The sequence below is a fragment of the Heterocephalus glaber genome, unplaced genomic scaffold, assembly GCF_053883595.1.
Source record: "Heterocephalus glaber isolate CG9 unplaced genomic scaffold, H.glaber_assembly_v1.0 deba00000331, whole genome shotgun sequence".
In the NCBI taxonomy this organism is placed as follows: Eukaryota; Metazoa; Chordata; class Mammalia; order Rodentia; family Bathyergidae; genus Heterocephalus; species Heterocephalus glaber.
In genome coordinates this window covers 18,333,302-18,402,648 of record NW_028258142.1, presented here as the reverse complement: position 1 = coordinate 18,402,648, position 69,347 = coordinate 18,333,302, and the positions used below count along the sequence as shown (strand labels likewise).

At 37.1% G+C, this 69,347-nt stretch overlaps 1 protein-coding gene and 2 pseudogenes across 3 annotated transcripts; 1 reads left to right on the top strand and 2 right to left on the bottom strand.

The window, feature by feature from the left end:
• Positions 1-13,541: 13,541 nt before the first annotated feature.
• Vps4b (vacuolar protein sorting 4 homolog B) lies at positions 13,542-44,964 on the bottom strand. 3 transcript variants are annotated; one of them, XM_013077260.3, is made up of 12 exons: positions 44,689-44,857; positions 37,298-37,386; positions 31,687-31,798; positions 30,240-30,396; positions 27,789-27,856; positions 24,542-24,661; positions 21,681-21,837; positions 21,135-21,283; positions 20,266-20,347; positions 18,422-18,641; positions 16,943-17,083; positions 13,542-15,005 (listed from the first exon to the last, which is right to left on the bottom strand). In XM_013077260.3, exons 2-12 carry the CDS (start codon positions 37,337-37,339, stop codon positions 14,904-14,906), a joined length of 1,350 nt encoding a protein of 449 aa, XP_012932714.1. In that variant the 5' UTR covers positions 37,340-37,386; positions 44,689-44,857; the 3' UTR covers positions 13,542-14,903. The 3 variants fall into 3 exon arrangements, 2 of the variants coding, with proteins under 2 accessions (XP_012932714.1, XP_004858505.1); XR_015443209.1 differs by lacking the exon at positions 37,298-37,386 and having other exon boundaries at positions 16,460-17,083; positions 44,689-44,962; XM_004858448.3 differs by lacking the exon at positions 37,298-37,386 and having other exon boundaries at positions 44,689-44,964.
• On the bottom strand, positions 32,031-32,124 carry LOC147830046 (U6 spliceosomal RNA; annotated as a pseudogene).
• Positions 44,965-52,336: 7,372 nt separating the features above from the next.
• On the top strand, positions 52,337-54,105 carry LOC101702696 (spermatogenesis-associated serine-rich protein 2 pseudogene; annotated as a pseudogene).
• The last annotated feature ends 15,242 nt before the right edge of the window (positions 54,106-69,347 follow it).

Genomic DNA, 69,347 nt, shown 5'->3' with positions numbered 1-69,347 from the left:
AAAATATAAAGAAAAAAATTCATGTTTCTTTTGCCAGATTTAAGCACTGTTAATTTCTTGATGTGTTTACTTTCTGTCCTGTCTTTTTCTTCTTTTTTAAAAAAGGAAATATTTGTTTTTAGGGGGTAGGGAGCAAAAATTACAGACATGCTCATTGTGTCAAACTTAGAATATGAAAGGACACTCATTTAAATATTTATTGAACACACATCAGGCACCAAGCACTGTTCTAGATCCTAGAGAAAAAACAAAACAGGTAGGACATTGCCAGATTTCATGGAGTGTACATGTTAGCAGGAGAAATTAACAAATAATAAAAACACTACATTTTAGAGCATGAGAGATAAGGAAGTGTGACAAATAAAGTAAAGCAGGAATTGGGTACTGGGAACATCAGAATGGATAGATATTTTAAATAGGATGTCAGTTTCAATGAAAAGATGATATTTGAAAATACACCTCAAAGAGGAGAGAAGCAAAGTAAAATCAACCCAAAGCACACTACCCCATAAATAACATGAGCATTAGGTGAAAGTCATTCTGGGTATCATGAGTGCATACAGATTTCTAGATGAATGATTATAGATGCATGGAAAGATGGTGGATGGGCATACAGGTATAGATGATGAAAATAGGTTTATTTTCTCTACATTTCCTCTTTTAAAATAGTTTATAATACCTAATAGGCAGTCTTTTAAAAAATTTAGAGGGTCAGGGATTTAGCTCAGTGGCGCTGCGCCTGCCTCGCAAGTGCAAGGTCCTGAGTTTGATCCCCTGAAAAATTTAGGATATTTCTTATTAGTACATGTTTGTAGTACATTGTGATCGGATTCCTTGTGGGGAGTTGGCACGTATACATAAATCATCTTAATTTTTTTATCCCATTCTCTTCCCCTTCCTTCTTCCTCCATCTCTTAGTCCTCTTCCCATGTGAAAAAGATCTATCTTAGTGTTTCCTATTATCTATCTTTTACTTTGCTCTTCTCATATAAGAGAAAGAATGCAGGGAAGGGGAAGTAGGAGGGGTAGGGGAAAGGAAAGAAAGGAATGGAATTAATATGTGAAAATAAAAAAATGGAAACAAAGTTTTTGTAAATAGGGAGGGATGAAGGGGTTGAAGGGCAGGCAGGGGAATAGGGGAAAAATAAGAACCAAGAGAGATTATGTAAAGGTACAAATTTCCAATGATGAATGTCATTATATTGTATACCTAAAATGTACCAATAAAATTAATTTTAAAAAAAGAATGCAATATTTAAGCTTGTGTGTCTGATATATTTCACTTAACATTATGGTCTCTGAGTTCACCCATTTTCCTATTTTATTCTTCTTTTTGACAGAGGAGTACCTCAGTGTGTAAAATATTACATTTTCTTTATAAACATAGGTGTGCATGTATCACTGTAATATAATGTTTCTAACTCTTTTGGGAAGATAACCTAGAACGGGAAAAACTGAGTCAAATAAAATTTCTAGCTTTACTGTCATTTTAAAATTATTTTTTAAAATTTTATTTTATTGGTACATTTTAGGTATACAATATGATATTCATCATCATTGAAAATTTGCACTTTTATATAATCTCTCTTTGTTCTTATTTTTCCCCTTCCCCTGCCCTCCCTTCAACCCCTCCATCCCTCCCTCTTTACAAAGACTTTGTTTCCATTTTTTCATTTTCTCATATTAATTCCATTCCCTTCTTTCCTTTCCCCTACCCCTCCCACTTCCCCTTCCCCTTTGCCCCTTCTCTTCCTATTTCACATTATCTATTATATCTCTTGGTCCTTTAAAGTTTAAAGTTTAGAAACTTTCGGTTTCTCACACTAGAGAAACTATTCGGTATTTACACATGTGTGTCCTATTTATTTCGCTGAAGAGTATCGTCTCAAGGTGCATCCATTTAGCTATAAATGTCTCTAATTTCTCATTTTTTATGGCTGACTAGTAATTCATCTCATAAAAAAACACATTTTCTTTATCCAGTCTCCAGCTGATGGGCAATTGGGCTGCTTCCAAGTTTTAGCTATTACAAACTGTGCTGCTATGAACATGGGCGCACATATATATCACCGTGGTATGATTCCTTTAATTCTTTGGAGAAGATACCCAACAGCAGAATAGCTGGGTCAAATGGGACTTCCAGTCCTAGATCTTTGAGCTATCTCCATACTGATTTCCACAGTGGTTGCACCAGTCTATACTCCCACCAGCAGTGGAGCAGGGTTCCTCTTTCCCCACAGCCCCGCCAGCATTTGCTATTGGTTGATTTCATGATAGCAGCCATTCTTTCTGGGGTGAGGTAGAATCTCAGAGTTGTTTTCATTTGCATCTCTCGAATGACCAGTGATGTTGAACATTCTATCATGTATTTATTTGCTATTTCTACTACTTTGTCTGAGAAATGTCTGTTCATTTCAGATGCCCATTTTCAGATTGGGTCTTTCAATTTGGGAGGTCTGATCTTTTTAAGTTCTTTATAGATTCAAGATAGTAGACCTTTGTCTGAGGAACAGCAGGTGAAGATGTTTTCCTACATTGTGAGTTGTCTTTTCACACTGCTGGTGGTTTCTCTTGCTGTGCAGAAGCTTTTTAATAAGAAGGGATCCCACTTGTTGATTGTGCTAGTTCACGGGCAACTGAAGTTTTTTTCATAAAATCTTTTCCTACACCAATGTCTTCAAGAGTTCTACCTAACCTCTGTTCCAGGCAATTCAGCATTTCTAATTTAATATTTAGGTCCTTAATCCATTTCGATTTTAGTTTAGTGCATGGTGAGAGATATAGGTCTAGTTTTAATCTTTGGCAAGTTGAAACCCAGTTTTTCCAGCACCATTTATTAAAGAGGCTATATTTCCTCCAGTGAGGGTGTTTGGCTCCTTTGGCAAAGATGAGGTAGCTGAGTGTGTCTGGCGTTGTTTCCAAATCTTCTATTGGTCCTCAGGCCTGTTTCTTTGCCAGTACCATGCTATTTTTATCACAGTAGTTTTGTACTATAGTTTCAAGTTGGGGATTGTGATACCCCCTGGCATGGCTCTGTTACCTAGAATTGCTTTTCCTATTCTGGGTCTCTTCTTGTACCAAATGAATTTTTGGATTTTTTTCTCAAGGTCCATGAAGTATGCTGCTGGGATTTCAATTGGGATTGCATTGAATCTATGCAGCAGTTTTGGAAGTATGGCCATTTTCACTATGTTGATCCTTCCTACCCAGGAGCAAGGGATGTCTTTCCATTTTCTGATATCATCTTCAATCTCTCTTTTCAGAGTGCTATAGTTTTCAGAGAAGAGGTCTTTGATTTCTTTTGTTAGGTTGATTCATAGGTATTTCAGTTTTTTTGGATGCTATTGTGAAAGGAACTATTTGCCCTATTTCTCTCTCAGTGAGTCTGTCATTTGTATAGAGGAAACCTATTGATTTTTGTGTGTTGACCTTGTACCCAGCTACTCTACTGAATTTGGTTATTAAGTCTAGAAGAATTTTGGTGGTGTTCTTGGGGTCTTCTATATAGAGTATCATGTCATCTGCAAATAATGACAATTTGACTTCTTCATTTCCTATCTTTATTCCTTTTATTTCTCTCTATTGTCTAATTGCTGTGGCTAATGTTTCCAAAACTATATTGAACAGGAGTGGTGACAGTGGACGCCCTTGTCTTGTTGCTGATTTTAGTGTGAAGGATTTTAATTTTTGACCATTTAGTATGATATTGGCTGTTGGTTTTTCATAGATAGCTTTTATCAGATTGAGGTAGAGACCATCTATTCCCATTTATTGTAGGGTTTTAATCATGAATCGGTGTTGGATTCTGTCGAATGCTTTTTCTCTATCTATTGAGATGATCATATGGTTTTTGTCCTTGGCTCTATTGATATAGAGTATTACATTGATTGATTTGTGTATGTTGAACCATCCCTGCATCCCTGGGATGAATCCCACTTGGTCAGGGTGTATGATCTTCTTGATGATCTTCTGCATTCTGTTTGCCAGTATCTTACTAAGGATTTTTGCATCCATGTTCATTAGTGAGATTGGCCTATAGTTCTCTTTTTCTGTTGGGTCTTTCTCTGCTTTGGGGATCAAGGTGATTCTTGCTTCCAGGAATGAATTTGGGAGTAATGCTTTCCTTTCAATTTCATTGAAGAGTTTAAATTGTAGTGGCAGTAGTTCATCTCTAAATGTCTTGTAAAATTCAGCAGTGAAACCATCAGGACCTGGGCTTTTCTTAGTTGGTAAGTTTTTAATTACATTTTCAATTTCATTGATTGATATTGGGTTGTTCAGAATTTTTAGGTCTTCTTCATTCACCTTTGGTAATCCATGTGTATCGAGGAATCTGTCCATTTCTTTTTTTTCACCTTATTGGCGTATAGGTTCTTGAAGTAGGTATTAATGATCCTCTGGATTTCTGCTGGGTCTGTTGTAATTTCACCCTTTTCATTCCTAAATGCATGGATTTGGGCCTTTTCTTGCCTTTTTCTGATAAGGTTGGCTAAGGGTTTGTTCATTTTTTTTATTCTTTTAAAGAACCAACTCTAGGCTTCATTAATTTTTTGTATCGTTCACTTAGTCTCCATTGAATTGATTTCTGCCCTGATCTTTATAATTTCCTCCCTTGTATGAGCTTTGGGTTTGTTCTGCTCTTCTTTTTGTAGAAACTTGAGGTTCAGCATCAGGTTGTTTAAATGGGCTCACTCTGTTTTACTAATATGCATATTCACTGCTATGAATTTCCCTCGTAAGACTGCTTGTGTCCCATAGATTCTGATATGTTGTATTGGCATTGTCATTTAATTGAAGGAATTGTCTGATTTCTTCTTTAATTTCCTCTGTGACCCATTGGTTATTTAGAAGTGTGTTGTTCAAGTTCCATGTGTTTTTGAAATTCTTGTGGTTTCTTTTGCTATGGATCTCCAATTTCATCACACTATGGTCTGATAATATACAGGGCATATCTTTAATTCTTTTGCGCTTACTGAAACATGTTCTATGAGCAAGTATGTGGTCTATTTTGGAGAATGACCTGTGTGCAGCTGAAAAGAATGTGTATTCTGATTTTAGGGGGTGGAACTTTCTGTAAACATCTGTTAAATTCATTTGTTCAAGAGTTTTATTGAGTTGTAGTATTTTGTTGCTTATTTTTTGTTTAGTTGATCTATCTATTTGTGACAGTGGGGTATTGAGGTCCCCCACTACAATTGTATTAGTGCATATATGACTTTTCATGTCTGTTAGTATTTGTTTTATATAGTTGGACACACTAATGTTTGTTGCATAGATATTTATGATTGTCATCTCTTCCTGTTGGATTGTTTCCTTTACAAGGATATAGTGTCCTTCTTTGTCTTTCTTAATCAGTGTTGCTTTGAAATCCACTTGATCTGCAAAGAGGATAGCTACTCTTGATTTTTTTCAGGTTCCTGTCACATGGAGTATTGTTTTCCACCCTTTAACTTTCAATCTATGAGTTTCTTTTTGAATTAAGCATGTTTCTTGTATACAGCATATTGTTGGATTTTGGTTCTTGACCCATCCTGCCAGTCTATTTCTTTTGACTGGTGAATTGAGACCATTAACATTGATGGTTATAACTGATACGTATTGACTTATCATTGTCTTGACTTTTTCTTTTTCTTGGATTCTCCCCCTTTACATTTATTTTCTTGTGCCCAATGGATTCATTCTGCTGGGCTTCCTGGGGTTGTGATCCTCATTGTCTGTTCCTAGGATATTGTCTAAAATATTTTGGAGTGCTGGTTTGGTACTCATGAAGTTCCTATGGTGCTCTTTGTCATGAAAGTATCCTATTTCTCCATCAATTTTGAAAGATAATTTTGCAGGGTACATCAATCTGAGTTGGAGGCTGTTTTCCTTTTTAGGGCTTGGAATACGTCATTCCAAGCTCTGCTTGCCTTGAGGGTTTGCATTGAGAAGTCTCCTGTGATTCTGATGGGGTTTCCTTTGCATGTGTTTCTTTTTTCTAACTGCTTGTAGAATTTTGTTCTTCTGTTGGGTTTCTGGAATCTTAACTATTATATGCCTATGTGTAGATTTTTTTTGATCAAGGCTAGTTAGAGTCCTATATGCCTCACTTCTCTGTATGTCAAATTCTTTCCCCCTGCTTGGGAAGCTTTCTGCCATCATTTCTGTGAATAGTTTTTTTGTGTCATCTGCACTTTCTCCTGTTTCTTTGTTGACTCCAGTCTTATATTATTCTTCTTTGCATCGTCTAGCAGCTGCTGGGTTGATTTCTCATGGTCCCTTACAATTTTCAAGCAATTTTTCTTTTCCTGGTCACTAATTGCAATCTTATCTTCTATATCTGAAATTCTGTCCTCACACTGGCACATTCTGCTGTGTAGACTTTCAAGGAAGTTTTTAATCTCCTGGAAATCTGTTTGCATCTGTTTTATGGATTCCATTTGTTTCCTATGTTGGGATTCCACCATGTTCCTCAGCTCCTCTATTTTTTTTATCTTTGTCTTCTCTAGATTAATCATGTCTTGCACTATGGGTACAATCTCTGCTGTTATCTGAGAAATTATTTCTGATTTCATTTTTTCCAGATCCTCTTTTGTTGCCAGTTCAGGAAGTCCAGGTGGTTGAGTATCAGAGTGTTCCATCTTGTTTCCCTTTGGGGTTGCTGTCGGTGATCTGGAAGTCTGGTTTTGAGACTTGTTTGTGTGTCTTCTCATTTTGATAGGGGGGAGGGACTGTTGGCGCCCGCACTGCTCACCTCTACCAGCACCTGAGCTTTTCTTAGTTGCTTTATTATTATTATTATTATTGTTACTTCTTAAGTCTCATTGCCTGATACTGGTTTATTCAGATGTTTTCTGCATTCTTGGTTCAGCTTTGGTAGTTCATATGTAGCTAGTAATCTATTTATTTCTTCTAAGTTCTCCATTTCTCCATGTCTTTGTTTTTGGATTAATTGTGTTTCTTCCATACTGCATATCATGTTTTGTTTCTTGATCCATTCTGCTAATACATGTCTTTTTTTGTTTTGTTTTGTTTTTTGGTACCGGGGATCAAACTTGGGTCCTTGCGCTTGCGCAGCAGGCAGCAAAGCCACTGAGCTAAATCCCCAGCCCCTGCTAATACATGTCTTTTGGCTGGGGAATTGAGACCATTCACACTGAGCGTTATTGAAGAAAGATATTGACTTAGTCTAGTCATTGCATTGTTTTCCTTTTTCTGATTTCCTCCCCTGCCTCTCTTTCTGCTTAACTGCTCACTCTGTTGTATTCACTCTATTAGACTTTCTGGCATTGTTGTCTTCAATGTTCTTTCTAGGAAATCTTTGGGAATCTTTTGGAGTGCTGGTTTTGTGGTCATCAATTTCTTGAAGTGCACTTTGTCATGATGATGCTTCATTTTTCCATCAATTTTGAAAGAAAATTTTGCAGAATATATAAGTCTAGCTTGGAAGTTATGATTTTTTAGGGCTTGAAGCACTCTAAACTCTCCTGGCCTTTAAGGTTTCTGTTGGGATGTCTGCTGTATTCTAATGGGCTTACATTTATAAGTGATACATTGTTTTTCTCTAACAGCTTTTAAGATTCTGTCCTTCTGTTGGACTTCTGGGATTTTGACTATGATGTGATGTGGAGAGGTTATGTTTTCATCCCAGGCATTTGGGGTTCTATATGCCTCACTTATCTGCATGTTTAATTCTTTCCCAACATTGATTAGTTGTTTGCTAGTGTTTCTTGGGACAGATTTTTTTTTTCCATTTGTACTTTCTTCCAACTTTTCAATTTTCCAATTAGTCTTCTTTGCATCTTCTGGCAGCTGTTGGGTCCATTTTTCATGTTCCTTTGCTTTTAAGGCATCTTTGAGTAATTGGTGTTTGAAAGCATCTCTGTCTTCTAATTCTGATATTCTGTCCTCACACTGGTCACTTCTGTTGCCCATACTCTCAATATAATTTTTAATCTCCTTGATTTCTGTTTGGAACCTCTTTATAGATTCTAATTCTTTGCTAAACTGGTCATTTGTGTTTTGTATCATTTCGTTTAGCTCAGCTAGTTTTTTTATTGTTTTTTGTGAACTCTCTGATTTTATTACTTTCATTATCTGATTACATCTTCTGTGAGCCTGATGATCAATTTATTAATTTGTTCTAAGTTCCTCTGTTATTCTTTTGAATAATTTGGCTGTGTGGCTTTTGCTTTCTTCCCCCTTGATGCTCCATAGATTGGCTTTGGAGGAGTCCAGAGTTTGGGGAGACATTTTGTTGTCTTGTTTCCTCATGTTTCTATTGTTTTTTGTTTGCTTGTTTTGTTTTGTGGTTAGGTTTGTGGTTGCTTATAAAGACTTTGTTGTAGTATGAAGATTCCTTAGTATGCTTTTTCAGTGATATACTAAGAGAGTGGCTAACTATAGTCCTCTGCCTCTGTTCCAAGATCCAACCACCTGTTGATTTGGGAGGGGGCATACAGTGTAATTGGCCCAGAACCCAGTTCTGTGGGAATGGACTGCCATATTGTTAGCCACAAAGGTAATTCAGGTATTGGCATGTAGAGTAAAACTATTAATAGCAACAACTATGTGACCCTGGAAGTATCACATAAATCAGCAACCATAACATCACCAAGACAAACTGGATATTGACATAAGAACCAATAATGCACCACCTTTAACCTTTGAAATCTATATAGTATAACCCCTAAAACAACCCAAATATTGACATACAGCAAATAACTACTAAATGTGATAACTATACTTCCACTAGGGATAGAAAATAATTCAACAGTAATGATATAGTTGACTATCTCAAGGCTAATAAAGCTTAATCATTTTATATATATATATATATATATATATATATATATATATATATATATATATATATATTTTGAAACAGGGTCTCACTATGTAGTTCAGGCTAGCCTTGAAGTATATATTCTAGGCTGGCCTTGAACTCAAGGCAATCCTCTTGACCCAGCCTCCTGAGTCCTGGAATTATAGGCATGTACCACCAAGCCCAGCCTAATCGTTATACTATTAAAAAATATAGTGGGTTGGAAATGGGAAATTGCAGGAAAACTTTGAAAAGTTAATGGGAAATCAAGAGGAGAGAAAAGTGAGTCAAAGGATCCTATTAAAAAGGATATTTATAGAATTATATAAAGCTAACAGAAAAAACTCAGTGAGAAATAAAAGATTTAAAAAAGGGGAAAAGAAAATGGGTCTAAAAACAGGGAAAAAATGTTTTTGAATGAGTGCTTTTCTTTCAGGATTGTAGTTTTGGAGTCCAGCAAGACTCGGGTTTCTCCACCTCGTCTTACAGCCTGTGAGTTTGTGAGATGCCTCCACTATTTCAGAGGTCCCTGTTTACTCCAGGCTGTGGCAGTGTCACCTCTGAGACATGACCTTGCTCATGTTGGTAGGTAAGGAAGGCAAGCTGATCTCAGATCTGTGCTTGATACAGACAGCAGGCAAGGGTTGACTTAATGGTGGCACTTTCAAATTTAGCTGTTTCTGAGCCCAACTAAGCAGGGCCTCACCATGGGGTGATGAGGCCCCTGTCCTTCCTGGCCTGAGCTTGAATTTCGGAGGGATTTCTTTTTAACCCCGCTCTGTCTGTGGCTGTCTCTCACACAGTCGCTGCGGGAGGCCTGGTCTGGGAGCCCTCCAGTAAAGTTGTTTCTTAGTTGAGTCCCAAATTCAAATGATCAATTCCTTTCTGAAAAGATGCTCAATTAAGCACTCTCTGGCAATATGGTAGGTGCTCCCACTGGAATTCTTCTCCAGGTGTTAACTGCCATGTAGAAGAATCCTCTTTGGAGCAAACTCTGTGCTGCTTTTGCAGTCACAACAGCTGCGAACTCCCCCACTGTTTCTCTGTGGATCTTCTAGCCCTGAGTGCTTACCTTGCTTCTGGGGAGCCAGGGAAGGAGTCTAGATTGTTTCATTTTGTTCTGAGTTGTGGACTCTCTCCAACTTCTCTGTAGCCTCTCATTTTCCTGTTAGTTCTTTTCCGATTCCTAGCAATCTTTTTCTCTGCCAGTGTCTGGATTCTGGATCTCAGACGCTGAATTTTGATGTTGTTCACCACTCTGCCATTTTCCTCTCGAGAAATGTTATAAAAATATATTGGAACTATAAAAGATTTTTTAAAAGTCATTCATGATTTACTCAGCTATTTTTATTTCTGAATATATGTATCCATGAACTGTTTATATAGAACCTATTTTTATTTCTGAATATCTATATACTTTTAAATCTGTATTTATTTAGCCTACAGACTAGTGCATAAATTTTTGAAAATAGTTGAATTTTTACAAATATATAGACATCTTTATATCAACCATTCAGATCCAGATTTAGAAGTACACTAAATTTACAAATCAATTTGGTTAGAAATGACTCTTTCTGTCCTTCGACTTATTTTGAGTTCTTTTGGTAGTTTTATACTTTTCTATGCAGAAGTCTTACATATTTTTCAGTAGATTAATCTTAGTTTGTTTTTTTATTTTGGTATCAGGGATTGAACTCAGGTCCTTGCACTTGCAAGGCAGGCGGCAGAACCACTGAGCCAAATCCCTGACCCACAGATTAATCTCGAGGTAGCTGATACTCTTACGCTATTGTAATTAATAGTTTTCATAATTTTCATTTTAAATGCTAAAATACAGAAATAACTTGATTGTATCCTGTATCTTTACTAAAATCAGAATATTTCTAATAGTTTATATCAATTTTCTACATATACAATCGTGCTATCTGATTATTTCTTCCTTCTGAATCCTTGAGCCTGTTTTTCTTGCACTGGCTAGAATCTCCTGTACGAATCTGAAGAGGGGTGGGCACTTTTGGCTTTTTCCTCATCTTTGCATCAGTAGTTTTCAAAGGTCACTGAATTCAGTTGGGAAACATGTATAATATGTGCAAAGTATGCCAGTGTGAGCCAGTTAGTTGGCTGTAGTACCCTTCTCATTTTGAAGTCCCCCAGACGGAGACAAATTTATCATTTCACACAAGACCAGCAAGAATAACTTTTATTTACCTACAAAATAAAAACTCTCACAGATAATCCATGAGGTAAATCATAACAAGGGTCTCCTGGTTTTGAAAGGCTTTAAGAACCCAACAAAGGGGCCAGGGATTTAGCTCAGTGGTTTCGTCGCCTGCTGCGCAAGCGCAAAGACTCGAGTTCAATCCCCGGTACAACAGAAAAACAGGAAAACCCCAACAAATAGTGTTCAGCACTATGTTAATTGCTAGAGAAAATGTTCCTTTTTGAAGATCTTAAAATCTAAATGTTACAAACAAATCAATGATTATGCTGAAACCTAACAGCAACATCTTTTTTTTTAAGTTCTTTTATTGGTACATTTTAGCTATACAATTCATTTACGTTTATCATTGGGTGTTTGTACCTGTACATGATGAATCTTGGTTATTTTCTCCCCATTATCTGTGCGCCCTTCACTCCCTCCACCCTTCCCTATTTACATAGACATCATTTCCATTTTTTTTTCTTTTCTCATCATTTTTCCTTTCCCTTCTTTCCTTTCCCCTTCCCCTCCCTTCACCCCTAGGTCTTTGGGCCTTTTTTCCTATTTCAAATTATCAATTATTCATTTTAACTCTTATTTACACTATCAGTTTCTCACACTAGAGAAACTATTCGGTATTTACACGTGTGTCCTATTTATTTCACTTGAGTATGGCCTCAATATGCATCCATTTAGCTATAAATGACTCTAGTTTTTTGTTCTTTATGGCTGAGTAGTACTCCATGTTATTAAAAAACATCTTTATCCAGTTTCCAGTTGATGGGCACTTGGGCTGCTTCCAAGCTTTAGCTATTACAAACTGTGCTGCTATGAACATGGGTGCACATATATCGCTGTGGTATGATTAATTCTTTTGGGAAGATACCCAGCAGGGGAATAGCTGGGTCAAATGGGACCTCTAGTCCTAGTTCTTTCAGGTATCTCCATACTAACTTCCACAGCGGTTGCACCAGTCTGCACTCCCACCAGCAATGGAGAAGGGTTCCTTTCTCACCACACCCCTCGCAGCATTTGTTATTGGTTGATTTCTTGATAGCAGCCATTCTTTCTGGGGTGAGATGGAATCTTAAGTGTTGTTTTCATTTGCATCTCTCGAATGACCAGGGATGTTGAACATTTTTTCATATATTTATTTGCTAACAGCAACATCTTAAAAGCAGCAGCCTAGTGTTAAAGAATTCAAAGGTAGGAGGAGGACAGTTTAGGGATTTGTTCTGGAAAAAGAGGACATGGTTCATTAAGATAGATCTTAATGGAAATAGTGTGATTTGGACTAGAGGAAAGAAGAAAAGAAACTGCATTAGAGTAAGAGAGATACATATGAAAGGATGGAAATAGAAAAGACATGTGGCATCTGTGAGAACTCAGCAACTTGGAATTGGATCATTGTCAGCACTGGGCATGCTGTGTGGCTTCACATAGGGCACCAATGTCAGGTAGGTGTGTGTTTCATTTTGTGAAGATGGCTAACCTGTGCTCCTGTATCATTAATACTGAAATACATTCATCCTGTTTTTCTGTCTATAGTGAACAAGGAACATGAAAGTTAATTCTCTAATGACAGACTTTATAGTCTTCTATTAATTACTCAGACTGAGGCAGAATGCTCTTAAACAATGGATGGTGGAGCTCAGAGATGCTCAACCACCTGGGTCTACTTCTTTGCTTAGAAAATATGTATTCAAAATCAGGATCAAAATGTGTTATAGATATTAGGAAATAGGAAGAAAATGTTCAAATGGGAAGGGGAACAAGGAAGGGGAGAGGGGGAAATGAAAAGAAAAAGTAAAGAAAAAATATGGAAACAAAACGTTAATAAGGAGGGGAAGAAGGGTTGAAGAGGAGAGGGGCTTGGGGGAAAAAAGAATCAAGACATGTGTAGGTACAATTTCCCTATGATGAATGTGATTATGTATATCTAATATGCACCAATAAAATTAAAAAATATATCTACCCAAAACTCTGTAATGGTTAAGAGCCAGAGAAAGCACGTACATTCAGGGTCCTTGAGTCTCCACCATTCTATAACAAGTCTAAAGTTATTATGCGTAAATAATTTTAGAAATTTAGCAAGTGAAGCTATAGCTAAAAGTGATAAGGATAGTGGCACATATCTCTTAAAGCACATGTTAAGAAATAAGTGTGATAAAGTATCCACTTATCATTGATACTATGCTTACATACTATTTGGTCATATATTGAGTAATAATTAGAATACTTCCTCAAATTTTGGATTCACAAAAACCTCTGGCTTTCAGTTACATGTAATTTTATTTCTCCTAAATTGCAACACTGTATAATAAACAGATAAAGCTTCCTAAAGGTATATAAATCATCTTATCCATAAAGAATTCAGTGTTGGTCTGCCAAGTAAATCTGCAAGCCTCACAAAAACTTTAAAACAGAACTTTCATTATATACTCTTACTAATTTTAAATTATGTAGTTAACCAATTTAGATATTTTCTCCTAAACAGAAGGCCCCAAAATAAAGAAACATACACATAATATAGCAATAGTAGGTTATACCAATTTACTTCACATATATTTCAAGCCTATGATTTTCATTTAATATCAACAAAAACAATCTGTACAGAAAACCCAAAGGCAACCATATAGCATACATGTAAAATGTGCAAATATACTTTAAAATGTGAGTTACTGGATACCATTTGCAAGGTAGAACTTTATGGTCATTAAGGACTCCATCTCATTCTAGCTAACTTGATCTTTTGCATGTTTAGCCAATGCAAATGTACAAGGCACAATTTAGTGTTGATGCTCAAGTGTGTTACACACATCCTCAGATTTGAAGATGTTAAAATAACATAATGTCATGTTTATATTTTATTGTTTAATGAGACACCACTTGATTTCTAAAGCTTCATAAAGTATTACAGTTATAACATATATGTGACTAGGACAAACCTCCCTGAACTTAAAGGAAAAAGACCCTTGCTATACTATATTAAAAACAAATTTTATATATATATATATATATATGTATATATGTACAAACATACCCCACGTGACACACAGGAAACTTCCCATAATCTAAAGTGATACCATTTTCTTATTATCAAAGGTTCCCATTACAGTATTTCATGACCGTTATTTTAAAAGTTCATACTTATTTACCACCTGTTTTTGTCAATCTTTACAAAAAGACACTGAAATAGACAATTTTCTTCTTCAAGGTAAAGACAATGCCTAATATAGAAAGTCATTCTCTTGAGACTGCACAGTGGAAGGTTCGTTCAGTTAAATATGAAAACTTGCTGGCTTTAAAGAAATTACTAAATAGAAAAAAAATCAACCTATTAAAAATCAGTAAGAGCACTGGACACAATTCACTTTCTAAACCAATCACGGCAGTGTTCTTTGTTGTTTTATTGCCCATCCCTGAGAGTAAAGATTCTTCCATTTTTAATTTTTTAATAAAGAAAATAATTTTTACAATGTTAAGAATGTTTATGAAAATGTTTTCAAAATATAAAGCCCTATTTAATTTTAGCAAAAAAAAAAAAGAAAAAAAAAAGATAAAGACTCTGCAAAGACTACCACTCATAAAAACTCTTAAGTATTTGTAGGTCAATCAATGTTCAATACTCTTTTTACTGGGTAATATCTATTTTTTATGCCATTCACATATTGCTCATTTCCTTATAACCCACTGTTTTATAATTTTTGTTACTGGAAGTATTTAATAGGTGACAGAGGAAAAGTATAATACAAAACTTGGAGGAACTCTGGAGAGAGATGTATTTTCTCTGTGGTAAAAGAGTTTAACTGGAAATGATCTCAATGCCACCCAAGAAAGGCATAAATATTGGTGAAAGCAGGAATACATATAGTAAACATCTTTCTTGCTGTCTTTGGTTTAGCCTTCTTGGCCAAAATCTTCTGTAAACTTCTTTAATTTCAACAAGTCGTGTTCATTGACTGTGGGTTTTGTGTTAGACAGTGACCGCAACATATCCGACTGTTAGGGAAAAGGAGAGAGGGGGTATTAAAAATGGATTTCATAAAATAAAAATCATTGCACTGTTACCAATTCTGTTACTAACTTTAACCTAAATAAGTATGAATATTTGCAGTGTGCCATACACTGATGATAATAAATTCCCTTTTCTAAAGCACTTAATCATGTCATTCCTTTGTGTAGAAACTTCCAGTTCCTTCCCCACTCTTGATCAAAACTTACAGAGCTGCTCATTCATTACCTAGTGGAAGTATAATCCCATTAGCCTGAAGATCAAGGCCATCTCCAGTATGGTTCTGATCTAACTTCTGGCCTTACCTGTGTTCCTTAAACAAGAGATCAGTTATCCTAGTAAGCACAATTCTAAAGGAGTATAGTAATTTTACTACAAAAAATTAGTAATTTTACTACAAAGCCTTTTGGAAATCTGCAACTGAAGCTAAACATTTTGAAAACCAAGCACCCATAAATAAGAAAATGTAAATGTAACAATTTTTCAAGCACCCTAAGTTCTCTAAAAATATCATAGCTTCATACTGAGCTGTATCTACTAGCCTTTAAAAAAAATTTTAATATTCTGAGAGAAGGTCTCGCTAAGTTACCCAGGCTGAGTTCAAACTTACAATCCTCCTGCCTCAGCCTCCCAGAGCACTGGCATTTCGGGCGTGTGCCACCACAACAGACTACAAAAAAGGATTTCTGGCAAGGACCTGAGTTCGATCCCCGGTACCAAAAACAAAAAACAAAAAATGATTTCTGAGTAACTTCTCAGGTAGGGATCATGGTTAACACATGAAGATATATGTATCTGGATGTCTAAATATACCTGTTCACGTCTATATATCCACATAGGCATACATAAGTTTCTTCTCTGAAAGCTCTGTTAAATCTACCATAAAAGTTTTGAAAATCTGTAGCTGAAGAAAATTTTGAAAACTCAAAACAAACATAATAAACAATTTTTCATTCTCCCTTTCTCTAAAAAACCTCCCAAATAAAATCTTACAAATTATTTTAATTCCTTCATTATAAACTACAGAAATGTGTTTTCTAGTAAAAATTGTTTCAACTCAGTTAAATATTTTTGAGAAAGTTAAAAATTTTCAACTAAAAATTTTAAAGACCTGTATTATTTAATTTTTTTTTTTTTTGGTGCAGTACTGGATATCAAACTCAGGACCTTGCGCTTGAGAGGCAGGCGGCGGAACCACTGAGCTAAATCCCCAGCCCTTATTTAAAATTTTTATGAAGCCTTAAGTTAAACGGAAAAATACCATTTATGAATGATACCAAGATTAGCATTTATGGTTATTTTTAAAAATGCAAAATTTAGCAGAAAAATTTTACCAATCCTGCATTTTAGTTAAGTCCTGACTTATAAATATATGAGTATTTTGGGGGATAATATTCCAGCTATAAGACCTATAAAGTCAGCAAAATATAGTGGTACACACCTGTAATTCTCACACTCTGGGAGGCTGAAGCAGAATGATCAAAAGTTTGAACCTAGTCTGGACAACTTAGCAAGACCCTGTCTTATAATAAAAAAATTTTAAAAAGGTCTGGATATATCTGTGTGAAGGCCCTGGATTGCATCCCTAGTATCCTAAAATAAATGAAATAAAAATAAATAGCCTTAAAGTCTCTCGCAGCCCGAGAAAATATTTTCAAGATAATTACTTTTATATTTTAAGTTCAATTAATCTTTATAATTTAATGTATGTGGAAAATATTCAATAAGCATTATTGATCATACTTACATTTTCCAGCAAATCATAACACAGTGATGGTAAACCTTTTAGAGCTTTCAATGATAACAAACAGCTGGCTGTGGTACATGTGCCACCACTGTTTTAATATAACTAAAAAATTTTATCTTTGCCTGACTAACTACAAAGTGTAATACTTTAAAGTATTTCTTAAAAAAAATTTCAAACCATGGAAACAACTGGCTCCAAAAGTTTATCTCCAGGGACATCCATCCATGTCATTTCAATGGCACCAGGGTCCCCCGGAGAGCAGGGTGTCAGCAGATCATCTACGATGTTGTTGGGGTCAGCTCGAGAAGGTCCACAAACCTGCAGTAAGCAGTCACTTAAAATTTTAGTTGAGCAAATTGAATAAACATTAAAATTTAGGTCATTATCAGGGAATCTGAAAGTGTATGATTTATGTTGTGTTAAAATGTTTACTTCTAAACAGTATACAACAAAAAGTAGTTGTTTCTGGATTAAGGGAGAGATCTAGTTGATTTTATTTTCTTTCTCTATTCTGAAATTTTCTACAATGATTTATATGATCCTGGAGGGAAATGAGTTTTTTAAAAAAAGAAGAATAAACAGTTATACCTAACTATACTTTTCCTTTTTACCCTCTAATGCGTGGACACAATCTTAAGAGATCAAAAACAGACATTTAAACTTTAATCTCAGAATGAGTGCAAGTATGAAACATTCTAGGTTTACTTATTATGTATTACGTGTATTTTTTGTTTCTCTTTTCTAAAATTTCAGTGTCACAAAGTCGGGGATTTGAGTCTTTTTTGACTTTGTTATACGTTCTGATCTACCGCTGGGTATAGAGTAGTACTTTAGACGTTTGATAAATTAATAGGCAAATATATTCTTGCTAATTAAAATAACTAGCCTTTAAAACAGAAAAAAGATGGAGCCATAGAGATGTCTGCTATCATTGTTGATTGAGACCCTGTTAAATATTTCTCTCAGTTAAAAAAAAAAAGACTGAAGGAGATACACTAGGTAAATTATGGTGCTCTGTTTCAAACTCAGTTTTTAGTTCAAGCTCCTAACTTTTTCAAAAAGTTTACTTCATTATGGTATATACATATATTATGACAGATATCTTAGTCATGATATACTGGTCTTGTCATATATTGTGGGATTACGTTTCTAATAGTTTACTCAGGATTTTCACATGTATTACTTTGAGTAATAGTAGACACTGCTATCATCAAGCAGGAAGGGTTGGCCCAATGTTCCATAGGTATCCTGAGACCATAGTATTTCACAATACTGTATCTTAGCCATATACTGTACCACTGTATGCTCAACTCATTCACGTAGGCTAAACACTGTACAGAAAAGGCAGGATAGCAGAATGGTTGCACGTTCAGATTTTTATATACACCTTATCTAAGAAAAAAATCACACTTCTGCCCCATTCTAGACAAAATACTTTGGCAAACTGTGTTGGCATCAAGTCCCAGATTAACTACCAACAGGTGACTAGCCACATGTAACTCTTTGCTTCTGTTAGGACTAAATTAAATAGTAAGATGTAGGACAGAGCATAATCTAAAAGATACTATCTCATATTATTTTTACTTTGTTCATGATTCTGCTCATGGTTGTTCTGGCAGGGGGGGACAATCGATAAGAGAGATTAAAGTCACTTACCCTTTTGAAATGAGTAGCTGATTGTACTTTTCTAACAGGCTGCATAAGCGCATCACGAACAATAATACTTATATCTGCCCCTGAATAACCATCAGTTTTCTTCCCAAGTTCTCGGAAGTCTGCTTCTGTTAGACTGTTCTGAGTGGTTCCCAAGTGCAATTTAAACATTGCTGCTCGGGCATGGGCTTCTGGCAAAGGAATGTAGATTCGTTTCTCAAATCTTCAAGGGAAAAAAAATTGTATCAAAGATATTAAGATACATATTTAATTTTAATTGAAAATGAGGATATTTTCAAGAAGAAAATAGACTAATATTAATAAAATAGAACAGTAGTAGATATAGATCTTTAATAGATGTTTAGATATTTTCAATGACATCAAAGTTAAGTTTAGCAATGTATGGAGTTAAACGTGTATATAGGTTAAATAAAGAGAATATCCAGGATACATTAAAAATGAAAATAAAAACAAAATAGCCAGGAAGCCAGTTTGGGGTGTTTTAGTGCTTTTTAAAAAACTTTCGGATTATTTTAGTCATAGTGTTTGGATGTCTACAATTCACAACATAAAAAGAAATGACATATCGTGTAGGATTACAGTTTCCCATAAATTGTACTCTGAACTTTTTTTATGGTACCAGGGATCGAACTCAGGACCTTGCGCTTTTGTGGCAGGCTGCAGTGCCACTGAGCTAAATCCCTGGTCCCCTGTACTCTGAACTCTTAATCAAGAGATTAATAATATACAGATAACAATTATAATAGTGAAGTTATTCAAAATCTTAAAAACATATTACACATGATAGCTTGTTATAAATCAATTCATTCAGAATAATCCTACACTATAAATAATAAACACTATGTTTTATTAATAACTGTGTTTCCTTCTTCAAATTTCAGTATCTGGAGATAGGAAGCAATGAGGGACCATTTGAGTGGTCTCTGAAGATATTTCTTTAAGTAATTCTCTGTGGCAATGATACTTTTAAAAAGTTTCTATTACCTCTAGAGGTTAAGTTTGGAATTAGGCTATTTTTCAAAGACATCTAACACATTTCCTTTCTTAATACCAGATGGTAGTCTAGTGTGTTGGCAAATCAATGGATAAGAGTAGCAAAAACTGAAGTTTTTTTTAATGCAAAATTGAATGAATAGAATAGGGAACTGTGAACCAGTGAAAAGTAAACAGTCTAAGGGGTTGGGGAAAAGAAAAAATATGAGAAAAGGAAAAAAATGGAAACAAAGTCTTTGTAAATAGGGAGGGGTGGAGGAGCTGAAGCGAGGGTAGGGGAATGGGGAAAAAATAAGAACCAAGATACAGTATGTAAAGGTACAAGTTCCCAGTAATAAATATAAATGTACTGTACACCTAAAATGCACCAATAAAAGAATTTAAGAGTCTATATACCTATCATATAGCTGAACATTTATATTCAAACTTAAAAACTAAACGTAAAATGTTTTACTCAAAATTTGTCTTACTTTGACTTATATAATCATCTACAAAACTTTATGTGAGTGGTCTTCAAAGAAATATAAGATTATATCTATAAATTCTAGAGGCATCAATACCTGCTATGCTTAATCAAAATTAAAGGTAAACAGAAGGCAATATATTTTTCAATGTGAAAGATTCCAGTATATAGAAATCTTGTATCTTCAATATACCAGGCAAACAAATAAGCAAATGGCCATCTCTCTTCCCTCAAGGCAGGGGGCAACAGGGTTAGGGCATATTAAAAAGTTTATGAAAATTTATCAGAATGCCTTCTCACTAGACAGAAGGGGTTACCACTACTTGCTACAGAGGTAGTTAGAATTAAGGTATTTACGGTATCATCATACCTCCGCCTAATGGCAGAATCCAGAACCCAGGGTATGTTTGTAGCTCCCAGAACCAAAATTCCATCATTGTCCACACCAACCCCTGTGTGAAAATAGGTAATATTTAAAATAATGTCTTTTGGTATTTTTAAAATCTTGTCTGTATGTTCTTTTTAAAAATGTAGTGTAGTACTTAACATTAAAGTGCCTCATTTTCAGTCTAAAAAACTGTATTTTATCAAATATCATGTTACTGTAATGTGATGCAAATACTCCCAAGAATCAAACTGCTTAGGTTACACAAAAATTATTAATATTCTTTTCAAAATATTTCTTCTACTGATATGGTTTCTGCTATGTCACATGTGAAGATATATATGTGTGTGTGCATGTGTGTGTGTGTATTTATTTTGTTGTTTTTGTTTTGTGGTGCTAGGGATTGAACCCAGGGTCTTCGTGCTGAGCTATATCCCCAGCCTTTTTTTTGGTACCAGGGACTGAACTCAGGACTTTGCACTTGCAAGGCAGGTGTGCCGCCACGAGCCCTGGCTTTTTTTTATTCTGTTTTGAGATAAGATTTGGCTAAGTGGTTAAGTTGCCCAGAGTGGGTGCAAACTTGTGATCCTCTTGCTTCAGCCTCCTATAGTGCTGGGATTACAGATGTGTATCAACCACCTGGCTACAAGTGGATCCATTAATCTCTTTACTATTTATATCAGGAAGTCCTGTAAGATAATGACAGCTAGATTCTGCATGCAAATGAAAACAATCAAGATGAAATGTGGCATAATGAATCAGTAAATTTGTTAGGAGAAAATCTGCTTAAATGTTTTCCACTATTGTCATTTGGTTATATAACAAAGACCATTTTAAAAAATGAGTAACACCACCTTGCATTTGCACAAGAAACTCTGTCTTAATTCTACGTGCAGCTTCACTTTCATTTTCACTTCTTGAACCACAGAGAGAATCAATTTCATCAATGAAGATAATGGAAGGCTTGTTCTCCCTGGCAAGCTGAAATAAATTCTTAACCAGTCTAAAAAAAAATAAACACTTTCAGTCTCTAAAAAAAAAATAGTAAAAGACTAAAACAAAGCAATATACCAATACAAGGACTATATAGATCAAAAGCCTAATGGTATTTCAGGTACAGAGAATAAGAATGCTATAATCAGATAACTCACTTTACAATTATTAAGTTTTATAAGTATGTAAATATGGAATTCACAATATGAAAAGACATGTCCTGTAGAATTAGTTACATATATTTTTATATAAAATAAATATCAAATTAGCAACTGATCCAACAGAGAAATGAATACATATATGTTATTTTTCAAAACATCTACTAATGATATAAAAAAATCTATTACTTTCAGACTGATACGGTGACTACCATGCAAAGAAACAAACAAAAAAGATTTACTACTTACTTTTCACTTTCACCTAGCCACTTAGAAACAAGGTCAGAGGAAGATATTGAAAAAAATGTTGAGTTGTTTGCTTCTGTTGCTACAGCTTTGGCTAAATAGGATTTTCCTGTTCCAGGTGGCCCAAATAATAGGATTCCTCTCCAAGGTGTCCTCTTGCCTAAAATTTGCATTAGAAAAATAACACGAGAATTCTAAGACTGTTCATTTCAATTACTGTAGACATCATCTATACTGGAGAATACTCTGAAAAGGTTTTCACTCTAAAGTTCTCAGCAAGAATAAAAAGGTATTTTAAAAATAAGCCAGCTGGGCTGGGTGATGCAAGCTTATAATTCTGGCACTCTGGGAGGCTGAGGGAGGAAGATTGAAAGTTTGAGCCCAGCCAAGGCAATTTAGTGACTTGGCAAGATCCTGACTGAAAAATTAAAATAATAAACAGGGGCTGGAGATATAGCTTAGTGCAAAGAACTGGAGTTCAATCTCCACTACCATAAATAAAAACAGAGAAAATCAACACACTACACTTAAGATAAGTATGTCTTAAATGTATTTTATTTGCTAGTTCTAAAGATATTTTGTCAAAAGTGTATTTACATAAATACAAGCCTAACAGGAAGTTCTTTTTCCTCCCCTGGTAACAGGGATCAGAGTCAAGACCTTGCACTTGTGAGGCACTTGCCACTGAGACAAGTCCCCTGCCCCACAGGAAGTTCTTTTGCTTGCTCACTCATTTGTTCAACCAGTATGTATCAAAACCATATGTGCAGAACAGAAAGAAAAGGATCTTTGCCTTCCATAGGCTTACAGTTTAATCAGGGAAAAAGAGTTCAGTTAAAGGTGTACTTTCTAATGATCTGTTGTATGCATGGCTCAACAACACTCTATCCACAAAAGAAGCGCATATTCTTTTGACTACTTATGACCTGTGGAGAAATGGATCTAACAGTATGGATGACTTGTGAAGTTCTGCTGAAATTTTAATTTCACAGGGAAGCAACAAGTTAGTATTACAGTTAGCAGTCCCAATGGGTAGCTGGGCAATGATTTGGGAACTCTCTTAAATCCCAGTTTTTCTAAACTATAACAAGGGAACAAATGAATGCTTTGTGCCCCAATTTTGCTAATGAGAAATTATAATGGTATTTCAAATGGACCAGAATGTGTTATAGCTGGCAAATATGTATTTAAAAGTGTCCAGGAACAAACTGTGGATGAGTATAGTGTTTGCAACAGAATGATACACAGATGACTAATGGCAAAACTAAATATTGTTATTTTTACTGTTACAAAAGCCTCAACTTTTACTTGAATTCTATTTTTCTATTTTATATGTGTGCAATTATAGTTCTGTGTCCCCCTCCTCATGGCACATATGCCATTGGTATCACATGAATACTTCTAGGCGGTATACAAATTCTTTTTATTTAAATCATTATCTATTTACACGTATGTTAGAAAAACATCTACAGTAGACAGAAAGCAGTCTTTAAAATAACATTACTCAGTAAAAGTGAATGATTTGAAGTTCCAATAAAAGAAAAATAATCTATTCTGTTACAAGTCAAGAAAGAGATGACCTCTGAGGAGGAAAGACAAAAGGAGGATTGCTTGACTACTGGTAATACAACCCTTCTTTATCTGGGGGATAGTTAACTGATGAGGAAGCTGAACACTTACAGTTCCTGCATACTGAAATATTTATGACTTACTTCAATAAAATTTTTTTTGTAAAAAGTGAGCAATTTAAAGAAAACTGTTTTAAAAACAAAGGTATATATGGAAATATTCATGGAGAAGACACATAAATGATTCATGTTTGAGAAACACTGGTAGTTATATAACACGAGTTCATTCATATATTTGTACCTTTATAGGGTATGATGTCAACTTTTAAACTGTTTTATATTTTTGAAGGTAAAAGTCACACCTTGAAGTTAGGTGGCATAACACATGGCCCACAGGTTCTTTGCTTTCTTCCTGATGGCTCTGTGTGACATCACTGTCTATATCTGTACAGTTTGAGCTCAATGTCATAGATCTGCTCTTTACATAAACTAGGTTTTTTCAAAAGGAAAAACCTATGCTTAACTGTTAAGACCATGGGAGTAGCCATCTCATGGACACAGGCCATCAGTCACAAAAGGACAATTTGAAGGAATGATTCAGCACAGACAAATCACTTACTGCTGGAACTAGAACTTGAGCTATCTCTAGATGGTGGGTCAGCAATATTCTCTTCACAGTGATACTCAGCTGTCCCTTTGTCCCTAGAGGATATGTACTTCATCTGAAGCCATTAAATAAGTCTTACTCTTTTTAAGAAATGGAAATATTCTTTAAAAAAAACTAATATATACCTATTGCAAAAAAATTCAGATGAAAGTCAAAAGAAAAAGTAAAAACCATTTTTAATCTTATTCCCTGACACACAGTTTAAGTCAGCCCATCTACACTTACTTCTCAGCACACACATTTATTTAACAAACATGAAAACACCCTTTGTTTCACAATCTGGTTTTTGACATTTATAAAAGATGTGTAAAAAAATGAAAATGAAGAATGAATTTCATTAATATGAATATACACTATATTTTAATAAGTATATGACACTCGCCCGACACAGCATGCCAATGATTTACCCTACGCCCTACTGGTTGATATTTATGTTGTTTTGTAATATATATATTACAAATTTAGATAAGTATAATAATAAAACATCTGTGTAAGGATATGTTTCTTCCTTCTAACTGGCAGAATTATCATGATAATTCATGATATGGTGACAAGATCTCACATTTTACCTCAGTCATTCATGTGTTTTAAAAGAATCATGAAATAAAATTACTTAGAAGTCATCTCACCTGTAAAAAGATGGGGAAATTTAATGGGCAAAATCACAGCCTCTTTAAGTGCTTCTTTGGCTCCTTCAAGACCAGCAACGTCGCTCCATTTCACATTTGGTCTCTCAATAACGATGGCACCTACAAAAAATTATGTCTTCTTTAAATTATGGAAGACTATTTTCTCAAACTTATAAAACATGAAATACTAATGTTAAAAGAAATGCCTTATAAAGTTGTCTGGAAAAGTTCTATGTACTAAATTGTTCTGAAATTGTACGATGAAGTAGTAGTGTTGGGAGTAATCAGCAGGAGGCAAGTTCCTACTTTCTCATTTGTGAGGTGAAAAATAATACCATCTGCCCACACTACAGTATAAGGATCAAATGACATAATTCTAGAGTGTTTGGAAAAGCACCAAACATTATATAAAGAGGTTATAATAGTTGAATGTAACACTGATCTAGAGAATCAAGCATATTTGTTTAATGGGGGTTGATTTACTATTCTTCTGTGAACCAAAAGGTGATCTAATGCTTTCCTCGACCACAGAGAGAACATATGCCTAACAGCTTTAACTGAAGATAAATGGAAGAGAAGAAAAGAAGAAAAAAAGGAAGAGATAGAAATGGAAGAAGTAAATGACACATAAGACAATGTATATCCTTGTAGATCTGCAACACTTTCCTGAGATTTTCACTTGGCTTCCCAACACTAAATATACATTTACAATTTTTGCAAATTAATAGTCACTTAAAGCTTTTCCAATTTTCTAGTGTACAGAAATTTCTCAACTCTGAACAGTTAAGTAGGCTGTTCTAACATGGTATGTAGTTGTTTTAATAATAAAACACCACACAATTTACTAGTTATGAAATTAGTTTTATAAGTCATTTTTTTCTGATTAGGAAATACCACCTATCATTCTAATTATATTCAGCAGCTTACTTCCTAAATTATGAAAATCTTAAGTTATTAGACTAAAATTAAATGAAACCATAAACATTTCTTCATCCTAAAATGTGGTACACATCTGTAATCCCAGCTACTCAAGAGGTTGAAGCAGGAGGATCACAAATTAGAGGCCAGCCTGGATAACTTAGTGAGACCTTATATCAAAAGAAAATTTTTTTTGAAAAGGCCTGGGATGTAGCTCAGGGCAAAGGTTCCGGGTTCAATCCCCAGTACTGCAGAGCAAAACAAAACAATGAACAAAGATTAGCAATCCCACAGAAAGAAACATCTACATCATATGATGGAATTTTATTTTACATATGTGCATCATCTGGCTAACTCAAGATTTTTATGGAATTTTAAAAGTGTGCAAAAGTTATTTTCATGTTTAACTAATACCTTTCTCCTTAAAGTTTAAAGGTGACTTTGGAATGTTTACTAATGAAAGGTTAAATACTTGATACTACTTAATGGTCTGTAAAACTAAAAAGGTGAGGGGAGATTATGGATCAATACAAACAAATAATTAAACATATTTCCAATTACATACATCTACCTGGTCTTTGATTACACCATGTATGATATTAAAATATTAACCTCAAAAGTCACTGAATTATCTACATCAATGAAGAGAAAACCCAAATCATACACCCATTTTTTTTTTTTTTGTACCAGGATCGAGCTCAGGTCCTTGCGCTTGCGCAGCAGGTGGTGAAACCACTGAGCTAAATCCCCAGCCGTATACATCCATTTTTAATTCTAACAATCATGGTATAATTAACGTTATAAAACAAGCGTTAGAACAATTTAGGAAAAAAAGAAAGTCTCAAAGAAAGGGATATTACAGTATGAAATCCATTAGCAAATGATTAAAGATGGAAAAAACCTTGATGAAAGCCTAGCGTTCCTTTCATATTATACTTTATCCTAAAATCCAAACAAATTTCCTCATTTAAATGTGTTAAACATTAAAAAAAAAAATCTCTAGCCCTTGTGCCAGGGAATTTATAGAAATCGCTAATAAAAATCAGTTGGATCTTTTTCAAGATTGAAGATATAATCCAATTTCCACATAGAGAATGGGATGGGGAGAGGGGAACCTAAACCAAAACTGGTAAGACTAATAGCAAGCTTCTTGCCTTATTACTGGAATAAAGCCACTTGTCACAGACCTTTGGGTTACCTGGCAAATACTGAATATGCAGTGTGCGGAGCACTGCTTCCAGCAGTGGGGATACTGCAGTGGAAACTCAAAGTTTTTGCCCTGGGACTATAGCCTTCACGTTATCCTCACTACCTGTACTGTTTTCAAGGTACTATCCTTGTAGTGTTCTCCTATACATCCCAGCTGGGTAGGTAAAACAGAAATATTACCAAAATAAAGAGACTAGTGTAGCAAAATTAAAGGTCCAGTTAAACTAGGTGTATTCATTATTCAGTAACCAAGGTTACATAATGGAAATAATTTCTATTCAGCATTCTGTTTGGTTAAATTCAAAAAACTATTAGCTAATACATCAAAGAACAATCACATCTCAGCAATTAAAGAAGACAGCAATTAAACAGATACCTTTTCATACATGCAGAGCCACCATTTATCAAGTTCCTAGAATTTTTCAGATCTAATATTAGTAAGTTATTACACTATTATTGATCTTCCTTCCTGAAAGGAAAATATTATGAATTTTCATTTTAGAGGTGGGTACTCAGACTTTGAGAGGTTAGGAGAACTTGCCCATGACCAGAAAGCTTTTAAGGGACAGACCCTGGTGTGGAATCCAGATCTGAACCTACCCTCTCTTTGTTATGCCATTATATAGGCTTTTACAGAAAGGTAAAAACGAGAGCTGAAAGAGATAAAGAGACAGGTGTAAATGGGAAGGAACACTGAAAAGCAGATGAGAAAGAGCACGTAAAAAACATGAAATAAACCATCAATGGATCAGCCACACTAATGGTACTAAAAGTAATTTCTAATTCATTTTGCTCCTGACAGTAAATTTTAATACTGTTAGATTTTGTACTGTGCTAATAGTATAAATGCTACCTCCTTTATAAGGGACAAAAAAACTGAAAAGAATAAATTCACAACTTTTTAAAGGCAGAAATAACAACAAAAACCAAACTATTAAAAACCCTGAAGGGGCAAATCCTATGAAAATGTTCTAAACAAAGCCAGCATGTGACCACTGGCAACCACAGCCAGTTCTAGAATTTCATTTAAATACAGAAGGAAAGAAACAATTCAAATCAGACAATTCATCATGAGTCTTTTCAATAAGGTAGTAAATTTTAAAATGAAATCTAAAGCAACCTTGAAGTTGATTCTGTAGTTTCTTTTTTTCAGGATCATCAGATTCTCCTTCCCCATCACTGTCATTCCTAAAAAGAATTTAATATATTTAATAGCATTCAAATAATGCTATCAAATAATGCAAAAATGAAGGAAAGATAACCTGAAATATCTGTAATTTAAATGGCAAAATGAAACATTCACATTAAAAGTTATGGTTACTTTATTAAAACTTTAAATAAATAAGAAGCAGGCCTATCAATCAACAGGTAATCACGATCAAGAAAGGGACAAAAAGGTCAGGAAGAAGTGAAGAGCTACCTTCAAATTCCTATGATACACTGTGCATGTATGAGTTCATAGATGCATGCCCTATACATTGTTCCATGAATGATTTAAGATGAATTACAGGACAGGTACAAACAAAATAAAAACACCAGGATCCAAAATATAAAAGGGGATAAAAGCACAACAGGTTTTATGCTAAAATGGGATTGCCATGGTTAACAGGATGGTAGTGTTATGGATGATGTAGACTGACAATGAAAAAGATTCATTTGACATTTGCTCCAACCTTCTATCACACTTTCTTGCACTATAAGAGCTTTATTTATTTAAACAAACCACCACCACCAGCAAAAAAAAAAAAAACTTCCTAACTTTTGTAGGCCCCCTTCCAGGGATGGTTTCATAAGAGATCAGTTCCTCTAAGGGGTGGGGGAAGCGTGGGCACACTTGCATACATATCAGATCTTTAGGTGAAAGTACTGTTTTGGTGAGGGAGCTGAGACAGAAGGCTTATTGTGTGATCTCATGACTCACGGAGGGGAACTGCTCAGAGGGGAGTTGATAGCAGCAGGATCCCTACTTGACACGCCTCTATTTTGGTACATATGAATTCACAACTGCATGCTCACACACAACATACTGGGTCTTTCCCCTAGTGATATGGAATCTAAGTTTGATTCTCTGGCCTTCAAATTCTGTAAGGTGATATACTATAATAAATTCCTGTTTGCTCTAGCCAAAATGAATCCTGGTGATTGTAACTAAGATTGTTATTCAGAACATGAAAAAAACTAGAATCCCTTTGAAGGTAGCCATCATAGGAGAGATGATTACAGATTCATTAAGCAGGACTGGAAGAGCCCCAACAGACAGGGGAAGACAGGATGTTTCTGCTGGTGAGGGAGTCTCAGTGAGAGCTGGGGGCCCTGGGCACTTGAGGTCAGCTGAAGTCTTCCCATGTTTTCATCTCATGTTGGAAGTCCTGTCTTACAGTGAATGTCATTTCATACAAGAAACCCTGAAGTTGAAATTCAGTAATCTGTAAAACAGAACTATGATCTGAATTTTGTTATGTCAATGCTGTAGATATAATAAATATTCTTAGGGTGTCACAGAAACTCCCAGTTCTCTGATCACACCTTGAACAGATAAAACTTGGAGCTTATGATTTTCTTCAATCTCTACCAAGTGGCAACTAGTCAACTCTAATTCTTATATTTCTCATGCCCTTCAAAATGGTCTATGGTAGCCAAATCCCCTAAAGTACTGCCTAAAAGGTACTTCATGCCTCATGAGCACAAGGGATTATCTAAGGAACTTCAGCCATTGTGGAGCATGAACTGCAGGCATCACATTCTCTAAAGCTCATGAGCTTTCAAACCCAACCTGGACAGTATCACACTGCGGAGTCCTGTTTTCTTAAGAGGGTGTCACCTGGAACTTCTTGGGGTACCAGTTAATAGAAAGATCAAAGAGGATCTGATTAGAATATGTTTCCCCTGCTTAGCATAGAGCTGGGCATGCATATCACATACCAAATAAAAGAATTCTGCATCTGTATGTAACAGACCACCCACACAAGACTACATTCCAGAAATAGGTTTTAACTTTTAAAAATCATGGTGTGTTGCTTTACAATGATATCATAAAGCATATAGGATGCAAATCCACAGGAAATAACTTTGCACATCTAAAACATTATTTGGATTATTGGAGTTATTTTTTGTCTGTATAGTCTAAGACTTAATTTATGGATCATTCTTATAATTTAAACCTCAATATTTAATGATGGTCAGACGTTGAGTGCTACTCCTATGCATGTTTCCCCTATTACTAGCAAGCAGTCCTGGGGGTTTCTTTTGGGCATGTCATCCACTAAGCTTGGCAAACTAGGGGTGTACAAACTTTTGTCTGTGAAAGACCAGACAGTAAAATATTTCAGGCTTTGTGGCCATTAAGTCTCTCTTGCAACCACTCAACTTTGCTGTAACAGCATGCAATGAGCCTTGATGATATGTAAACAATAGGGTGAACCTGTGTCCCCATAAAACTCACTGACAAAAACAGGGAGTAGGTCTGCTTTGGCCCCTTTCTCATGGTTTGCCAGTACCTGGTTCAAACAAAATAAATTTATTTTGTAAATAAAAAGTTGAGAGAACAAAATATAACACTTGTAATACATACCCCTTCTCATCAGCTGGACTTGGCTGTCCCTCTTTCACTGGCTTCTGTGGGGTTTTCTCTCTTTTCTTCAGATACTCCTTTAGTTTTTCTGCTCTATCAAGATATTCTGTACACTTTGCCCTGATACTTTGCTTGGCTTTATCACCCTGTGCTTCATCTGTTGAAGTGAATGAGAGAGATTTTTCAATTAATATTTGATAAAGTTTAAACTTGGATGTATTCTTCTTCTTTTTTTTTTTTTTTGGTACCGGGGATCGAACTCAGGTCCTTGCACTTGCGCAGCAGGCGGCAAAACCACTGAACTAAATCCCCAGCCCTGGATGTATTCTTTTAAACACAGAAATTCTATGTTGGCGGAGAGAGAAAAGATAATCTCTAACTCACTATAATCAATGGTTATCAACTCTTCTTTATTCTTTCTTCACAGGATTGGAGACTGAGTTTGAGTCACAAAAGATTTCACAAGATAGCAGAATATTTTAATGTTAAATAAGAAGGAATTATTTAATATTCTCTATGTTTCATATTCTTCCCTTACACTTTGCAGATAGTGGAAAGCTTGTCTATATAAAACTAATCATGAGACAAACAACTTGATTATAGAACAGCAGTTACCAGAGATGGGGAAAGGACAGAAGTAGATAAAGGAAAGTTGTACAGTAGAATGTGTTGAAATATCACACTGAATTCCTTAATATGTACAACTAAAATGTGTTAATCAAAAATAAAATATAAAAAAGATAAACAGAAGTAAAGCAGTGTTAACCATTTCCATTAATATCTACATAAACTTTATTTCAAAGAGTATATAAAGTGATGGAAATCTCACAGATATGTACCACTAATATAATAATTTTACTAAATAAAGGTTAAAAAAAGTAGAGTTCAGCAATATATAAAACACATGGGACTAGCCTCATATATCTTAGGTTATGATACATTCTTAGTTTCACCTTAATTTTACATAAACCCTCAAGATTAAATGGGGAGGCTTAAAAGAAAAGCCTTGAATTATCTAACCACATTAAGTGTAAAATTCATGAAGACAGAGGTTTTCATTCATTGTTTTCACTGTTGAATCCCCAGTGCCCAAAAAAGTGTCTGGCATATGATGAATATGCAATATGTATTTGTAAAATACACACAAAAAATGCTTCCTGATGTATTTTAAGACAGAATTATTTTCAAACATGCTTTGGAAATGAGTTTATATTACATAATTTGGTAGTTGTTTCCAGTGACTATATGACATTTTAAGATGTCTAGGAATACAAACTAATCATGATAACTCACATTAGCTAAAGTTGAGTACTTCAAAGTAGAAAGGCTTTTTTTTAGCTAGCGGATGTTTTAGAATCTGGCTTTGTATTTCAATCAATTTTCAGAAATAAAAATAGAATTTTATTTTGTAGTGTTTTTAAATAAAAAAAATAAACTATGACCTTACATTTAACTACATGAAGAAAATATTGTACAGCATGTTGATAGAGTTGAAGGGCTTCCTCATAATTCCCAGCTTTGTCTTCTTGTGCTGCTTTGTTAGCAAGATCTATTGCTTTCTGTTTGAGAAAAGCAAAATATTTACATTAAAACCAAAGCATAAACATAAACTTGAAATAAATAATCAAATTGGAACATTTCTGGAGGGAGGCAGCACTTGGTATTGAACTCAGGGCCTCACATATGTCAGGTTAAGTGTTCTACCACTGAGCTACATCTAATGCCTAGTAAATTTTTTAAAAAATAAAAGCAACCTTAAACAACTGTAATTTGTTGTAAATTATCTTTAAAAAAAAAATGGAACGCTTCACGAATTTGCGTGTCATCCTTGCTAATCTTCTCTGTATCGTTCCGATTTTAGTATATGTGCTGCTGAAGTGAGCACTGTTGTAAATTATCTTATAAAATGCAAATTACATTTGTTATATGAATAAATGCTATCTGAATACAACTTTATGTAGTACCACTCACTAAAATTCTCACAATTTTCACACAACTAAAGTCAAATTAGAGCCAGTAAGGAATAACTGAGTAATCTGAAAATTCATATTCAAAACAGCTTTTAGGGAAATTCTCAAAAATCAAATGCATTAAATCTAAAGCATAGTAGAAATGTATGGGGTAAAGCCCCTTGAGAAGCACTGGGGCGGTACAATTACCAAGAATCTGAAAAATGCCCCAAATTTTTAATCTGTTAAAGTTCACTCACTGAGCAAAGACATTAACCAGAGGTCTTTTAAATGACAAAACAAATTTTATACAGCAAAAGGATGTCCCACCACAGAACATTAAAGGATTCTTAAATTAAGGACACACAGTGTTTACAATAAGACTCCTCCTCTCAACCCCTCACCACCTTTCAGTACCAGGGATTGAAGCCAGGGTCTTGAACATGCTAAGTAAGCACTCTATCACTGAGCTACATAATCAGCCAGCTGCAACATTTTAGATGTTAACAACTATTTGAAATAACAGCAACAAACAACACAGAAAAAGATGGGAAGGAAAATATAACAGAACTTATCTCTAATAAGTAAGTCTTCACTGATTTGTTACTTTCTCCTTTTTCAAATCTTTTAAAATATATCCATGTGATTTTCGAAAATGATGCAAGTAAGTCAGTATCAGAAGAATATGCTTTTTAAGGAAACGGTGGTGGAGCAACTGGACATCCATAAGCAAAAAAGAAATCTCAATTTAAACCTTATACTTTCTGTAAAACTTAACTCCAAGTGGCCACAGACTTACACAAAAAACAAAAAACTATAAAACTTGGAAAAATCTTCAGTATCTAGGGCTTGGCAAAGGGGCTTAAATTTGACATCAAGCATAATGTACAAAAGGAAAAAATAAAAAACTGGACCTTGTCAAGCTTTTGTTCTCTAGAAGATCCTTTATAAAAAGATGAAAAGATGAGTTACAGACTGGGAGAACTATTTCAAAACACATCCAACAAAAAAGTAGTATCAACAATACATAAAGAACTCTGAAAACCCAACAGCTAGAAAGAGTCCAAATAGAAAAGGGACAAAAGATGTGAATGAATATGTTATCAAAGGATTTATACTTAAGATTACTATCTCTAGGTGGATGTAAAGTAAATCAAATACACAAGCTTAACTATTGCATGCTTTCTCTTATATGAGAAATCCAAAGTATAAATAATTTAAAGAGCAAAATACTAAAATATAATCGAAAACGTGGAGATAGATCTTTTGCAAATGAGAAGGAGTACAAGATATGGGGGGGGAGAAGAGGGGAATGGCAAATAAAAAGAATTAAGATGTGTTATGTACATGGACCAACTATGATAAATGTAATCATTATGTTCAGCAAACATGCCCTAATAAGCAAGGATATACAGACGGCAAATAAGCACATGAAAAGATGCTTATCATAAGCCACCAGAGAAAAGCAAATTAAACCAGCAATGAGATATCACAACACTTATACAAGAATGGGTAAAATAAAATATAGTGTACAATGTCAACATTAAAAACTAATAGCTTTTTCTATACAACAATGAACTAGCTGAGAAAACAAGTTAGGAAAACAATTCTGCTCACAACAGTGTAAAAAAAAAACAACCTTGGAATCAACCTAATGAAAGAGGTGAAAGACCTGTCCACGGAAAATTACACAACACTAAGGAAAGAAGTTAAAATCAATAGAAGATGGAAAGACCTTCCATGTTCATGGATTGACAGAATTAATATTTTTATACTGGCTATATTAAAAAAATCTATAGATTCACTGCAATCCCCATCAAAATTCCAAAGACATTCTTTACAGAACTAAAAACTAAAATAAAGTAAAATAAAAAAAAATCTACAACATAAAAGACCCATAACAGCCAAATCATTGGCAAAAAAAAAAAAAAAAAGATTAAGGCTGGAGACATCACAATACCTGATTTTAAGCTGCATACAAATGAAAAACCAGCATGGTCCTGGCACAAAAAGATACACAGTCCAATGGAACAGAACAGAGGATATAGAAACAGCCGCATGCAACCTTAGTTATCCCTTAGCCATCTGATTCTTGTCAAAGGAGCCAAATACATACAATGGAGAAAAGACGGGCTTTTTTTTTTCTGGTACCAGGGATCGAACTCAGGACCTTGCGCTTGTGAGGCAGGCGGCGGAACCACTGAGCTAAATCCCCGGCCCAAGATGGCCTTTTTAATAAATGGTGTTGGGAAAACTTACAGAAGATAGAAACTAGATCCCTATCTCATTCTGCACAAAATCAACTCTAAATGGATCAAAGACTTAGGTATGAGACCTGAAACTGCTAGAAGAAAACATATGGGAGACAGATGAATCTACAGCCACAGCCAAAGACTTCCTGAACTAATAGCACAGGAAATAATATTAAGAATCAATAAATAGGAGTACCAAAGTTTCTACACAGCAAGGAAAACAACTAACAAAGTGAAGAGAAAGCCTATAGAATGAGAAAAACCTCTGCCATCTACTCTTCTGACAGAGGATTAATATTTAAAATATATGAAGAACTCAAAAAATACCCAAAAAATCAGAGCTAAATTAATAAATGGGCAAATAAATTAAACAAACACTTATTTTAAAAAAGTATGGATGGCCTGTAGATACACGAAAATACGTTCAACATCTTTAGTCATTAGGGAAATGCAATTCAAACTATATTCAGATTTCATCTCATGTTCATCAGAATGCCTATCATCAACAAATTCTGGCAAGGATGAGGCTGTGGTGAAAAGAATGCTTCTAATCTGTGATGGGAATGTAAATTAGCATAACTAGTATGGAAATCAGTATGGCTGTTCCTAAAAAACTAAAAATTGAACTACCACATGACCCTGCTATACCACTCCTTGTTATACCCCAAAGAATTAAAAGACAGCATACCATACTATAGGGATAGCTGCATACCCAAGTTTATTTGGGCACAATTCACAATAGCCAACATATGGAACCAGCTTATGTACCCATCAACAGATAAATGGATAAAGAAATGTGGTATATGGGGAGGGGGGAGATTTTCTAGGATTTAATCCAGATGGGGATGAGGAACACTGAGGTAATAAAGGATACAAATCTTCAGTTTTACTAGAAGATGCCACAGACACTTTCAAATGTGTGTTCCATTTTGTATAAGAATTCCTACTTTTCCATATTCTTTTTTTTTTTTTTGACTTTTCCATATTCTTGCCTACACTTCAAATTATCAGTTTTGGGATCCTATTTTTTTCTTAACTTTTAAAACAAAAAACATGGTTTTTATAAAACTATATCAGAAAGATAAAAGGCTCAGCTTCAACATTTACCAACTTATAGTTAATTTTTTTTTGGTAGTGCTGGGGATTGAGCTCAGTGCCTCTCACATTGCACAGGCAAGTGCTCTCTCTACCTATGATCTACATCCCCAGCCCTCCCATAGCTAGTCTTACAGTAATAACTGTACTCATTGCTTCACTCTCAGATAATTTTGAAGCAAATCCCAGGCATTGTATTTTCCTAAATATGCATTTCTAAATTATCAGATGTTTTAAAAAAGTGTAACAATCATATCTTTTAAAGTTGTTTTTAATTTTAATAAAGATATATAAATAAAATATAAAATATTTTAACTATTAAAAAGGAATTGTGGTATACATATATAATAGAGTACTACTCTGCTATAAAGAGGAACAAAATGATGTCATTTGCAGGAAAATGGGTGGAACTGGAGATCATCATGTTAAGCAAAATAAGGCAGACTTCAAAAGACAAGTGTCATGTTTTTCTTAATATGTGAACTCTAAAGTAGATGACATGAAAGTAGAGGAGACTGATATTCAACAAGATGAAGGAATAAGGAAGATGGGAAATGGGGTAAAATGTATATATGTATATTAATATACCTCACTGAAACTCAGTATTTTATAGAGTAGGCACTAAAAAAAGTATATTTAAAAAACAGAGCTGGTGTGGTAGTGCACACCTATAATCCCAGCACTTGGGAAGCTGAGGCAGGAGGATCACTGTGAGTTCAAGGCCAGCCTGTACTACAAAGTGAGACCTCCCCTCTCAACATCCCCAGAGACAAATGCTGGTGAGGACACAGAGAACTAGGTCATTTATTCTTTGCTTGTGGAATATAAAAAGTACAGCCACTTTGGGAAACTGAATGTTTCTGTTTTGTTTATAACACTGACAAGCAACTGCACACCTGAGCATTTATTTCACAGAAATGAAGATTTATATTCACACAAAAACCTGAACATGACAGCTGCAGATGTCTTTCAACAGCTGCATGGTAAAACGGGTCAACAAACACTAAAAAATTAAAAGCTGGAGTATACTGATACTATGGGATACTCCTCAGTAATAAAAAGGAATGGACTATTGTTACACATGAGTTGGATTACTTTCCAGGGCATCATGATGACTGAAAAAAGCCAAATCCAAACAGCTGGAGACTATATGATTTCATTTATATAATTCTCTCAAAATGACAAAATCAGGTATGGAGAACAGATTAGTTTTGAAGGAGGCTGGAATGGTGGGTGGAAGAGGAAGGGAGGTGACTGGTCACAAAGGGGCAACAAATGGGATCCTTGTGGATGGAACTGTTCTGTACCTTAACTGTGGTGAAGGATATACAAACCTACACTGTGATAAAACTGCACAGAAGCACACACATAGACACACATAAATAAATACACACAAGTATAAGTCAAACTGCAGGAAGGTGAGTAAGAGTCATAGAATGCCTCAATGTCAATAGCCTGGTTGTGATATCAGAAGAGCTTTACAAGATGCAAGTGGATGAAGGGTGCACTGGATCTTTCTGTACTGTCTCTTACAGCTACCTGCATATGAATCTACAATTCTCTCACAATAAAATTTTCATTAAAAACTAATTTTTAAAAATATGCATAGACACAAAGAATAAGCACAATTTATTAAGACATTCCAACTGGTTAATTTAGGTAGTAAAACTATATTTAGCAAAAAAATGAGTCAATAACAAAAAGAAAATGATCATGGTTAGACTATATTAAAAATAATTATGCTGGGGGTGGTGTCGCACACCTGAAAAATCCCAGCATTCTCAGGAGGCTGAGGCAGGAACATCACAAGTCTTGAGCCTGGTCTGGTCAATTCAGCAATTTAGTGAGACCCTGTCTCAAAATAAAAGTTAAAAAAGGAGTAGGGATGAAAGCCCTGGGTTCAATCCCAAGCACTTCCCCCAAACATATAATATATGTGTGTGTGTGTGTGTATGAATATATAATGTGTGTATATATATATATATGATTCAAACAATCCCAAAGCCAATCATATGTAAGAATACTAGTATATATCTTTTAATTTTTATTAGTACATATTTGCAATACATAATGGTACATGCACATAACATACCTTAATTCTTTTTATGTCCTCCTTTCCCTCTCTTCCCCCAAGAATACTAATACACTTTGAAGTAGCTGCTTATGGATGGGGTGAAATCTATAAATGGAAGGAACAGTCCTCTTGTTGGAAGACTACACTTCTTTTGTTACAGCAGGAAGGAAGATAAAGTGTTTTAGAATTAAGGAAAATGCAGAAGTTACATGTTTTACAGTCCAACTAGCCTGACTGCAAGGACAAAGATTCAAGTTTTGTTAGCTAGACAGGATATAAAAGGTGGACTCACAACTGGTACTTAGGTGAGACTGGTCGCATAAAATGCATTCCAAAGGCTCAGTGGCTAAGCCATACACCAGAAATAAATTCTTTTCTTATTCTGACTATAATTTTTTTTCTCAGATATTTTTGCAATGCTGTGGCACTCACTTATCCTGCCACTCATTCACAGCCCTTACTGTAGTGTTGCAGTTAGGTGCTGCATACCTGCCTACTTAAGTGTTCCTGCCTCAATATCTGGCTCTAAACATTGTACCAATTACAGTACATAGTTTAAACCAGCCTTTCTTTGATTATGAAAATGTCTGCATTTGTACTGTCCAATATGGAAGCTACCAGGAACATATAGCTTCTGAGCCCCTGAAATGTGGCTAGTGTGAGAGTGTTTATTTAAATACCACACATGGCTATGGTACTGGATGGCACATGTTAAACCTTTAAGAATTTGTTTTTCCTCTGATGAATGCCTTATTTCACCCTTGTTAGCATTCCTCATTTGAAATGAAATTAAGCATGGCCTGCATGGTTTTGGAACACTAACTATTCTTTTGTAATATAATCCTTATCCTCTCTATTCCTATGACCTTACTTCAGTACACTTTCACACTTTCAAAATTACTAACTAGTCTTGTGGGCAGTCCACCTGCTTCCACCCTTGCTACATCAGAGTACACAGAGCAATCTTTGATGGGTTCCCCCTAAACATCATAAAATTCAAATGCCCGTGCATGAGCTGCATGGCCTTATATGACCTAGTTATGTTTGGATCCCACCTGAAACCCGCCAGTTCCTCCACCACTCAAGCAGTATGAGCACTGTAGACCCACTCTCCATAGAATGATGTAGTCCTAGTTCAACTGGCAAGTCCTCAGACAAGTCCTCTCTAATCTTTTTTTTTTTTTGGTACAGGGGATCAAACTCAGGACCTTGCACTTGCGTGGCAGGCCCCGGAACCACTGAGCTAAATCCCTGGCCCAAGTCCTCTCTAATCTTATGTATCAAAGGCAGTGCTCCATCCTTGCTTTCTGCTCTCCCCTTGCTCCAGAACTCTCTTATCTCAATATTATCATTATATTTACGTTTCCTCATTCACTGGCCAGATCCTTTTCTAAGGTAAGCTCTGTGAGGACAGGACTTCACAGGGTGCTCTCCAGCCTGGAACGGTGCTGGCAGATGTTGGGCACTCTTACTGCCAAACAACTGAAAAGTCTCCTATTGCTCTCTTAAAATTTTCCTCCTTTTGGTTACTCCATTTCTGTCATCTCCACTGGCTATTTTGGTTACTCACAAGTAGATCTCCTTCAAAAGCGTTATTTGACATCAAAACGCCCTTCAGTTCAGTTCTGTTTCTCTGCTTGTAGAGCACAAATCACAGTGGATTGGCCTCTATTCCCTGTATCACATCAATAAAGCTGCTCCTATCGAGGCTCTTTATGATGCCAGATCCAAAAACCAACTCTGCCTTCATCTTGATCTTTTGACAACATTCTACAAAAATCTATCATTTCCTTCTTATTAATACTATCCTCTGACTCTCCTGATTTTCCTCCTACCTTTCTGGCAGCTCCTTCTCTGCTTTGCTGCCTCTTCCTCTTCTACATGACACTGAAATATGGGATATGATTGAAAAATATACTGAATGTTTAAATTTTTAAGATGTGTTACAGTAAAAAATTCACTGCCAGGGCCGGGGATTTAGCTCAGTGGTGCTGCTACTTGCCTCACAAGCGCAAGGTCCTGAGTTTGATCCCAGGTACTGCAAAAATAAAAAAAATAAACCAAAACAAAACACCCTACCATTAATCCCTCTCAACATACTCCCCTCACTTCAAATACACTTACTTGCCACTTTCTGCAACAGTTCTTGGCCACTTTCTGCAACAGTTTTGGAATTCCTGTTGTGGCTGTCTTTAGTTTTGTTGTTGTGGCTACCTTAATGTTCTGAATTAATTCAAAATGTTTTCCTTTCATGGTCTTTTTTTTTTTGGTACCGGGGATTGAACTCGGGTCCTTGCGTTTGTGCAGCAGGCAGCGAAACCACTGAGCTAAAGCCCCAGCCCCCGTTCATGGTCATTTTGACTTTGAGGAAGAGCTGGAAGTTCCAAGATGACAGACCGGGGAATAAGGTGGATCAGCACACACTATAACGTCTTTAAGAGGCTGCCTATCTATCCATTGGATAGCACTTGGCGGCAGCATTCAGATTTTTTATCATAGCTCATAAAGACACAGGACCTTCAGAATTGCTTCAGAAACTGGCAAGAATGATGAGATTAGTGTATTTGAAGCAAGGGGGAGTATTCAGATGGGGATTAATGACAATGTGTATTTTTACTGTAAATTAAACATTTTAAAAACATTTACCATAAATTTTGATCATGCCGTACATACCTTACGGTTAGGCTGGGGCTCACTTCTCTGCTTAATCGTTTCCTACATGAGAGGCTTTCAACAATTTAAGGTTGATGAACTTTGGGCTGCAAATTTATTCCATTTTTAGGCTTGCAATTATTCCAGCTTGCAAATTTATTCCATTTTTAAAACACAACTGTCTACATCACTCTTGTATTTAAACTGTGCGTTCTTATCAGTGTGTGTGAAAGCTTGCGGGTTTTGTTTCTGTTTGGTTTTTTGTTTTTGTTTTTTTCCTGTCTCATTAGAATGTAAGCTCCATATGGAAAGGGTGTTATGCCTCTTGTCTTCATATTTGCATACGATTCCAGCAGAGTGGCTGGGAGAAGACTGAGAGTAACTTCATTTCTGTAGGCTCAGTCAGAATCCAGGCATCAAAATATAATTATAAAGGCTAGGAACATCTGGGTCTATCCTTTTGATTAGGAGACCACAGACAACCCCAGAAAACCCTGAGAAACAGTAAATTCTATAATTACTTGTCCCAGAAGAAAAGATGACCAGCTTTGTCTGCCCAAGATAATTCTGTGTGTGCTCTGAAGGCTTCCCCTGCTTTCCTCTCTGACGTGGACTCCATCAATGATATTCTCTTCTTCCCAACCTTTCCCTTGTTTGTTGGGTCCTTCTAAGGAGAAAAATGGGCTGTAAGCCTATCTCAGGCTCCTATCTACATAATCTACACTAGAGCACACCAACTCTCTCTAGTTGCTGGAATCCTCTCTAGCTACTATCTTACCAGTTCATAACTTTCACAGCAAAATCCCAGAGTATCACTATTCTGTCTTGGTTTCTTGAACTATCCCTCCCACACCAATGTTTTCTTGCCTGCTGATAGCAAAATATCATGTTTCTCTCTGCAGCACTTAACACTAGTAATGCAATATCCTCACAGTGTCTCATTTCTTGATCTTCATTACATCATTCTTACTCCTAATGATTCTTTTTCAGGTTTCCTTTTCTCTCCTTTTAAAAGTCTACACTCCACAGGGTTTTTCATCGTTGGTCCTTTTTTTTACTCATTCTGTAAACTCTCCTTCTGTCCACAACCTCTCCTACCACCTTTTTGTTACTAATGCCCAAATCCTTATATCCAACGCAGCCCACTCATGCCAGTTCTACTTATCTGTATCCCAGTGCTCACTGGGCATTTTAGTTTAATTGTCTCCACAAGCATTTCAAATTTGACAAGTTCAGAAACTGAATTTATTTTGCTCCTTCCCCCAAATTCCCCCTTTTTGCATTGTGGGAACTAATTCCCACTCACTCAACTATCCAATCCTGAAATCTGGGAGAAAATCCAGGTGCCTCTTCTCCCTCACTTTTTAATTGTAGATAGTTAAAAGCATAGTATTCTCTTTCCATTTTTCTCTGATCAGGTCTTTCTTTTTTATCCAAATAAGTACCACCCTAATTTGGCCAGTCACCATTTTTCATCACACAGGCTTTTAACTAATCTGTCTATACCTGGACTTGCTACCAGTCAAGCCTTTCCCTTGATTCCAAAACAAAAGTATGAGCATTCTATGGTTTGGAAAACTTCTGTGACTCCCCATCTACAGAAGGATGATGACTGATAATTTGTGACTAGTGCACAAAGCTCCTCATGACATGGCCTAAACTCCTCATGCTTGTTCTCCCACCTGCACTCTGTGTTCCTATTTTACCAACCTACTGGCACAACCCAGACCACTTATGGGGCATGCCTGTGTACATGTACAGTGTACTTGCTCCCTGGAAGACCCTACGCCACTGTCTCCCAGTAAAACTCCAGCTTCTCAGGGACTCACTGAAGTTCTTGGTCCTCTTGCTACAAAGTCCTCCTCAATACCCTAGGGGATAGCCTAGACCTACACTACCTATAGATTTCCACTTCCTCCTGTACATAATTTCAAGGATCACACTGTATTCTGCCAGTCACTTTATATGTCTGTTGTAACACAGAACATAAGCCATCTGAGGTTATGAATGATACACACAGACATATATTACATATATGTCATGGTATGTTATACAAACCATAACATGACTTCTCAGGATTCATCATGATAGTACAAGTACCTGACATAAGGGATAATTAAATATTTAGGACTAAGTAAATTTTGAGTTCTACTTCATACTGTAATACTTTAAGTTTCTCCCAACACTCTGCAAAGGTTTATTACTTCTGCACTGAGGTATAAATTGTTTTTCTCTGCCGATGGAGCATTCAAGTTTTCTGTTCAAGGAGGAAGAATTTATAGCGAAAAAAACAGACTTGTAAGCAGATAGATCTGGATTCAAAGTTACCAGTAGTAATTAACTATGACGTTGGTCACACTATAACCTAACCTAAATAAGCTTAGGTTTCTAATACCTTGAAATTGGAATAATATTTACCTTGAAGAGTAGTTCTGAGGATTAAATGAGATCACATCAAACACTGAGCAATTAGAATTAGTGCTCAATCTGAAAGCACACCACCTCCTCTGGAAGCATTTCTTATTTGTTCTTATTTTTTACACCTACACTAACCTCTAATTCTGTTATGGCATTTATGAAATTACCTCATAATTCGGACTTTTTTTGCTATTTGTATTCTCCCGTAGATTCCAAGCATCTGGCTACAGAGAATTTTGCTTTGTTCAGTGGGAACGTTACTCATATGACCATTCTCCACCCAAATTTCTTAGGTTAGAAGGTTGAAACAGCTTAATGAGAAAGTACACCTGAACTAATAAAATTATACCACTAATAAAATTATAACTCAACATTCCTCCTCCTTATGTCTTTAACATTGTTCAATCTCTAGCTGATGAATCCCTGAAGAACCACTCAACAGTCCAATTCAAATACAATGCATTTTGGTTATAGAACAAAACTGCAAATCTTGTAGATGAAAGGTAGCAGTAAATGAATGAAAATTATGCTGTAGAATGGCCAAATCATACAAAGTCTCTGACAACTGGAAAGCTGAACAAAATCAAAAAAATAATGACAAGATGAGTATTGTCAAAAGAAATCACCTTTCATACTCAAAGAAATACTTTTAGTCAAAACAATACCTTTACCAATTAACAAATAATTTTTCAAGATACGTTTATCCAAAAAACCCTTCCTGAATGGTGCTACAAAAAGTCTTAAGATTAACTGAAGACTGTTGTGTCTTGGTTTAACACAATCATGTTGGAAACGATACATATACATATCAAAAGAAACTTCACCTTTATTCTAAGACATGAGTCATAGCTATAGTTTTATTATTATTATTATTTTTGGTACCGGGGATCGAACTCAGGACCTTGCGTTGAGGCAGGCGGTGGCACCACTGAGCTAAATTCCCGGCCCCAGTTTTATTATTTTGTGAAAGATATAAAACATTTACTGTCATAATCTTTTAGGTCTATTTTCAAGATAAGAGCCCCAAACAAGCCTCTTCTTTCACTCTATGAAAACCTGATCTGTTTAAATGGTTCTAACATGAGGGGTCTTTCTTTTGGACTAATTATCCTGGGTCAAGGAGGTCTTCCACTGTCTTTGGTACCTGTATCAGACACTCAATAAATACGTGTTTCATAAACTACCGGAAGTGGAAAGTAAGAATTCAATGTAGGGATCCATGCTGTTCTTTTGCCCCAAACTGACTTCCTGGGCTGTAAGTTCTGGAGGGCAAGACACATTCTAAACCCTACTGGAGGCCGAGACCCACTGAGGGTAAAAAGACCTGCCACATAAATTTGTATTCTCAATGAATTCTGTTCCACAAAGGACTAATGATAAGTTTATAATTTTAGAATTCCATGATTTATGTATAAAAACACTGTACTCCTTGAGATGAGAAAGGGGAAGTGGAGCTAGAAAGCAGTTTAAAAATATAACTCGATCTTACTACAACTTGGGAGTGCACACAAACACATATGCTCAATGAATTTACGCAGATTGTACATAGGCTGACTCTAATCTCAGATTCCAATGCTCTTATATTTCTGGTCATCTGACAGCTCGAAAAGAAAGCCTTTGCTATATAAACTTGAGACACTAAGAGAGAACTACGACTGCCCTATTTTTAACTGCCCTACTGTTATGCAAAAATTACGGTTTTTCTTTTTTTCTAGATCGACTGGAAAGGTCTACTCAGTTCGGTTTGAGCTTCGCTGTTCTATTGTTTTTTAAAGCCCCAACAACGTCAAGGGCCTCAGCCAGCCGCTCGGGAGCCGCCAGGAGTTGAGCCCAAGAGACTCTCCAATGGGAAGGCGCCCACCCTCCCACCTGCGGCCTCGCCCGGGCCCTGGAGTTCTCAGCCCGAGCCAGGGGCGCGGCCGCTTCCTCCTTCTCCCCGCCCCCACCCCAGTTCTCGCGCCTCCCCTCGGCTCAGGCTTTCCACAGGGGCAGGAGACGTGTAGCGATACCTGGAGATTGGACCCAGTGGATGCCATGGCGGAAATCCGAGGCGGTTCTCTGGGGACGAACGAGGGCCGAGGAGAACCAACAGCAGCGACGTCGAATCGCTTCCAGTGTAGCCGCTGCAAACCTCCGGAGACTGGTGTCTGTCAAACCGCAAGCAACCACCTCCGTAACGGAACTCGCGAAACAAAACTGCACTACAACAGCCGTGGGACCCTCTTCATAAAACTTCCGCAATTCCGAGCCCTTCTGGGCTCTGGCACCGCCTCTGGCAAAAGAACTTCCGACTTCGTCATCAGCACGCGCGCTACAGTCACTCAGTGTGCGTCTTGTCAAAGCTCGGGCCCCCGCAGGACGGAAGTCAGGCTCGGAGCAGGCGCACTGCGCCACTGGCCTCCGGGCAGGGTCGGGAGAGGCGGCGGGGAAGATCAAGGGGACCTGAAGCACGGGACTGTTCTTTTCCCTCTCCATTTCTTACCCTTTGCTGTGAGTTCTTGGATCTAGCACCTGTTGCACCACGGGGGCGTGCTTTGTCGTTCCAAAGCTTTTGAGAAGAAAAAAAAAATCTCTGCAACCCACTGGTTGGGGACTTTGGGCTCATTTCTGTTCATGATCCCCCCCCCCCCGACTCCTCGTCTGTGAAATGGGGGCAGTCATGGTTCCTTCCCGAGGTGGTGACACGGCACAGTGGTGGGTGAGCAGTATGAGCCCAGTCGTGTCCGCGTATATTATTGGCCACACTTTACACTTGGTTCAGCAACTGTGTTGGCTCTAGGAAGCATTGGGAATAGGTAGGAATGTGAGTAAGGTATTTGTGACGGGGAAGCGGGCTCCTGAACTTGTAGAATCGGTTAGATATACCAGTTATGTTTACAAGGAAATTTAATGGCTTGAGAGGCTAAGTGGTGCTCCATGTGAGATTACCTAAATTAGGAAATTTCAGGACCAGCCTGAACATAGCACGCCCCCCCCCCGCAAAAAAAACACCCAAAACAAAAAACAATTGATATAAACCCGTCTTTAACCATTCTGTTACACTATGCCCTTCTGCTCATGGTTAGCCTTCTGAAAGGAAAGTTTGATTTAATCACCCCATCGTTTTACTTCACACTTATTCCCCCAATTTTTCCCGATCATCTGGGATCGCCTACGTACAGTAGTTAAGTACAGTACTCACTTCTTCCTTTCAGTTGGTATGGTCAGCTACCCAGTCAGTTCTTGAAATTTCCCTTGTACAGCTTCCTAATGTTACCTTTATATGTCTCAGTGTCTTTCCTTACTCCTTCGCAAAATTTCCTTGAGTCTCATATTCACTTCTCTGGCGTTACAACGTTTCTGTTTTATCTTCCTGTGCTTGAGCTATCAGTACACTAGTAATGGCTTCAAATCTGTCTCTGGGCCAACCCATCCTTTGCCCACCATTTACTACTGACTCAGAAATCTTCATAGGGTTTTTCTACAAATTCAACACATCCAAAGTGTGATTATCTTCTACCCCAAACTTCTTTCTCTGATTTCCCTTTCTTAGAATGGTATTAACAAATCAGCAGCATCCAGGCTCAGACCCAAACCTCGCTGCCCAATGTCTGAGTCCTTCACACCACTGCTCTCCCACTAAAATGCTGGCATTTGGCTCTTAACGAAGGCCAGTACATCACAGATACTTAGTAATTCTATTTTTTGTATTTTAGAAGTTTAATTTGTTTTATTTTTTACTTTTATTAGTACATTTTTGCAGTACGTAATAATTAACGTTCACTGTAGGGGACTGGTATATGTACATAACACATTTCAATTCCCTTCTTTTTCTTCTACTGCCTTTTATTTTTCTAGCATCAGATTCATTTACTTATCTTATAAGACCTTATAAAGTTAATTATCATATATACAGATTAAAAATGAGAGTAATAGGCCAAAGAACATATAGAACATATATGACAATTTACTAAGTCAAGGTACACCTAGATACATTGTCTGCACTGAATTACAATAACTTTTTTTTCTTTTTTCTTATCTGTCTTTTATTTTGTACTTTATATATATTGAGTTTTTCATATAAGAAAAACCGTGTGGTATTTAAGCTTGTGTGCCTGAGTTACTTCATTTAACATGGTCTCAAAGTGCACTCATTTTCCTACAAATGACTCAAGTTGATCCTGCTTTATGGTAGAGTAGTGCTCCATTGTATATAAACACCACATTTTTCTCTATCCATTCATTTGTTGATGGACATATAAGCCATTTCCAAAATTTAGCTATTATGAATTGCACTACTATAATATAGGTATGCATACATCACTGTTGTACGATGTCTATAACTCTTGGGAAGATACCTAGAAAAGAGTTAGTTGAGTCCAATGGATTTTCTACTTTTAGTTTTTTGAGGGATCCCCATACTGATTTCCATAGTGGTCCTATCAGTTTACAGTCCCACCAACAATAGAGAAGGGTTCCTTTCTTCTCACAGGCTCAACAGCGTTTGTTATTTGTTGATTTCTTGATGGTAGCCATTGTTTTTTGGAGTGAGATGGAATCTCAGTGTTGTTTTCATTTGCATTTCTCAAATAGCCAGCGATGTTGAACATTTTCATGTATTTATTAGCTATTTGTAATTCTTCATCTAAGAAATGTCTGTTCATTTCAGATACTTACTAAGTCTTATGCTATTTAACTGAGCTGCTTAAAACCAGTTACTGGTTTCCTAATGACTATCAAATAAACCTGATTTTGCCTGAAACTACAACCTGACTCTAACTTTCAATTCCTAAACTTTTTTGGGGGGTGGAGGGGCTGTGGGCATGGAACCAAGGGCCTCTCACATGCTAAGCATGAGTTCTACCACTGAGCACACCCCCCAGATCCTTAATTCTTAAACATTTGCTGAAACTAAATATGAGAACTAGGCATCCAGAAATTATGAAGATGTATACAATATGCTTCTTGCAGTATAGGGAGTTTAAGGTTTAGTGGAAGAGACAGAATAGGTAAAAGAATTTATTGAGATTTATTGATTACCATTATGAGCCTACTATTTTAGAGACTGGATATGAACCTGTCAAAAAAATCCCGTATCAGTAATAAGTAATAATGATATACCCCTTGTGGGCAATGAAAGGGGCATTTCACCTCTGTAGGAGTCTCCCAAATCTATAACCTCACTATAAGCATAAGAAAATACCAGGAAAATCCACCTTGAGTTTTGTTACTTCCACGAAAATACCTGAACTGGGCTCTTCAAAAGTGTCAAGGTCATGAAAAAGACAACAACTGAGGAACAGGCATAGATTGGAGAAGACTAAAAGACATTATCGATTAAATGTCGTGTGGGATTCTGGATTAGATCCTAGAGGAGAAAAGAAAAAGGACATTAGTTGAAACACGGATAAAAATGAGAATAAATTCTGTAATTTAACCAATGTATTACACCAATATCAATGTTTTTAGTTTTGATAAATATGCCATGGTTATTTAGGAGTTAGCAGTAAGGGTAGTTGGGTAAAAGGTATATGAGAATTATATATACCTCTGCACTTCTTCCATAAGTACTGTTGTAAAATAAAAGATTTTCTTTTTCAAATCCCTGTTCCCTGATTGGGGCCTTACGTTCTAGTGGAATAGAAATCTTACCTTACAAGTTTGAAATTAAATATAAGCATGTTATGTATGTAACCATTTACAAAGATGTCCTTGTACATTATCTACTCAGTTGTGTGAGATAGATGGTAAGTGTCCCATTTTTACTAATGAGGAAGCAGAGCCTCAGAGAGATCAGGGATTCTCTAATCCACGCATCACTTGAATGGCAGAGCTGAAGTCTGAATCCAGGCCATCTGATTTCAAGTCCAAGCTCAGAGGAAGATTGCGTGAGACAAGGGCTAGAGTAGTGTCAGGATGTACCGTGTGGCCACTGGGGAAAAAACACTTAATTCTGGTCAAGTGGTTAGGAGTGTCTTAGGGAAGGTTTCATTTAAAAGGAATTTCACAATTTTAAGCAGGAGGAATAAAGGCACAGGTGAATAAAGTATGTGTCATAGGAAGTCTGGGATACAGAAAGCAGAGGTACTTTGGGGACAGAATGGCAGATGAACCTAGAAATGCAACCGCCAACCCTGTCAGATGCTCAAAGCTTTGCATGATAAGGAGTTTGGACTCTATTCTGTAGCAGTAGAGTTTGTTAAAAGCTCTCTTCTCTTTCCCAACCTCTCTCCCTGCCTGTTGTTGTTGTTGTTGTTGTTATTATTGTTGTTTTGAGACAGATTCTTGCTACAGTATGTAGTTCAGGCTGGTCTTGAACTCACTATGTAGCCCATGTTGGCTTTGAATTCACAATGATCCTCTTGCTTCAGCCAAGTGCTGCGATTACAGAAATGTACCACCATGCCCAGCACTATGGTCCTTCTTTCTTGGGAGAGTTGTGATTTAATGAAATATTGGATTTAGGAAAATGAATTTGACAGTGGTTTGTAGAATGGGTGAGGAAGATAAAGGAGGCAGGAAGATTGAGTAGGAGGTTCTTGCAAGCAGTTGCATTTTAGGAAGCAAGATATGCAGAACTGAGTGGAGTAGACCTCATTTCTAGAGGACAGCTCCTACTTTCTTGGCTCTTGGGCTTTGGTTAAACATCGTCTCTGTCAATTGCTTTCACCAGTTCAGTCTGTTAAATAAAATCATACCTGTTCTTAAAATACCAGCTCCAGTGTCACTTCCTCAAGAAAGCTCCGAAACTTCTCTGAACTCTGGACTTCGGACCTTGACTTGCCTTTAGATGTGTGCTGAGTGCCTAACACAATGCCTGAGCATTGTAGACTTTAAAACATTGTTAGACTCCTTGACATAGTGTTCTTCCTTCTAGACTGCCAAATCCCCAAGGGCTAAGACTTCATCTTACTCATTTATTTTTTGGTACTGGGGATCAAACTCAGGTCCTTGCGCTTGCGGGGCAGGTGGCAGAACCATTGAGCTAAATCCCTGGCCCTATCTTACTCATTTTTGTAACTCCCTGTGGTCTTACTCCCCACGTGTTTGTACTTAAATAGTCAAATTTTATTGAAGAAAATGAAGCTTCCTTGTTTGTGATCAAGGTCTTTGGAAAAGAGGGCGTTCATAGGTGCAGCTCATAAGTGACATTTGTGGATTCAGCCTTTAATATGCAGCACATCTGGGACTGAATCCACCTCAGTCTAAGAGACAATTTTAAAAAATGCATAATATTAAGGCCTTCACCATGTTCTGCAAGGCACGCATGTCCACCCAGAAGTCAGGTCTCTGCTTGTTGAGTTGCCAGTTCCTCTGTGACCTGCAGCACTATCAGGAAGGCAAAGTGCCGTCAGGACTGACTTCATGAACGAGGTGACTCATTAGGCTGGAAACCTGTTTGGCCATCTCCGGTGCCATACCTTTCTGAATGTGCTCAGGTACTTTGAAGGCCAAGCCATTCCTACTTACTGCTATTCATTTTTTTCATATGAAGCCTCCGCGAACTTGTGCACTGAGAAGGAACCTGGCTTGGTGCATCAATTTCAAGCATCCATGTGGTGGAGGATCAAGCAGCCATTCTTCCTTATTAATTACACAGGCAAGATGATATAAGGCAACTGGTCATTTGAAAGATGCAAATGAAAACACTGCTGAGATTCTACCTCACTCCAGAAAGAATGGCTGCTATCAAGAAATCAACCAATAACAAATGGTGGCAGATTGTGTGAAAAAGGAACACTTCTCCACTGTTGGGAGTATATACTGGCACAACCACTGTGGAAATCGGTATGGAGATAGCTCAAAGAACTAAGATTAGAGATCCCATTTGATCCAGCTATTCCCCTGCTGGGTATCTTCCCAAAAGAAAAGAATCATACCACAGCAATATATGTCCACCCATGTTTATAGTGGCATGGTTTGTAATAGCTAAAACTTAGAAACAGCCTAATTTCCCATCAACTGGAGACTGGATAAAGAAGGTGTGTTTGTGTGTGTGTGTGTGTGTGTGTGTGTGTGTGTTTTAATAAAATGGAGTAATATTCAGCCATAAAGAATGAGAAACTAGAGACATTTATAGCTAAATGGATGCACATTGAGGCCATACTCTTAAGTGAAATAAATAGGACACACGTGTAAATATGAATAGTTTCTCTGGTGTGAGAAACTGAAAGTAAGGATCAAAATGTATAATATATGATGTGAAATAGGAAGAAAAGGTCTAAAGAGGAAGTGGGAGGGGTAAGGGAAAGGAAAGAAGGGAAAGGAAAAAAATATAGGGAAAAGAAAAAATGGAAACAAAGTTTTTGTAAATAGGGAGGGGTAGAGGGGTTGAAGGGAGGGCAGGGGAAGGGGAAAAAAATAAGAACCAAGATATATCATGTACAGGTACAAATTCCCAATGATGAGTGTCATCATATTGTATACCTAAATGTACCAATAAACTTAATGAAAAAAAAAAGATGATATAAGGCAGCAGTCTGCAACCTTTTTTTGCATCAGGCCCAGCTTTGTGGAAGAATTTTCTAAGGACTGGTGGTGGGGCTTGATTCAAGTGCATTACATTTATTGTGCACTTTATTTGTGTTATTATTTTGTAGTATATCATGAAATAATTACACAAGTCACAATAATGTAAAATCAGTGGGGGCCCCAAGCTTGTTTTCCTGAAACTGGATGGGCCCATTTAGGGGTGATGAGAGACAGTGATATTGGAAGTGTGTTACTTATGTCCAGTCTGTTTTGATTGCTGTCACTGTAGAAAACCCTGCTTCACAGGGATAGGATGTTGGAAAGGGAAACATTTTCAGTGCTTTTGTGACAGTCTCAGGATAGTCTGCCTTGACTTTAATCCAGAATATATAAGTTGTCACAAATGTACTTTTGTTTTTTGGTACCAGGGATGGAACTCAGGACCTTGTGTTTGAGAGAGAATTCTCGGTCCCACTGAGCTAAATCCCCAGCCCTCAAATGTACTTTTTTTTTTTGGTACTGGGGATCGAACTCGGGACCTTGAGCTTGCGAGGCAGGCAGCAGAACCACTGAGCTAAATCCCCAGCCCCCCTCAAATGTACTTTAAGACCACTGTCATTTGGAATCTCGAATGATCCTCTTTTAGCATGGACAAAGTAGATTCACCTGGCTTATTCACCAATAGGTCATGGATCATTTCCTTCCCAGTTTGGGGCTTGGGAACTAATGCTCAAACTCTTTTGAAAACTGAGATAGGTAGTCATGCACCAGCAGGGAAAAATCAGTGTCCTTGAAAATCTTTGAAACATGTCAAAAATCCTAGTGTTCATTTGTTACTCCTAAAATTCTAGTTTGGTTTTGAATGCATCTACTTTATCTGCCAACTTGAACATAGTTGTTGCTCTCCCCTGAGGTGACAGATTGAGTTTGTTGAGTAGGTTGAATATGCCACATGAATAAGCACATTTTCTGCCTTATTCTGTGTCACTGAAATGTGGTGCCAATGGTCAATGTTTTTCAAAAAGAAGTGGCTTTTGTAACTCAAAAACTCTAGCCAGAAATCTACCTTTAGTAATCCATCTCACTTCTATGTAGAAGGGAAGACATAGGGCCGGGGATTTAGCTCAGTGGTTCCGTCGCCTGGCTTGCAAATGCAAGGTCCCAAGTTTGATCCCTGGTACCAAAAAAAAAAAAAAAAAAAGAGAAGAGAGCAGACGTGAACAACAGAAAGTGGGCCTCTCTTAGGCTCCTCGATGAAAAATGAAGCCCAGTGGAAAAGTGAAGAAAGTTTCTGCAACACTGTACTTCATAAAAGAAACTGCAATGTCTAGGAAACAAAGCCAGAAGAATTCATCAAGATTCATTTTTGATTTGCAGTCCAATACTGTACTGGCCCAAGGAAGAGTTTTTGAGAACACAAAAGAGAAGATAAATGCAGTGCGTGCAATAGTTCCCAATAAGAGCAACAAGGAAATCATCCTGTTTCTGCAGCACTTTGATAATTGTGTGGTCAAAGCAGTACAAGCATTCATGGAAGGTAGTGCCAGTGACGTACTCAAAGAATGGACAGTAACAGGCAAGAAAAAGAACAAAAAGAAGAAAAGCAAACCAAAACCTGCAGCAGAAACAAGAAACAGTGTCCCAGATTCCAATAAATCCGTTTCCATTCAAGAGGAGCAGTCTGCACCTTCCTCAGAGAAAGGTGCCCTTAATGGTTATCATGTCAATGGTGTCATCAATGATGAGTCTGTGGACTCACTCAGTAAAGGTCTGGAAACACTTTCAATGGAGGCCAGAGAATCAGAAGATCCTGAGTTGGCTGTGCCAAATACACTGGATAGAACAGGATCTGTGTTGGAGAATGGTGTCTCTGACTTTGAGCCCAAGTCTTTGATTACCTACTCTATTCAGAATGTTCAGCACTGCAAGAATGCTGCCAAATCTCTGTCAATATCCACTACAGGACCTCACTTTTCAAGTCTGGGAATGGAGGATGTTCCACTCTCCTCTACCAAAAAAAAAATTAAATAAATAAAAAACTAGGTTCCAGTATTGAAAAATCTGTAAAAGACCTTCAACGCTGCATAGTATCTCTTGCATGATATTGAGTTGTAGTTAAAGCACAGATGGATGCATCCATTAAGAAAATGCAGCAAGCTTTTGCTGAATTGCAGAGTTGTTTAATGGATCAAGAAGTGGCATTGCTGGCTGAAGTGGACAAAGTGACAGCTGAAGCAATGGAAATTTTACTCAGCCGACAAAAGAAAGCAGAGCTTCTAAAGAAGATGACTGTTGTGGCTGTGCAAATGTCAAAGGAGCAATTGGTTGAGCTTGGACCTGATATAAAGCACTTTGTTAGTGAATGTAAATATGATGAGGATCTGGGATAAGTAGCTCGGTTCACCTGTGATGTGGAGACTCTGAAGAAGAGCATTGATTCCTTTGCACAGGTGTCCCACCGAAAAAACAGCTATTCAACCAGATCCCGATGTAGCTTAGTTACATCTGTGTCCTTGAGTGGCCCAAGTGATGCCTCTGCTGCTTCCTCTTCCACCTGTGCCTCTGCTCCCAGCCTTACAGGTACTAACAAGAGAAATTCTGCACCAAGAGAAGCTCCTGCAGCTACAGCAAACTCTGGCAGCCGGCCCTGCCAGCCTCATCAGGAGGTATTGCCAGAGAACAGATGAGAACAAGGCTATAGGCCACAAGGCCAAAAGTCCAATGACTTTACAAACCAAGGATGACATGACAGTGTGGGTCATTACAGAAATAGTTCATGGTATTCATCTGCTTCCAGGTATCAGAGTGTTCCACCCCAGGCACCAGGAAACACTAGTGAATGGGGCCAGGCTCACTCTACAAGGACCAATGGAACTGGAGCCAGCATGGAGCCTAGTCTATCTAAACCCTTATTCAGGAAGGGGCTCCCCCAGAGCAAACCCAGGACCTCTCAGTCCAAAGCTGTGAACTCTTGAGAGAACTTGCAGTTGGCCTCGCTCCTCTGCCTCATATAATTCAACATGATAATCGGACTTTAGGAAATATGTACAGATAGGTTTAATAACAAAAAGAATTTTTTGCATATCACCTTTTGTGCCATTTTAAACATTTTTAGTTTCTTCTGCCCTTATTTCTTCTTTATCATTTTTGGAGGGGGAGGTGTTTTTTCCCTTGACCTTTCCCAATTATACGGACTGTTTCTGATTGGTCCTTCCTACCAGGAATCAGGGGCAACTGTTGCCAGGTTTCCCAAGGGTAAGCAACATTGTACTAGGTCTTCCATCTGCCCAAGGAGGCCTCACCCAACAAGCCCCTGCTGCTGAGGCTGATTCAAGAGAAGTGGGGCAGAAATAGACCTGTCGCTTTTTAGTAAAAGTAGAAGCCATGAATGCTTGCCAGGTTCCCTCTAAATAACAGTTTGACCAGGAGAGACAGTGAGGGAATTGTATATTGTAGTGGATTAGTCAGAAAAGAGAAATGTTAATTGGTGAAAAAGAGAACACTAGGAAACACTGAAGAAGCTGCCTGTGTCCTAGAATGTGTCTGAGACTTGATGCTTAAATCAGAGTTTCAGTTTCCTGCTTGGCATCCTAACTTAACCTGCAGCTTCTTCAAAATGTCCAAAACCTTGTTTCCTGTAACCTTAGGCCACATCTTAGGCTGCAAACTACTCTAAGGAAGTCTATAGGAAAATAGCATTTAATTAAAGTTTTTAAAAAGTTATAAAAACATATTTGTTTATTTCAGTGTTTGGAGATTTTTGTTGCTGTTGTTCACCCCCTTACCTGAATCCTGTTCTCATCCTGAACCAAATTTAGAGCAATATAATTAGCATTAATCTAAGATGTTAACCATCAAAAATTGCTGCAATCAATCTTTATAGATGAATAAATAAAAATAACTATAAATATTCCCACATTTGGAAAAAAAAAAAGAACTATGACTGGAAATCCAATTTGACCCAACTATTCCCCTGCTGGGTATCTTCCCCAAAGAATTAAAGGAATCATACCACAGTGATATATGTGCACCCATGTTCACAGCAGCACAGTTTGTAATAGCTAAAACTAGGAAACAGCCCAAATGCCCATCAACTGGAGACTGGATAAAAAAAAATGTGGTCTTTTTTATAAAATAGAGTACTATTCAGCCATAAAAAATGAGAAATTAGAGACATTTAAAGCTAAATGGATGCACTTTGAGGTGATACTCTCAAGTGAAATAAATAGGACACACGTGTAAATACTGAATAGTTTCTCTAGTGTGAGAAACTGAAAGTGAAATAAGGACTAAAAGGTATAACAGATAATGTGAAATAGGAAGAAAAGGGGCAAAGGGGTAGGGGAAGTTGAAGGGGTAGGGGAAAGGAAAGAAGGGAATGGAATTAATATGAGAAAATGAAAAAATGGAAACAAAGTCTTTGTAAATCAGGAGGGTCGGCAGGGTTGAAGGGAGGGCAGGGGAAGGGGGATAAAAAATAAGAACCGAGAGAGAATGTAAAGGTGCAAATTTCCAATGATGAATGTCATTATATTGTATACCTCAGTGATTTTTTTTTTTTGGTACCAGGGATTGAACTTGGGACCTTGCGCTTGTGAGGCAGGTGGTGGAACAATTGAGCTAAATCCCCAGCCCTAAATAATTTCCTTAGTGATTTTTTTTTATACTGTATACCTAAAATGTACCAAAAAAAAAAAGAACTTCATACACAAAAAAGAGAAGACATATGTGCTCTAGGTCCTTCTCTTTACAGATCTGCATGAACATAGTTATGGGCACATAGTTTAACATGGTTTATCATTTTATTTTTTATTGTTTTATTAATTTTATGGTACAATTTAAATATACATAATGATCACATTCAAAGGGAGTTTGTACCTGTACATGATATAGCTTGATTCCTCTTTTCCTCCCATTCGCTTTTCCTCATTTCAACCTCCTCTCCCATTTACAAAAGCTTTGTTTCCATTTTTCCTTTTGTCAATTTCCCCTGCTTCACAGTTTCTCTTTCCTTTTGAATAGTTTCTTCCTATTTCATATTATCTGTTATACATTTTGATCCTTATTTACCCTTTCAGTTTCTCACACTACAGATATAATGTGATATTTACACATTATGTTTCTGATTTATTTCACTTAAGATTGTAGTCTCAAGTTGCATCCATTTAGCTATAAATGTCTCAAGTTTATCTTTCTTCATGGCTGAGTAGTACTCCATTTTATTAAAAAAATACATCTTTTTTTTGTTTGTTTTTTTTTTTGTATCAGGGATCGAACTGGGGACCTTGAGCTTGCAAGGCAGGCACCAGAACCACTGAGCTAAATCCCCGACTCCCCCAACCCCCCCCCCCCCACATCTTTTTTATCCATTCACCAGTTGATGGGCATTTGGGCTGTTTCCAAGATTTAGCTATTATAAACTATGCCACTATAAACATGGGTGCACATATATCACTGTGGTAGGGTGCTTTTAATTCTTTTGGAAAGACACCCAGCAAGGGAATAGCTGAGTCAAATGGGACCTCTAATCCTAATTTTTTGAGGAATCTTCACACTGATTTCAACAATGGCTGCACCAGTTTGCACTCCCACCAACATTGGAGAAGAGTTCCTTTTTCTCCACAGCCTCACCAGCATTTGTTACTGGTTGATTTCTTGATAGCAGCCATTCTTTCTGAATTGAGATGGAATCTCAGCGTTTTAATTTGCATAGCTTGGATGACCAGTAATGTTGAACATTTTTTCATATTTTTTTTGCCACTTCTACTTCTTCATCTAAGATGTGTATATTCAATTCAGGTCCCCATTTTTGGATTGGTTCTTTAAATTTGGGGGGCTCTGATTTTTTTTCAATTCTTAGTATGTTCTAGATATTAGTCTTTTATGTGAGGGGCTACTGGCTAAATTTTTTTCCCACTCTGTTGGTGATTTGGTGATTTCTTTTTGCATGCATAGTTCATGCTAGCATTTGTGTTCCTTTGAGAATCTAATGGCATCACTGGTCTGACAGGAGGCGGAGCTCAGAAGGTGATGTGCGCCACGGGGAGTGGTTATAAATACAGATGAAGCTTGTTTCACTTGCCCACTGCTCACCTCCTGCTGTGTGGCCCATTTCCTAATAGGCCACTGACTGGTACTATCAGTGGCCTAGGGGCTGGGGACATCTGATGCAAGGGACTGACACAGAAGAATGATAAGATGCCATCCCCCAAGAAGTTTCAGGCTAAAATCCTAGGCTAGGAATGTTGCCATGCAAAAATGTGCATAAAAGGGGCAATTTCAAACACCTTCTGGACTCCAACTCAACCTAAGTCTTTTCCTGAATTGTTTTTTTTCCCCCAAATCACCTTCTTTGCCTCTTGTTCAGGATTTTGTATTCAAGCATTTGTGGATGATACAGTCCTATTTGTTGAAGAAAGGTGGGAAAATATTTGCTTTCCTCTTTCAACCCCTCTTTTTTCCTTCTCAGAAATTATCAGGTGAAAACTATATTCTTTCTATATTTTTCCTCTTTCACAGCCCTCAGCAATGTTTATTCTGGTTAATTGCTCTTTGCTAACACTATAGGAAAATAACATTTTATAATCTTAGAAGTATTTTCTGTTGTATTTACCCATAGAATGTCTTGTACAATAATGCACAATAATAAAATGCATAATACCTTATGCATAATCAAAGTATCAGGATGGGCAGGTCAGAAATGTATGTGTGTGGTACAGATGAAACAGGAGTGGCCATGAATTGATGACCATTGTTGCTGGAAATGGGTGTGAGGGCTCTTTGACCCAACCCTCTACTTTTCTGTATGTTTGAAATTTTCCCAAGAAGAGAATCTAAAAGATTGTATTTCCATGCCTATGTTGAATTCACTGTCCAAATTCTTGGTTCAATTTTCTGTTGTAGAACTCAACAATTAAGTAACAATTAAGGTCAAGGCTTAGCTTTGTATTTTACTTCTACTTATTCTAAATGAAAAGTCAACTGATCCAAAATTATTTATTTAACACTTATCTTTTCTCCACTCATTTGAAAGGCTACATTTATTGTATACCACTTTCTCACAAAGATTTGCTTATCTGACACCTTGATTATGTTTTAACTATTCCTTTCAGCCACCTGAATTTGTACCAACAAAGCTTACTACAATAGTGTTATAATACATGCTGGTATCTGGTGGGACTGCCTGTTTTGTTCTTTTTTTTTTTTGGTACTGGAGATCGAACTCAGGCCTTTGTGCTTGCACAGCAGGCAGCAAAACAACTGAGCTAAATCCTCAGCCTGCCTGTTTTGTTCTAAGCAGAGTGGAACATCTTAAGGGCTAGGTTCTGATTGTTAGAATTTCTGCTTCAAATCTTGACTAGCATATATTAGGCAATTACTTAATCTCTCTCACCTGCTGTTTCTGTGGCTACAAAATGGCAATGATAATGCTACTTGTCTAATGATGCTATGTGAGAATTAATTGAGACTAGCATATAACACAGAATTGGGTTCAGAACAGAGTTAACACTCACTAAATGTTAGATTTCTATATTTTTAGAATAGTTAAGGTCTTCTTATATTTATTTTTCCATATAGACTTTAGTATAATTTTTTCAAGTTCCACCTAAAATTTTTATTTATTTTGTAATTGAGTGGATAGATAATTTAGGGCAGATGGACCTCTTGACAATATTGAATTTTCCTTAGGTTTCGAAAACATGTTACATCTTTACTTACTGAAGTCTTTTGGTTTGTGTCTTAAAAGTATTTAGTTTTCTTTTTATATAGTTTCAAAGCTTTTCTTCTAGGTTTGTCTCTAGATATTTTATTGGGTTATTGTTGCTAATGTAAGTAGTATGTTTTCTTCTGTTTTTTTTCTAGTTGGTTATAGTTTATAACAAATTAGCACAAACTCAGCAGTTGAAGACAATAATTTCTGTGGGTAAGGGGTACAGTTTAGCTGGGATTTCTGTTTAGGCTCTTACAAGGCTAAAATCAAAGCATAATTTGGGTTGGGGCTTCTTTCTCATCTGGAGACTCAGACAGGGGATGGATGTTCTTCCATGCTGCCTGAGGTTGTTGGCAGAATTCATTTTCTTATGGCTGTAGAATTCATGAGAGCTGATACCTTGCTTCTTTAAATCTAGGAGGCCTCATTCTCTTGGTCTCTCTCTCTCTCTCTCTCTCCTTCAAGTTCAGGGAAGGCACATACTTTCTTTTAAAGAACTCACCTGATTACGCCAGACCCACTAGGATGATCTCCCTCTCCCTTTTGATGAACTCCAAGTCAACTAATTACATCTGGAAAATACCTTCACGTTTTGCCATATTCTATTGTTTTGAAACCAGTCACAGGTTCTGGCTGCACTCAAGGAGACGGGAATTACACAAGGGCATAACTTGCCAGGGGCCACCTTAGTGTGTGTTCACCACAGTAACACTTTGGAGCACATCTCTACCAAGGAGGCAGGAGACAATATGCTGCTTTTAACATGAGAGACGTCTGAAATATTTCATATTCTAAATACAATATTCATGAACAACTATAAAATTTTTGTTGTTACTTTATACACAAATATCTGAGTATCTGAGTATATAGTTTATGTTTTATGGGTCAAAGACAAATATTGCATTCATTAAGATATTAAAGAGTAGATTTAAAAAGTGGAGTGACTAAAGATAGATGCTTATAAAGAAAATCTTCATGATAAAGTGCTGCCTTAGGATACTGTATGGAGGGGAAGCATTTAGTTTAGAAAAGAGGAAGTAGTTCCCTATACTGCATGGTTTGAATAAGGCCCATTTAGAAAAAGTTTGTTTCCCTTGGTGTTGGGATGTCTTGGTCACTTTCTCGTGGCTGAGACCCAATATGTGACAGCTGCCACTTAAAGGAGGAAAGGTTTATGTTGCTCATGTTTTCAGTTCACAGTTGGTTGGCTCCAAGATAGAAAGTACATTGAAGGGACTGCTGCAGAAAAGCTTTTCATGTGATGGCAGCCAGGAAGCAGAGCAAGAAGGGAGGATCTGGGAGGGAGACATACCCTTCCAGGTCACACCTCCAGTGACCCACCTCTTCCTACCAGGTGCCACCTTCCAACAGCACACGCAAAGGCTGAACTCACCAGTGGATGAATTCACTCATGAGTATAGTGACCTTTGATCCAGTCACCTTCATAAAGTCCCACCTTTGAGTGCCTGAGGCTTTATGGGAATATTCTCGATGTAAACCATAACATGGTAGTTTGTGGAAGGCTTTAGGGGGAAATTCTCAATCCGAACTATAACATGGAAGTTTGTGGAATCTCCAAAAGGTAGGGCCTAGTGAGAGGTCTTAAGGTTACTGGGGGGATGCCCTCGAACGGAATTGTGGGACCCTGACTCCCTCCTCTTTCTCTCTATTATTCCCTGGTTGTGACATGTGTTAGTTACTGTTCTCTTGTTGCTGAGACAAAATACCTGACACCCAAAGTTAAACGGGCAAGGGTTTATTTAGCTCACAGTTTATAGAGGTTTTAGTCCATAATCGGCTGTCTCCAAGGCAGGGTGGCAGAGCGGCAACAGTTCATGGAGGCGAAAGACAGCAAAAAGCAAAGACAGAAGTTAACAGGGTTTTTCTGCCTTCTTTTATCTTATTCAGACTACAGGGACTAGGGTGGGGCCAAACCAGTAACTCAAGTGTAATGGTTTAGTAATCACATGCCCTTAATCCCAGCATCACACATTCCAGATTCAGACACCTCTGAAGAAGAAGGCCTCACCTCATCCACATGAGCCATAACATGAGATGAGTAGTTTTGCTTCACCATCTGCTCCTCACCATGATGTGCCTCCTTGCCACAGCCCCAAAGAACAGGGCCAACCAGCCTCCAAAACTATATGGCAAAATAGCTCTTTTCTCTTTATAAGTTGATTATAGGTATTTATTATAGTAGTAGGAAACTAACACATATATCTTTGAAATATGCCTACCGATATGGCTTGTACCAGAAAAATTCATCTGGACATAGAAGCTCTTATCTATCAAAACACTCATTTTTTTTTTAGAGTGACTCATTCTGATTGTTGTTTCAGTAAGTCAAAACAGAGATCTGAGATGAGGATAGTGTGGACTCATTTTTAGACCAAAAATCAATCTATGTTTACTTCCCAGGGATTAGTCTCAGGAGAAGGATGTAGGTGAACATATGTCCAACCTTAGGATGTCCCCTAGCACTGAATAGTGCAGTCTCCCAGATAGGAACAATGTCATTATGAAAGGAATCACTATCTTCATGAACAAAGGAATTTTGCATATTGTTCCCTAAGTGAACACTTCCTTAGGAACTATAGCCTACATTAGTTGTCCATTGTTCCAGTTTATTACTAAGTCAAGTAAAATCAACAACAAGATTAAGCAAAAATAAATACATTGTAAGAGTAGCAATTACATGTGCTAGATTTCAAATAATAACTACTTAGTAATTTTTTCTTCTGAAAATAGTGTAATACTTCATTTTTTAGAAATTTGTATCTACTTCAAACAAATCACTTTCAAGTTTTTAAACTTTGCTTCTATCTATTCTTCCTTTTCAGAGCATGCAAACGTATCTCATTTCTTGATACTGTGAACATTTTTAAGGAGTTATAATTGTGCAAGGAAAAAAACCCCAAGTGTGTTCTGGTTTTGTGTAGAACACATAGGGGGAGCCTCATTGCTTAGCTACAAGCTAAACATTTAGTAAATGGCCTTTCGATAAACTTCTGAGTGAGGGTGATAGTGTAGGTAGACAGAGGTGGGGGATAGTGCTAGGGATTCCCGAGGAAAAGGTGAACTTGACTGGAACCTTAAGACTGAAAATCAGCTGATATGTTAGTCAACTTTCCATCACTGAGACAAAATATCTAGGAAAATAACAACCTGAAAGAGGAGAAATTTCTTTTTACTCACAGTTTCAGAGATTTCAGTCCCTAGTCATCTGGGTCTATATCTGTGCAGGCCTGTACTAAGGTCTGTACAGATGGCAGAAGAGTGGGGTAGAGGAAAACTGGTCACTTCATGGCAACCAGGAAGCAGAGAGAGAAGGAAAGAACCAGAGAGGAAGGGCCAGGGTCCTGGGACAGCCCCAAGGTTGTGTCCCCATGACACAACCTTCACCTATGCCCCACATCCTAAAGCCTATTTAACTATGAACTCTTTAGTGGATTAATCCATCAGTGAGTTCAGTGCCCTCATGACCCAGTCACATCCCAAAGCCCTAGTTTTGGGTGACATTAGACCCAAACGCTAACAGCTGGTAACTTTAATCTCGGTAATTTATCAGTTTTTGTATTCAGTTTTTAAAGACAGATTTGGAAGTGATTTATTTCAATGATGAAATGAAAAACCGGAAATTGCCAGACCTAAAACATGTCTTATTGAATGCTGCTGTTTCAGAGCAACTTAAGGTCAATATTTTGATTCAGAAAGATATTCAATACCATAGTTCCTATTCTAGTTGTAATTTTGTTGGTGAAAAGCATGTGGTATAGAATTCTTACTTAAATATGCAAATAGATGTAAACCCTGGGACTCTAGGGTGACAATAGAATTGGTGACATCCCTTTGCCTGACCCAATAATACTTTACAATTGCTTAATCAAATGGTACTAATTGAGATTCTTTGAGGTATGTAACACTTGAATTTGATGTTAAAAAACTTTTTCTGAAAATCTTTAACAAAGCAGATAAACACAGAAAGAAATCTTTCAGGTCAAAATGAATGATAAATACAGTGTATGTTTAAAACAAGTGGTGAGAAATGCTGGTTTCAAAGATCACAGAAACAGTTGGGCCTAAACTGTGCCTTGCCTAAGAAACCAGATACAACTAAGGGAAAGAATTTACTTGTTCATATAAAGACATTTAGTGCTACTGAGAAGCGTTGTCTTTTCATATTATTCAAATTGTAATTCCAAAATGGAAGTCTTGAAAGCTCAAATGTTTATTCATAATTTTGGCCAAAGTCCACCTTGGAAGACTAAGAAAAAGTTAAAAACCACAGCCAATTCAATTATTTAATTTCACTGTATTAAATCTCAAGGTTGCCAAATGATCTCATTACCAAATTATATCCTAAGGTCATCCTGGGAAAATAAGCTATTCTGTGCCAGAGAAACTATTCCCAACTGCAATTCCTAGCCAATGATATTTTTGAAGTTACAAAATAAATGTTTTTTGTTGGAAAATTTCATCTTCCACTCCTAGTATTCTTGGAGAATTCTAGAAGTTATCTTACCTGGGGCAACAAAGCATTGGGCCAAACAGTACCATGTAAAACACTCAGAAACACATGAGTGACTACTAGCAGCAGTCAAAAAAGCAGTTTTGTAATAGATGTTGCAAAGAAGCAACTTGGATTTATAAAATCCTATGAGAAAGCAGCAGCTTCTAGTATTAATCACAACTGCCTTCCATATACAGTGGACCCTTGACTTACAAACTCAATTCATTCCCAAGGGCTGGTTGTAACTCAAGTTGGTCAATTGAAGGCTCAGACTCCTCTACACAGCCTTCAAAGTCTCTCTCCTGTATACAGGCAGATCTCAGTGTCTTTAGAAAGACTTTGACTCAGGATTTCTCAATTAACCCCACACAGGAAAGGATGTTGTAATGTTCCTTCCAGAACTTTTTAAAGGGTTAAATCTGTACCTAAGACCATCTGGAAACACAAGCAGCCAGCATTTTGGTCATAACTCCAGACTTTGGTTGTAAGTTAAAACTAAAGTTCTGGTCATAACCCAAGTTGTTGGCATGTCAGGCCAGTCGTAACTTGAGGGTACACTGTAGTCTTTCTCATCAGATATTCCCAGTTTATTAAAACACTACAATAATGAGATGTAATGTTTGGGAGCATTACAAATAAAGATATAAAAAGACAGATTTTAGCTTTCATTTTTCATGTTTTAGAGCATAGTTTTTTAATGGTGGGAGTTTGTAGAAGCAAAAGGTTCAAGTTCTCTCTTAAAAGAGAAAGTATACTACCTCTATCAAGGAAAGGAATAATATCCCCAAACAAAGTATTTTTATTGTGCCAGGGACAAGTGAGAAACTTCAGAAAATGGATATTATTAGAGCCTTTAAGGGGTAGATTTAGGTCAGGGTAAATCTATACTGTGGAGGGAGATAGAGACATTAACTTATTTAGAAGTTGGGTCTCTTAAAAAGACCCTGGAGTGTAAGGTATCATGTAATTGATCCAAGTGGCCAATATGTCAATCAACAAATCTAAATTGAGTTGACTATTATGTCACCTAACTATTATGGCACCTAACCCACCAAGGCCCTTCTAATTCCCCAAATGAAAAAAAGCAGCATTGTGCACTGATTATCTAGCATTAATATATTTTAGAAGTTCCAACAGTGACGTTGTGATTGTATTGTACATGTCTGCACATTGTGATGTGTTGCTGAGAGCTCACCCTGGGCTTGGAGTTCTGAATTCCAGGGTTTTGATCCTGACTATACATTCAACAGGGTTAGTGCCTTTCTTATTTGGAGAAGGGTTTGGATGAAAGGCTGTGTGATTCATTTAGAAGATCTCAGTTCTGTGCTCTCCAGGAACACTGCCCTGCTTTTTGACTTCGGGAAGATGACAACTTCTCTTGTCCTCAGTTGGCTGCTTCAGAGTTGCTGCTTTAAACTAGTCCTGCAAAGCAGAGCATAATTATAGCCCTTGAAATTACTGTGAATGTTTAGAAGTTCATCTGTGCTTTTATGCCCAATTCTTAAGGCACTGATATATATATATATATATTATACATATATAATATATATATATATATAGTTATAAAAAAGTCTTAGCAATTTTGAAGTAAGACCCAAGGACTGGCACTTAACTACCCTGAAATTTAGTTTCCTTGTCTTTAAAACTGGACTCATAATTCCCCTTTAGAAGGTTGCTACAAAAGTGAGAGATGATATACTTGATATCTGGCTCATAATGGATACTTAGTAAAAGGTGGTGCTTTTTATTTTTACCTCTGTGAACTACTTGATGCCAAGATGTAGCATTATTCCTCAGGAAATAAAACTGACTTTATACAGTGTATCATTTCTAGGGTATTACTGTGGCAGAGACAACATAAAACTGCCTTTTGAAATGCAGACTATCAGATATAAAATTTTAGGAAAACTTACTAAGGGAGTCTGGCTAGCGTCTATTTACTTTAGCAAGGCATTGGATGTTACCTCTATGATGTTTCTTATTTAGATCTTACAGTTAATTCTGACACATGATGCCTAAGGTGTCTGTAGGTCGTTAGGCCAGTTCTGACAGGCTGCATTAGGGCTACAATATTGATTAAATGAAGTTTCTTCTCAGCTTGGTGTTTTCCTCAATCATTCTTTTCAGGCTTCTCTTTGTCATCACTAACCCTGGCACATCATGTCCTTACTGCTCCATATTTATGCATTTTCACTACATTGTGGATATTGTTGGATGCTTCTCCTTTCAGCAAAACAGAATAGCATGGTTTCTGGCACTCTTGACCACTTCCCTTCATCTCATGGGCACCACTTGGAATTGTTACATGGTGAAAAGTTATAAATCCTTTACATTTACGGCATAGTGCTTGCTTATTTCTGGAGTTGACTTTGAGATAGTTAATTTTCCCTCCTTATGAGCACCTGGCTGTAAATACTCACTGTTCTTGGATTTGGGAGTTGGCACTCACAAATGAGCAATCTTTTGTAGCGTTTCCAGCTTTCATACTTTTGCTGGCACCTCCCCGTTTAGGTGCAGTTCTTGCTCTCAGAGTTAGCAATCTCGAGAGAAGCACACTATGGGGTGACAAGGGTGAGCAGACTGTCACAGTATCAGCTGGTTTGGAAGGAGGAGTGTCTGCTCTGGGTTGGCTGCTAAGAGGAACAGATCACTGAGCTGTCTCCCCCAGGTGGAAGAGGAGAGGCTGGACTTTGCAGAGGGGAAATGCAGGCACTGAGGTGTAGAGGCAGGATGGTGCCGACTGCATGGTTTGTGCAGATTCCAATTTTAAACGGATTATTTTCCAATCAGTTCATAGATTCATCTCTGCTTGGAGACATTCTTTTTAGTCTAGCCCAGACAAGAAGAGTACATATCAGGTACTGGATGTGTGATTCTGCTAGACCACACGTCCATGTTCAGTCTGATTTTGTCAACAGTCAGTATCGTAGGTCAGTCTGAGAGCTAAGATGAACATACAAAGTCACTGGGAGGGAGCATGTTGTTGATGAATATGAGATGCCAAGATGCCATCTGTCCCTCCGTGGTAGATGTATACATGACAGGTGGGCTTGGGACAGGCATTTCTGTAGTTTTATTTTTTTAATGTGGCACTGAGGATTGAACTCAGAGTCTTTCCAATTAGCTACATTCCTAGCCCTTAATAATTTTGTTTTTTAAATTTTGAAACAAGTCTTGCTAAGTAGCTAAGTTGTCCAGGCTAGGCTGGCACTCACAATCCTCTTGCTTCAGATTCCAGGAGTACTGGGATCATAGGTGTGTACTACCAGCCTGTCTTCAGTAGTTTTATTAATCTTATGTAAGACTTTGTTCATGAATTAATTCACCTTTATGTGAATAAATCTAAACATAGTAGGTTTGTTGATTTCCTAGCTCTTTGTTTTTTTGAAATATTTCAGTGATGGATTGAAAGAATTTAAAAACATAATTTAAAAGATATCTTTTCAGTGTGTCAGAGAATAAAAGAGGAAATTGTCTCTGGGGCTTTGTTGGCCATCTTCCAAACCTCCCTTCCTCAGTCACAAGACCTTGGTGTTTTAGTCTCCCAGGACTGCTGTTGCAAAGTCATGCAAACTGGGCAGCTGAGACAACAGAAAGATACTCACTCGAAGCTCTGGAGGCTGGAAGTGTGATATCAAGATGGCAGTGGGACCGTGTTCCCTCTGAAGGCACTAAAGATGGAGCCTTCCTTGCTTCTTTCTGGTGGTTGCCTATGATTCTCAGTATTCCTTGGCTTGTAGATGAAACACTCCAATCTCTGCCTCCATCTCAGCACATCATGCGCTTCTCATGTTTTCCGACTTTTCTTTGACCAAATTTCCCTCTTATAAGGAGAGCAGTGAGAACTCTGAGCAATGACGTTCCAAATATACCCAAAAGGTTCCAAGAAGAAGAGAACCTGAGGAAAATTAACTTCAGAAGAGTAACTGTCATTAAGAATACTAGTTATGGCAGGGTATTAAATATTGACTACCAAGTCACCCTTTGGTTGTAAATATTTTATACATATGACAGGATAGAGCTCCTTTATAAATAATTACATCAGGGCCGGGGATTTAGCTCAGTGGTTCCGGCACCTGCCTTGCAAGTGCGAAGTCCAGAGTTTGATCCCCGGTACCAAAACCCCCCACAAAACAACAAAATAAATAATTACATCAAAAAGTTTGGAATTTTACTCATCAGTATCTATAGATTTGAAGGGCGAATTAAAATTATTTTAAAAACTCTAATTCAGAGGAAGAGGAGTTCAAATATTGTTTCTTTTGATGATTTTTTTGGGCTACAGAATCATCCCCTAATGTCAGATCCATTTGTGAAGTTTGAAGAAATTTTCAAACTCAATGAATTAATTTCATGTTCTCAAATCGATAAATTTACCAGTTAGTCAACAATCTCGAGGTGATTATAAAGAATTTATATTCCAAACAGTAAGAACAATTAACACCCTAGGTTTTCAGTCTTTAGTGTCGTACGGAGTCCCTCTACTGGCGACTCCCAGAAACTACAACTTTCTAATCCTCGTAGTTGTAACAGGGATTTCAAAGCAGTGTGTTGCGGCCCTTTGAAAACTGTTAGAGGTACCATAGTAGCCTCAGGCAGAAACTCTGAAAGACACAGGGCAGGAAGCTAACTGTGAAGTCTGTCTTGACTCATGGTTGTTTGGGATGGGTTGAAAAATGCTTGCTTTTCTTTACAGCGGTGTTTTCCAATAGAAAAGTGTGAACTACGTATGTAATTTTAAATGTTCCAGTGACCACACTTAAAAAAAAAAAAAAACCTAAAAAAAAAAAAGAAGAAGAAAGAAACAAGTGAAAGGGCTGGAGGTTTGGCTCAATGAAGGGAGACTTGCCTAGCATGCAGTGTATGTGAGGTCCTGGGTTCAATCCTCAGTACCTCCAACAAAACAACAACAAAAAACCAAACAGAAAGAAACTTGTGAAATCAACTTCAATATTGTAATATTAAACCGAATATATACAAAATATTATCATTCTTTCATACAATCAATGTAAAAATAAAAGTGATAATTTACATTCTTTTGCCACCCTGTCTTTGAATGCTGGTGTGTACTTTCCTAGGGAGCACATCTCAGAGGGAATGAGCCATATTTCAGGAGCTCAGCGGCCCCTGAGCTGTCAGATTGGATGGTACAGGACTAGCAAGGCACATCACATTACCTGTTCCACAATTTACCATCCACGGCTTAGGGTAACATCTCACCAGTTGTCCAAAATCCACCCCCAAACAGACCATCAAATGTTAGTGAATTAGCTTGCAAGGACCTAGAGGTTAATATGTCTTTGCATCACTACTGGTAGAACATAAAGTGGGACCAGGGCTCTGGACAGTGGTTCACCACTGTGTACCCTCAGCTTTCAATCATTCAAGCTCCTGGACTGGCAGTTACATTCATAGGAATAGGAGCAGGGAAGATGACCACAACCCTTATTTTGGGAGCTGAGCACCTGTCTGCCGGCTGGACAGTCTCTCTTCCTAAGTCCTGCAGGTCTCTGTGGCTCTCAGGGTGGCTGAATCCCCAGCTGTGGATCTCTGTTAACTCCCCACAGTACTGCTTCATCATACCCCAGGGACAACCAGCATGCCCTCAGACTGGGACTCACACACGTCTTTCTCCTTCTGTTGGGGTAGGGTAGTTAAAATTTAGATGTGCTCGTGAATTTAAACTAATAACATGTAACTTAACTGATTAAAATAAGTATATAATTTAACTAATTAAATTTCTTATTGATCTTGAAGGTCTTTGCCCTCCAGGGTTTTTTTTATTGGTTCTTGTGGAGGGAATCAGGGGTTTGGAGAAGGGCATGACTTTTCTGGTCCATCTGGTCTCCATCCAGAAGGAGGCTCTGCTCTACAACAGTAATCAGAGATGCAGACTGACTCGTAGATGAAGCTCTTGGACACACTCAGTCCTATCTAAATGACAAAAAATTGTAACTTAAATATTCAAGGGTAGCAAATTGTTTAACAATGGG

Coding starts and splice junctions, on each gene's coding strand:
- Vps4b (XM_013077260.3), bottom strand. CDS start 37,339: ATGTTCCTGCCTCAGCCTCCTGAGAATGCTGGGATTTTTCAG. Junction 27,857..30,239: donor AGTCCAGCTGATGAGAAGGG/GTATGTATTACA, acceptor AATTCTTTTTAG/GAATGACAGTGATGGGGAAG. Junction 20,348..21,134: donor GTTTCTTGTGCAAATGCAAG/GTGGTGTTACTC, acceptor ATTTTCACACAG/GGGTTGGTGTGGACAATGAT.